Source organism: Mastigoproctus giganteus, chromosome 6 (assembly GCF_048544385.1).
Source record: "Mastigoproctus giganteus isolate SK-2022 chromosome 6, ASM4854438v1, whole genome shotgun sequence".
Classification (NCBI taxonomy): domain Eukaryota; kingdom Metazoa; phylum Arthropoda; class Arachnida; order Uropygi; family Thelyphonidae; genus Mastigoproctus; species Mastigoproctus giganteus.
The window spans coordinates 125,170,458-125,242,546 of NC_143580.1; the positions used below are offsets into that span (position 1 = coordinate 125,170,458).

The following is a 72,089-nucleotide window of genomic DNA, read 5'->3' on the forward strand; positions in this document are numbered from 1 at the left end:
TCATCATAACTTATAGGATATTCACATTCTTTCTCCTTTTACAAATCTACAATACTTCTTTTTTCTGCTATCCTTACCATTCTAATAAATAAAGCTTACTTAATCAGGAAATACCGGATACGTAAAATTTTCAATTTTCGTTCCGCCCTCTTTTCACTCTTCTAGGCTTAATATGTCACTCAGTGTTTTCTTGGCACTATGGAAGCAGAGTCCCTTGCTTCCATAGTGCCAAGGTCGCCCAAGGGCTTTGTCAACCAGAACAGTCCGCTGTCTAGCTCTAACAGCAGGACGGAGCCCTACGATGTCCTGTCATCAACTGTCTCTTGAAGTTGCTGTGGCCACAGGTGAAAACATTTCCAACCGGACCGTGTTAATAAGGCACAATTCAAGTGGACTCTACGCAAGAAAGCCAGTGGTTTGTTTCCCATCAACGACAAACCACCGCAGAGCTCGTGGAAACTGGTACAGTAGACTGTCGAAATAACGGCACGGCAAATAACGAAACATTCAGCTAACGACACATTAAGATCGGATGTTTACATACAGCGCAGAAGTCTTGCAGTGCCAAAAAAAGAAAACGACAAGTCACGTGATTACGTTCGCCATTTTGAAAGTGAATTCTGTACTGATATCACAGATTATAATGCTGTTTTACATTTATTTTAAATTAAAAACCCCTCACTATGGTTCCTGGTAGTTAAAGAAAGACATATACTTCTTGAAAGGGTCCAAAGACGGGTAACTCGCCTGGTTGGATTGGCAAAAGGACGTCCATATAAGGAAAGACTTCGAATATGTGGGTTGAAGAGCTTGGAATTTAGGTACCTTAATTGAGGAGTTTAAGGCTCTGAGGCAATAGTAAAATGAATGAAATGAAATTTCAAGGTTATAAATAATTCTGAACTAGGAGCCATAAATTTAAGTTACGGGGAGAGACGTTTTGCAGGAAGTTTTATTTTAGCCAGTGAGTTATAAATTACTGGAATGAGTTACCTACATTGGTGGTGGAGGCAGACAGTTTGGGGAAATCCAGAGGTCAGCTGGATTACCTACGGAAGGAGAGAAACGCATAGGTTATCTATTTCCTTTTATTAATTTTTTTCTTCTTATTTTTTTATTTGTTTACTTTTTATTTATTATTATTTATTTATTTTTTTTTTTTTTTTTTTGGCTGGTGCAGCATAGGCTTCCTTGCACCATGTGGCCATTGCTAATACTAATAATCAACCTCATACAGAGAAGAAAAAAAAAAAAAAAAAAAAAAAGAACAACATTAAAGCTTTAGTGATAATCTTCATATAATCCAAACTATTACATTAGAGTAATAGTTCGGCTCAATTTACCTGTTTTGCTGGATGAAAAACCCCAGTTTCTAGGGGGAAACCTTGCTATCTAACGCTTGAGACCGACTAACTCAGAAAAGGAGTGAAAAAAAAGCCCATAAAAGTTCCTCGCGTCATCGACGGGCCTTTTTCCACCCGTTGTGGGGAGGACGGTGACACTACCACTGTGCTACCGCGCAGACTGAACATGATAAAATACAGAAAATAGAAGGGGCGTAAGGAGTGTATTAATGGAAGAAAATAACATAGGATCGTCAACATGTTTGTGTTTTTTATGTGCAGTTTAATAAAATTGCATTCTTAATCTCCCTATTTCTTATTTAGTCTCATTATTTCTGCATTAAATATATTAAAAATAAACTTTCTAGATAACGGAAAAATCGAAATAACGCGCCTTGAATCCCCGAAAGTGCCGTTGTTATGAAAGCCTACTGCACTATGAACAAGTGAATTGGAGCCCTGACAAATGAGGTACAGTTTTGTTCTCTGATGAGTTCGAGTTCCGTTTTAATAGTCTACAAACAGATTCTAGACGTTATTTCATCTGGAGACAACGAGGAATGCCGTACCATCCCTCCAACATCAGAGAAAAGGGCACTTACGGCGGAGGCGGTGTTCTCGTATGGCGCAGAATGATGATCAACAGCCGCACCCCACCATGTTTTTGATAAAGTTACCGTAACTGTGCAGAGATACCGAAAAAGCACTGCACACCGTCATCCAACTCTTTCGGTCACTTGGTGAACTATGGTGAGCGCTGGTGGAAGAATGGGATTTGTTGCCAAAGAATCTTATAGACACCATTACATCGCGCATGATTCACCGCTGTCAGGGCTGATTACATCGTTAGCCATTGGAGAGGATCATGTGCCGTACTGATGTCATGTGACCATATTTTCGAGCATCGTGTATCGAATTGTGACGTGTGATATGACCTCTTTGGTAATTTTTATACAACTTCTATAAATGTTCCTTATACCTGTCCGAAGTTTCTCGCTGTTTCCTAATTTCATAGTTATTCTATGGTACAATACCATACCAAATTTTGTCCCGCTTCATCGCAAGCTGCACGAGTTGCACCACGTTTTCTACGTGTTCTGTCGATCAGTGTACATTATCTTCAGAATCAATGCAATTAGTTTTCAGTGTAGTAGCTATATATTGAAAATAAATTGAATTTTTAAAAGAAATTGTGCTTATTTTTAGCATAACACTGAGGCTATTCAATATTTTTATGTCCATATCAAATACAAATTTCAACTCGTAATTTATTCTTTAATATGGGCAGGGCACGGAATTGGGCAGTTTCGTTACATGCATCGGTAATGTCATGTATACACTTTTTTTTTTTTTAATAAGAAATTTTATTAACGAGCGTTTCGTCAAATCCTCCCTACTGACCCCTGAAATGGGAATTGAACGCACCAACCCCTAGTACATTTGCAACCGTTTTGTAATACAAGAAATTTTTAAATTCCTAGATAAAACAAAAGCCCAATATTTAAAAACCAAAGCCCTTATATTTATATAGGTCCAGTAACCATACGAAACAATATCGGAATCGGAAACAATGTCCGAATCACACAGCTACAGAAAGCAATGCTAATTATAATATAAATGTTCCCAATTTTAGAAATTTTTAAAATTTCGTTCCACTTACCTTACATATATATATATATATACAGTATATATATAAAAGAGAAAGAGAAATTGCATACCTCATCACATACTGCGATATCTTTTATTTTGCAGTCAAAGCAGTAATAGGGCAATGCGAATTTCCTAATTGCAGACGAAAACATTTCACAACTATAAATAAAAATTCATTTAACTACAAAAAAGTAGTTTCGCTTGCGCGACTAAAAAGAGATATTAGATGTTTTATATTAAGTAATTAATAAACTATACTCGAATGGTTTTATCACCAGCGTGACTATTACTGCTGGCAGTATCATCGAAGAACTTAATGAAACAACATCCGTCATTCAACATTCAGGTGTTTTCAGCTGCCATAAATAGTTATTTCTCTTTGAAGTACAAAACAAAAACGCTACAAGTCAACACGCCATGCACTGCGCGCCCCCTAAGATTATTATTATTCTCTGAGAAAATTATTATTCTCAGTTGTTTGGAAATTATTTTGATCCTTGGGAAAAAAAATTATAACTCTTACCAATTAAATATTAATAAAAATATTTAGTTAATTAATCTTATGAAAATCAAATAATAAGAAATTGCTTCAGTAAATGTAAACTTGGTGTGCCGTTTACTTATAAATAAATAAGGGAGTTAATAAATTTTCGTAATTTTTTGTGAAATTAAATATTAATTGTAGAAAGTTAAATGTTAAATAAGATTTATAACTCCTAAAATGCGTTTATTCATTCATGAGGAATATTGATTTGAAATACTGAATTTTCACTGATTATTCGCTCATTGAATATTCAGTATTTCTAATCACAAATATATTTTAATGCTGTTATTTCTTTTATAACTTTTTTGTTTTAATTCGAGATGCACTGCATGTATCGACGCCTGCGTATTACTTAAAAAAAAAAACCCGCAGTCAATTAGAAACGAAGTTTATACAGATCGTTTATATGAGTATAAACTATAATTAGTATGAATTATTATTACAAAGAACAGAATATTTTCTCTGTTTAGTGTTTATAATGTTAATTATTTAAATTTTTTAAAATTATTTAAAATTTGAGGATCAGCGGTCGTAAAGTAAGATAATCACGTAGTAGTTTTATATGCACTTTAGTCAAGGCTTAATATTCTAATTAATATTCAAATATTCTAATACAGTATTAGTAAATTTATAAAAGTTTATACAGATTGTTTACATACTTATATGTGAACGATCTGTATAAACTTCGTTACTAATTGACTGCATTTTTTTTTTTTTTTTTTAGGTAATACGTAGTAGTTTTACATAGTAATTTTATTTATTTTATCCCGAGTTTCGAGAATAAAAACAAAATATGCAACCTTCTACAGACAACAACTAATACATCGTGGTTTGAAAAGATAAAAAAGCGTACAACATTTCCATCGGATAGTATGTTGCCACTTCAGCTGCGGACGATAATGAAAGCCGGTTCTTTTCCATAACATGTAAGAAAGTAGCAACGATGCTATGCACTGCTCACCCACTAGAACACAATTTTACCCTCAGGGCATATACGGTATAATCATTCAGTAAACGGGATTGACATAATACAGAGAATTAAAAAAAATTAATAATAATAATATATATATATATATATATAACATGCTATTTATTTATACGAAATATCATAAAATTTCAAAACTCTGCGACTTTTTCTTACTATTTTCTTATTTATTTTCAAATTATTAAATATAAGGTCATCATCATCATCATCATCAGCCATTTTCAATCCACTGTAGGATGAAGGCCTCTCCAGCAACTTTCCATTTCCTTCTGTTTTGAGCACTGGCCATCCATTTACTACCCAAAAACTCATGAATTTCATCTATCCATCTCCGCCTTTGTCTTCCAGGTTTTCTTCTAGCTCCTCTTGGGTACCATTCTGTTATTTTCTTAGTCCATCTGTCATCATGTCTTCGAGCTATGTGTCCTGCCCAAGACCATTTTAGTTCTTTAGTTTTGATAAGAATGTCCTTTACTTGAGTTTGCTGCCTAATCCATGTGTTTCTCTTCTTATCTAACAGTCTGATTCCCAATATAATTCGTTCCATTCTTCGCTGTGTAGTTCTCAGCTTCTCTTCCATTCTTTTGGTGAGTGCCAAGATTCACTTCCATAAGTCATGGTGGGGAGTATACATTGATTCATTATTTTACGTTTCAGACAAACTGGGATATTGCTCTTCAGTATGTGACTATATTTCCTGAATGCTATCCATCCAAAATTTATTCTTCTCTTGACTTCCAGCCATTTATCATTATTACAGCTAATAACTTGTTCCAGATAAGTATATGACTCCACCTTTTCAATTACTGCTCCTTCAATCATAATTTTCCTTTCTGTGGCATACTTGTTCATCATTACTTTTGTTTTAGCCATATTCATCTTTAGTCCAAAATCCTTACTAGCTGTGCATAACTGATTAAGATTTTCCTCTAATTCTTTGGGATCGTGGCTTATGACCACAATGTCATCTGCAAATCGTAAATGGTTTAGGTACTCTCCGTTCACATTGACTCCTTTCTGCGACCAGTCTAATCTTCTGAAAGCCTCCTTAAGGGCAGCAGTAAACAGCTTCGGAGATATTGTGTCTCCTTGTCGAACTCCTTTCTCGATTTTAAATTTGCTACTGTCTTTGTCTAGTCTAATAAAGGAGGTAGCACTCTCATATATTTTCTTCAAAATCATAATATATGGAGTATCTATGCCTTGTCTTTCCAGTGCCCGAAACATTGCCTTATGCTGTATGGAGTCAAATGCCTTTTCATAATCCACAAATGCCAGGCATAATGGTGTTTTATATTCGTTTGCTTTCTCCATTAGCTGTGATATTACGTGAAGGTGATCCATAGTTGAGAATCCTGTCCTAAAGACAGCTTGCTCTTTCGGTTGATTCTCATCAAGTATTCTTTCTAATCTGTTAGTAATGACCCTTGTGAACAACTTGTAGATGTGGGATAACAAGCTAATTGGCTATAATTTCCAATTTCTGATTTATTTCCTTTCTTATGCAGCAAAACTATGATTGCATTATTCCACTGCTTAGGCGTCACACCTTTTCTAATGCACTTTGTGAAGAGCCTTGCCAGTTTTTGTGTTATGTCTCTTCCTCCCAATTTTAACAACTCCACAGTAACCCCAGGTCTACAAGCAACGTACCTCTTAACTGGACACGGAGCTATTAATGCCAAACTGTCTCTTCTTGGGATTCAGGTTGATCCAACTTGCACTTGCGGGGGACTGGAGAGCTGGCAGCATCTAACGTATGACTGCAGGCTCTATGAAGACCTGCGTGGTGTTTTACTCACCAGAATCCACTACTTACCACAGGGACAAGAACATCACCTCCTAGACACAAAGGAGGAGTATCAAGCCTTCTCGGATTATGCACAGGCACTGTTCACGAGGAGGAGGACGAGGAGAAACCAAATGGCCGCAGCCCACAACCCACTACCATTATAACCAAAGAACATCTGTTCGTCAGCTCACTGGGCTCCCTTGCCTGGTGCCTTTCCACCCCCTCCCCTGCGCCGGTGGTGGGACAGTCCCTCCGGCGGCCCCTACTTTCTCCTGGTGAGGCACGGGCATGCCTCACTGACTTCTGGGGTTGCCTACTCTATCATCCCCATATTTCTGCCTTAACCCCCCAGCCTTCAGTCTCCCACCCACTCTATCTTTATGCTAGCGAATGTCCCACACACAAAAACTTAATTATGTCAAAATTCCCGTTCGCCCATTCTTTTGGCCTTTATTATGCAAGCATTATCCACCTCACCTAACGATCATCAAACCGACGATGATGGATATATGTCTCTGTCTGTACGTACGTGCATATAAAAGAGCGCGCGCGTTTTTTTTTTTTTTTTTTTTTATAGGTCCTAGCCTCTGAAATCTCAGGAAATTAGGTGGCAGGACCTGGCAGAGTGAAACTAAAACTACTGGGTTCCTGGTCTGCCTCCACGGGGCGAAGGTGGGGCAACGTTGGGCCTCAGCAGGGGTCCAGCGGCTAAACGACCAGATGAACAATGGTACACGACATCACACAGATACAAAGCCCACACACTTTTAAATCTCTGGCATTTCCCAGTGAACTGGTACACCCACAATGAAAGCAACACGGAGATGGGGGAAACCCCTGGTGCCGTCTGACACTAAATACACCTGACACCTTGCACCTTAACTTCATCTTCCCCCGGGGCTTTCCGATTCTTCATTTTCTTCAATGCATGTTCTACCTCATCAGGAAGAATATCTGGTATGTCGTATGTGTTGCTACTTTGCAATCCATCTTCCCCACTGCTGGTATCATTCCCTCGCTCTTTGTATAATTCTCTATAGTAGTCTTCTGCTATTTGAATTATGCCTTCTCTGCTGTTTATAAGTACACCATCGCTATTCTTCAGTTTCAGTATCATTTGTCTTTCTATATTACTGCTCATGGCTGCTGATTTAAATCCTTTGTTTTCCCTTAATGCTTGTTCTACTTTTCTTGTGTTAAATCTTCTTATGTCCTCTCTGAGTCTCTTTCTAATGGCTTTGCATAACTCAGTATACTCAATTTTCTCCCTGTCAGTGTTTTTCTTGCTCTTCATTTGTCGTCTTCGGTTCATCATGACAAGTGTTTCTTGACTAATTTTTCTTCTTTGGATTTCTGTTTCCCTATAGGTTTCTTGGGCTTTATCACTTTCAGAAAGTTGTAATATTCCTCGTCGATATCTTGGTCCTGAGCAGTCTGCAGAAGCTCAAACTTGTTCTTAAGTTCCAGTACATACTGCTTTTTCTCCTCCTCTGTTACCTCATATAAGGTATATTTCCCCTAATGCGATCAGCGATATTCATACATTTTCTTGGGGATCAAAGCGAACATTTAAAATTTATCCCAAATTACCTAACCTAATACAAAATTTGCCGTATATTTATATCCCTCCTCATAAAATCAAAAGGTCGCTTTTGCTCTTTCTCTTCCATCATGCAAGTAAGCCGCCAATTTGGACGTTTGCCAAAATTTCTTTAATGATATGAAAATAAACAGCATTCCTAGCATATACCATGTCATGCCCTGCCATGCCAAGCCAAGCCAAATAAACAACGAAAATGAACTGACAGGAATTCAGATTAAATTGAATAAAATCAAATCAAACTGAATTACAGCCACATCGTGGAATATAGCATGTCAACTGTTCTGCTAGGTGACGTTTTAGCTTTCAGTTTGGATAGTGTGTGCACATCGTTATTATACTTGTATCAGTAAAGCCAAAACCAAAGGTCACGGGGACAGGCAACCGCTTACATGCGCCTAATTTCAGAATAGGTCGAATAAAGAAGGACCAAAAACTGGCTAAAAAAAAAACTTCAACCTATGCCACTGTCATCCAGCAATGCAACCAGAGCAAGAAGCGTAGTACTCTCGCATATATTAATAAAAAGGATTGACTTCGAAGTCTGTCGCTGGCCGAACCCACAAATGTACCTTCTCAATTGCGATGATAGGAACGTTTGTGGGTTTGCTTTTCACCGTATATATTAGTCGTTTTCGGTATGATTTCGAATCCGAAGCTCGGATTTACCATCTCACAAAACGAGAGAATCTGTACAGGCTCTAGGCAAAATATCCATACAAGGCCCCTTTAGAGAAGGTGTGGGACCAACGTTTTTATTTATTTATTTACAAAATGGTTTAATACCTTCGCACGTACTTCATCTTCTCTCAACAGTACATTAGCTAACGAGCTTCCGAGTCGAAGCTCATCCGCTCTTATTATCTTTCTTTTCCCTATTAATTTTATACTTTTGATAGTGTACTCCTTAGCCTTCACTTTGTTCCTGCTGGAAAAACTCCTGTACCTCATTGGAAAAATCAGTGCGTCGTCCTAGTAGTCTTTCTGAACTGATTGCAGGATTTCATGTCGAACTACAATTACCCCTAAGTCTTATTCATTCTCCACTATCTTGACTGGGATACTGCGAACGCAGAATGAACGCGAATTATAATATCATAACATCATAACAATCGCTGCTTTGGCGCTTCACACACACACACCACAAAATCATTTCTTTTTCACTTTCCTGTCAAATATCACAAAATCAGTTAGCTCCTACACCTTTAATTACGTTGAACAATATCTCTTGATTGGTATAAAAAGCCTAGTAACTTCTACGATTCCTTCCCATTTAGAATTTGCAGTTGGTAATATCGGATTTTCCCACCTTTACGAAAGCCAAATCCCTTTCCTTTACCCTTCAGCGTAATTACACCGAGTTGACTTTGCATTAGCAACCTCGTGGGATCACCTTTTGTCCGTGATACAGCCCGTACAAGTCTTGGCATGAACTCCACAAGGTGTTGCAGGGTGTCCTGTGGTAGTGTAGTGCTGCCCATGCGTTACAATTTTATGTCCAGTAACGTCCGCACATTGTTAGGTGGATGGTTGTAACATCGAATATCCTTTTCCAATAGGTCCCAAACACTCTCAATTGGGCTGAGATTACTGTGTGAGTCGAAAAGACATGGGACGAAGGAGAATTCATTGCCATGTTCCTGACATCAGTTAGCAACCTGCTAGGCCTTGTGGCATGGCACATTTTCTTGTTGATAGACGCTGAAGTTGTCTGGATAAGCTGTCATCATGAAGAGCGTACTTCGTCGGCGGCAACAGAAAGGTAGGCCATTGACTAATGGTGATCAGAGGACCCAGGGCATGCCACGAAAACAGTCTCCAAATCATAACGCCTCCAACCTGCCGAAAACTAACAGTGCATCTAGGTGCCATGGATGCACTGTTGGTTTTCTGCAGTGCACCCAGGTGCCATGACCTCATGTTGTTTTCTGAAAATCTGATACGCCCATTAGTATGATAGAACAGGAAACGGGATTCATCAGACCATAATACAGATTTCCGCATGTCCGCAGTCCAGACGTGCTGATGTGCCTATCAAAGGCGTGGTTTCTTTGATAATCAAAGGCGTGGTTTGGTGCTGACGTGCCTATCAAAGGCGTGGTTTCTTGTGTCTCGCAGTGAGCCTGGATACACGTGACGGTTGTTGTTGTTGTAGGATTTTAGGAGCATCAGCGATTAAGACCATATTGCTCCGTATACAGTCTATAAACTCCGTGTTTTCTGAGGTCGATTTTCTGTTTGATGGAATGAAAAACCCAAGTTTCCAGGAGAAAAAACCATGCTACCCTCGTCTGAAACCGACTAACTCAGCCAGTGCAAAAGGCCCGTAAAAATTCTTCACGTCATTGACAGGAACGGCGATTCTACCATCTGTGCTACCTAAGAGGGTGCCTGTGACGACCCTCGACTATCTTAGCCTATACGAGCTAATGTCCCGCGGGTTTTGCTGGTTCTACGTTGTACTGGATGGCCAGTTTGGCCACTATGCTGAGTTGCTGTTGTGTTACGAGACGAGAAACACGTGCTAACCACGGGCGTCGATCATATTCTGTCCTACGTAGGATTTCTAAATTCCCGACATTTTTTAATCTTTGGGAACGGGAAATTGCAGTTCTCGAGAATTCCCGAAAATTATATTTTATTGATTAAATATTTGCTATCTTTTTGATAAGAATTTTTGTCCTTATTCTAGTCATAAAACATTATAACAATGAACTGTACATTGCAGTATATAAGTAAAAAACTATAATTTAAGGAGAATTATACATTAAAAAATGAGACTCATAGTTTGATTAATGTAAACAGAAAATTTTATTACCTTGATACAGCGTACAGATAGGCAACATTATTCTATACGTTTATTCCAAAACGCTAAGTTTGAGATTGGCATAAAAGAAATCCTAAGTAAACACTAATACTGAAACGAAACAAATACAATAAGGAAAACTAATATTAGCATTTAACGTTTACAATTATTGTTAAAATGAAATTTTAAAAAACACAGTGCATTAATTTCTTGGTCGGAAAGCCTGAATCTTTGCTTAGTTACAAATAAGCCTGCAGTAGAAAAATTTCTTCATTTTGGGTTGTAGTAGGCCTAATTGTTAGAAGTGAATCTAATAAAATTTTTAGATTCGGTGTCAGTGTACATATCGCTTCTTATAAATTCATCTCACTTCTTAACGATGAAAATACTTTATTTGATTGGACTGACTCTACTTTTGCCGTTAAAATTGATATATCTCTCACGAACCATGTTTTTAGATCGGCTTCTAATTCCCCGGGTTCCGAATTTTCCATTTCTTTGTTCGTATTATTTTCTCTTTTAGACTTCTATTGAAGGACACTTTTATTTGAAATTTTGTTCCATTATCGATTTCGCAGATCGCATAATTTCATTTTTATTTGCCATAGCAAAAAAAATAAAAAATCATTATTAACCTCATTTAAACTATTTGGATTGCTTAAATATCTAATAAGGGACACTTAAAGACTTTATCTCTACTTTTAAAAAGCTGCTGTTGAACTTCCTTTAAAAGCTTATTACTTAAAATAGAAGTTTGATTTTACAAATTATGAAAGAGGAATCTAAAAATTCCTTCTCTTGTTAGTAGATTTCCGTTATGATTACCGTTATGCTTCAATTCCGTGAGAACTGCGAGTCGCACGGGTTTTAAGCAGTTTAATATATCTTCGGCGATTTTTGGATATCCATCCTTCCATAGATAAGAGCTTTAATTCATGTAAAACAATTTTTATCGATATTAAAATCCTTAAAAATCTCTCACTTTCTAATGAAATGGTTATTTGCAACTATATTTAAATAAAAAGTAAGTATTTTAAAATAACGGAGAGTACCTAAATAAAATGAACGGAGAGTACCTAAACCATTTACGATTTGCAGAAGACATTGTGGTCATAAGCCACGATCCCAAAGAATTAGAGGAAAATCTTAATCAGTTATGCACAGTTAGTAAGGATTTTGGACTAAAGATGAATATGGCTAAAACAAAAGTAATGATGAACAAGTATGCCACGGAAAGGGAAATAATGATTGAAGGAGCAGTAATTGAAAAGGTGGAGTCATATACTTATCTGGGACAAGTTATTAGCTGTAATAATGATAAATGGCTGGAAGTCAAGAGAAGAATAAATTTTGGATGGATAGCATTCAGGAAATATAGTCACATACTGAAGAGCAATATCCCAGTTTGTCTGAAACGTAAAATAATGAATCAATGTATACTCCCCACCATGACTTATGGAAGTGAAACTTGGGTACTCACCAAAAGAATGGAAGAGAAGCTGAGAACTACACAGCGAAGAATGGAACGAATTATATTGGGAATCAGACTGTTAGATAAGAAGAGAAACACATGGATTAGGCAGCAAACTCAAGTAAAGGACATTCTTATCAAAACTAAAGAACTAAAATGGTCTTGGGCAGGACACATAGCTCGAAGACATGATGACAGATGGACTAAGAAAATAACAGAATGGTACCCAAGAGGAGCTAGAAGAAAACCTGGAAGACAAAGGCAGAGATGGATAAATGAAATTCATGAGTTTTTGGGTAGTAAATGGATGGCCAGTGCTCAAAACAGATGGAACTGGAAAGTTGCTGGAGAGGCCTTCATCCTGCAGTGGATTGAAAATGGCTGATGATGATGATGATTTTAAAATAAACTACGTAGTAGTCTGTTAATTACAAAAAAATAATAATAATAAATAATAATAATAATAATAATAATAATAAAATTTTAAAAAAAAATCTCAATTTCTCGGGAAATTTTTTTGCTTTTCCCGGGAATCGGGAATTTTAAAGTTAGAATTTTTTCCCCATGAATTCTTGAGAAGAAACCCTAGTCCTACGTGTAACCTATGGCTGGTTGTTTAAACGCTGTTGATCCAGTCATGGTATACTCGCAATACTACAGAATGGGAGCACTTAACCATGCTGTCTGTTATTGCGATAGTGGCACCTGCACGTGTTGCCCCACAATCATTCCATGTTCGAAGTCGGAAAGATCTCATCGGTAACTCAATATTCTTCGCAGACACTCAAAAACTGATCGCCACGGGTGACCTACAATCTTATATCAGCGTTCCCGACTTTGAGTCTTCACCCACGTCTCAAACAAGTCCATTCCTACATGGGGAGGAGGGAGGATGCTTTTGCTAATGCAAAGTCAACCCAGCTTATGTGCTCACTCTCCTAAAAAATAAACAGAAATCAACTGTAGCCATTTTCGACTTCAATTAAATTAATTTCTTATTCGGGAGTCTGCGTTTGTCTTTGGGGATGAATTTCTTTTGTCTTTTAGCGTAACAGCAGCATCATCGCCGCAACCTCGCAAAGGGCTGAGAGGATGCGGCCTTCCAGTGATGAAAGGCTGTTTCCGTTGTTTAATTTAATTAATTTATTTGGTTCATTAATTATTATTTTTTTTTTTAGCTTCGTTAACATATATGCATAACGCGCCTATTGTCTTCACCATATCCTTCCTTTCGCCAGCATGTAATAACTTGACTCCTAACAGATGGACTGTCATGAAATTTTATATTTCGGCTTTTTAAAATGATTTATCGAATCATCCCAAATTTAATTGAAAGCGAATCAATTAGAAATCCGGTAATTATTATTATTTTTTCGTCAGCATTAAAAAAATAAATAAATAAATAAAAAGAAAAAGAAATCCACATTATTTTGATCATAAGGGGAAGCTACAGTCCCTTTAACCTCGGCTGCACTATAGTAGGTTCACCACTTATTTACTTGGAGAGGTCTGAGTTCGAATCCTGTAGAAGATTAGAGAAGTTTTTAAAGACTTCTTCAATCGAGATTGTAGTTATTCGACCTCAGGCGAAAGAAGTAAGGTTTTCTCTCGTAAGCTATTTCGGATTTTTCAGCCTAACCAGTGAATACACATACCATACAGATATATTACACGATAAACCGTATGAACCTGTAGCACTCATGTAGGCAAACGTGGTCGATACACCTAAGACACGCAAAAAATAACCAACCAACCGAATCCACAGCTAAAAAGACAACCGATACGAAACCGTACAGATAGAGGCTATGAAATCTGTTATCTGAAAACAAGTTTCAATGAAAATGTTTTCTGGTGTCAACTGTACATATTGACAAGAGGAGAGACTTAGCAAAAGGTCCTTACTTATTTTTCTTTTCACCCGGCTACGCCGAGAAGTCACTGGCGGTTGTGCTCCGCTCATCCTCAGTACTGGAATCGACAACGTCACAACGCGGACACTAATAAACATTCATCGCAGAGGGCCTTATAACTTCATAAGAACAGCTGCTTCCTGATAGCGCGCGGCAGAACCGCCCCGCCACCAACAGTCTCGAATCTCATTTCTCTGAGCATGGTGTAGCATTCCTTAGCATTCTTCTTGTCAACGTCTATATCTAGTACCTTGATCTTTTTTAGCGGTACTGCTTTAAAAGTAAAATAAATACCAAAGAGAAAAGAAAATAGCGAGATTCAAAATTCCAAAGAAATCAGCGAGAATAATTATTAGAACGAAGTCATCTAATAAAAAAATACCCTTGCAGTGCGCGTATGAAAATACTTTTCATATAACCAGCTTTTTTTGGTACTGAACGTTACATTGCTTCATTACCTTTTACTAGTCTCTTCAATTAATTGATCGTAGATTTCAAAACGCAGTTAAAGTCCTTCCCCCATCCTTCCTTTAAACCCAAAAAGAAAATTTTTGACAATTTATTTGGTGAAGCAAGGTTCGCTGTATTCGCTACTACAGCTAATGCCTCGTCACATTATTTGGGATAAATGTTGAACGTTGGCTATAGTGGAGTTATTATTCTTCTCTTCCTTGGAATAAGTAATGCAAAATATTCTTGGAAACGACTTAACTCCAGCAATGAATTACAATTAATTAGAACTGCTGATGCGCCTTCAATCATAATCGAAGTGATGTAATTAAAGTGATCTATAATTATATATCACTTTACGGAAAAAGCCTACGCTTGACGGATTAACAAATCGTGTGACGTCAAAAAGATACCAAGAATGGAATGCAAGGGCAATCTAAGGCACCGACGCTTCAACATACTGCACCTATTCTGTGCACGGTTTTCTAGTTTTCCCGACGAAAAGTCGAAAACCCATGTATCATCGAAGAATAGAAAAATGGTTTGTCCAGTTGGCCAAGTCATCTGCAATCGATTACAGTGTAATGGTATTGCCACAATTTGTGTAATCGCCTACCAAATCATCTATTCAGTTGATTTCAGTTCACGAAGACCTCTGGTCGTTTCATTTTTACAAATGTCTTGTGATTTTCACTCTTTTTTTCATATACAGTATTAAAAGATCGAAATAGTATTCTAGCAGAAACACCAGCGCAGAAAGCCGGACCATCTGCATCCAGAATTTATACTATTACTAGAACAACACTTCAGCTACTTCCATTCTGGCTTCCTATGTGTGTCTATACGCTGATTACTTTCTGGTCTGTTTCTCACTCTTTCATCAACTAGACAGTTTTCCGTCTCAGTTACGAAGAGTATCCTATTACATCCCCTTTCTTTCCCCCGGGTGTAGGCGGTTCGAAGGTTAGCTGCACTTTACCATTTTGGAGACAATGTCAAAAGCTTTCAAAAATAAGGATGTAGGCTCTCTTCAGAGCAAGATTTTATCATTCATAAGATCTGTGTCACGGGTTTAGCTATAAGAGCTCATCACGTGTGCTGTTTGACAGCTTCACAGTCAAGTTCACTCATGCACAGCAGCGACACTTAGTGCTAAACAGAATGTGAACATCATCTGTTCAAATTCTTAATGCCGAGCGTTTTATTCTCCATAAAAGGATTATGTCCTTAAAAGCGAGGGCGTATCCTACTTTTCGTTCTTATTCTTCGCGGAATTCAAGGAGAACGATAAGTAACCTTTGAAAACGTCCTTTGCAACACAGCCAAAATACATCTGGAATTTGGTAACGGTTCAGTCATGAAACAGGTGGACGCCCACTAAGAGTATTATTTTGCGTGTTTGGGGATACGAGGATGCCAGGATGTTCTGATTATGCAGAAGAGACAGCTACAACTATATAAGCAGGTGAAACTATATCAAATGTCTCTGGCTTGGTCAGTTGAATCAGAAACACTAAAACATCATGGATTAACAGAAGGAATAAGGTAAGTAATGTAAAAATAGTTATACTGCAAATTTTAGCAGCTCTCAGCAGATGGCGCTTGATAATACTTCAAATAAATTACTGCAACTAAAGCAATTTTTTTTAGAATAATTCGTTCTCAGCATGTTTTGCGTTACACAGGCAGGTTAGTTCTAAGAGAAGTCATCATACACTTTAAATGCGAGTATTAATTCCTAACACGCTTAGTATTTTATTTTAAAAAAGTATGCAATTATTCGTTTGTAATTGTACTTCTGAACTCCTAAAGAAATAAAAGACACTTAGAAATGCTAATGCCAATTGGTCTTGCATAGTTATTTTATTTTTGTGTTCAGAAAAGGAAATTGCGAGGTTATTCATAATGTATTATGAACATAAATTGTTCATTATGAAAAATAAATCAGTGGCAGAGAAGGAAAATACATGGGATGATTATAAACTGCCAGGGGATACAGTCTTACAGTAAGTGTAAACTGGTCTGTGGTCAAGTTACTCAAGGAGGTTAAACAGGTTAAGGCAGGTTATATGAAGTCTTTTTCTAAGAATGCAACGAAATGTAACAAGGAATTCTCTGTACATGTTAACACTAGAAGGAAAGGGTTGAATCACATTTGTCCAGTGGATGCAGATGGAAAAACTGTTGATGATCGTGAATAGACATGAAGTAAGAGACAAGGTTAATAGAAGCCTAATGTGGATTGCGGTTAAATGAAAAGGAAGGTACAAGAGAAACTGCCCAGCAGTGATCTTCATACATTAAGAGTCTGCAGATAAAGGAACCACTAGGTGGCAGTGATCACAGGGTACTGATGTCAGAATTACTTAAAGATGTAACAACCATCAGCTTTAAAGGGCAGGGTTTTTACTTTCGTAAGGTGACTACAGTGGTCTCAGAGATTCTTTAAATTTTATACAGTTGGACCAACTGACGATGTTACCAACAGCAAATTCTAAATGGGAAGCATTCAAGAAATTAATCTTGTACGCTCATAGGATTTTCATATCAATTAAGAAATACTGTTTAAGGATTATGCCTAAATGGATGACCTAATGAGACTTGTGGCAGAGAAGAAAATTGCATGGGATGCATAAATTATCAGGAGACACAGATTCCTATGGTAGATATAAGGTAATCTGTAATCAAGTCACAAAGGACATTAGGGAAGCAAAGGAAGATTATCAGATCTCTTTGGCAAACAATGCAAAAAAAAAAAAAAACAGTAAAGACTTCTTTACTTATGTAAACTCTAGAAGGAAGAGGATGAATGAGATTGGTCCACTTGACATCGACGGTTCGATTGTTGATGATCCTGCTCAGGTAGCTGACAACCTGAATTTTGCATCTACATTTACACATGAGGAGATCTGTAGGGAAGTGGAAGCCAAAAGCTTTTATCAAACTTTGGCAAGAAGCTAAATGATTTTGTAATTACTGAGAGAGTAAAGCGGAAGGGAAACTGTTGAAATTGAACATAAAAAAGGTACCTGGGGTTGATGGAATCTATGCAGTTATATTAAAGGAAGCAGCAATGGAAGTAAGCAAACTCTTAGCCATAATTATGAAAGCTTCTTTGGATTCACGGGAGGTCCCCATGGACTGGAAATGCGCAAATGTCTCCCCAAATCACAATGGGAAATCAAAGGGTGAAAGGAGTAATTAGAGACCTGTTAGTATAACTTCTGTTCCAGGGAAAATAATGGAGTCATTGGTTAAGGAAGCGATGCAGGATCATCTAGACAAGAGTGCAGTTATAGTTCAGACATAGCAGGGGTGTTTTAAGGGGAAGTCTTGCCTGACAAATTTGATTGGATACTATGATGTGGTGACAAAGGAACTGGATGCAAAAAATAATTTTGATATCGTATGCTTGAACTTTATGAAAGCTTTTGATACTGTGGCACATAGAAGACTATTGTACAAATTGGAGCAGTATGGCATTAAGGCAAGTTACTACAATGGATATAAGGATAGTTGAGTGGGAGAAAACACAGATTGGTTATCAATGGACACTGCTCTTCGTGGACTAATATTATTAGTGAGATCCCCAGGGTTCGGTGCTGTACCCATTTTTGTTTTCGGTGTTTATCAATGATATTGATGAAGGTATATCAGGTTGTTTAATATCTCAGTTTCAGACGATACGAAAGTTGGCAGAGTTATTAATGACATTAATGATAATACGCTACTGCAACAGGATCTGGAAAAGTTGAGCAGATGGGCTGAGAGGTGGCAACTGAAGTTTAACATTGACAAATGTGAAATACTGCATATAGGCAGCAGTAACCCGAGAGTAACGTATCAAGTGGATGGTACTGCACTCAGGGAGGTGGAGAATGAAAAGGACCTGGGGATAATTGTGCAGTCAGATATGAAGTTTTCTGAGCAGTGCTGACAGGCTGCAAGAGTAGCTCATGGTGTCTTGTCAGATATACAGGAGTTTTGCTAGTAGGGATAAGGGGTGATTGTCGCCTTGCATAAGGAAATGGTCAAGCTACACCTTCAGTACTGTATACAGGTCTGGAGACTCATTTTAGGAAAAATTATTATTATTATTAGTTTATTTACTCAAGGGTTACCCCCCTGTACAGCTAGTGGGCTAGGAGGGTGTATAGATATTTTGAAATATACATCATACACTTTTATACAAATTTTCAGATCTTTACAATAATTATTAAAAAGATAAATACATTTACTTAATTGTATTCACTTTGAAATAAAATAGATCTTAAATAATTGAAGAGATAAATATACAGGTAGGTTGACTTATATACATTTTCTTCAGCAAACTAACAAAACAGATTTATTTATTTTTCATTATATTATTGCATTTAATTGTTTATATCATACAAATTTCCGATAAAAAAATTCGGCTCAATTTTCAACAGCAGTCTTGGTGATTTAGTCCAGATTTGGGTTCTGTACGTTTTATTGACTTCAAACTTTACCGGATCAATGGCGAAGGTGTTGAAGTGTTTAGAGCTGCTGGAACGAGTACAGAGAAGGGCAACGAGATTGGTGAGTGGAACAAAGGGTTGGTGTTGCCAAGAAAGGCTTAAGTTATGCAAATTACAGTGTCTGGCAGTGGCGTCCAGGTATCATCGTAAGGGAAGGCATGGAAACCAGGTCCGGGTAACGTTGTAAGGGGAGGGGGGCATGTCGACCAGGCTTTTGAGGTTTTTTTTTTTAGAACGTCTCCTGTGTTCTGACCTGTTTTAACAAATTTTTGGTTAAGGGAGGAGCATATTACCCCTCTGCCCACCCCTGAATACGTCTCTGGTGTCTAGAGACTAGGTACTTGCGAGGTGATCTAATTGAGGTCTATAAGGCCTTGAATGGTTTTAGCAAGCGCAATGCCAATGTGATTCTACCTCTTGCTCAGATTACTCACCTGAGGGGACATAAATTCTAATTGAGGAAAGGTAATTGTAGAATAGATGTGCGGAAATTCGCCTTTAGCTAGCGGGTGGTTGATAGTTGGAACAAATTTCCATCTGCTGTATTAAATAAGTTCAAGGCAGAACTAGACAAACATTTGGAGTTAATAGATGGGTGAAATGGAAGGGTTTTTTTTTTTTTTTTTTGGCTAATGCTTTATCAGACTTGCTTTCTTGCATCATATGCTAATCCCCAGCAGCGCTTAAAATCCTCTACGCCTGATTTATGACAGAATAAAGAAATATGGTAGCCAAGGCTACCATATTCTTTAGATGAATCGTATTGGTATCAGTAGTGGGAAATGGTGCAAGAAAGGAAGTGTATACAGCATCATCAAAAAAAAAAAAAAAACCTTCTCCCATCACCTCTCGATACTCTTCAATAGTCTGTCTAGTTCTGCCTCGAATTTATACAAACTACTCACTTCCACAACAAATGGAAGCTTGTTCCAACAGTAAACCACGCGCTCGCTAAAGGCAAATTCTGCACATCTATCCTGCAACCATCTCTCCTCAATTTGAATTTGTCCCCAGCCCCCACCATGTGTGTTGTCTGAGGAAGAATGCCATCAATATTGACCTTAATCCATTTAAAGCCGTAAACACCTCAATCAGATCACCTCGCAGGTGCCTATTCCCCAGACGATGCAATTTGCAGAATTGAAGCCTTTTTGGTTTATAGCATCCCTTTGTTCCCCTCGCCAACAACGTTGCTTGCCTTTCTCTGCTCCCGTTCTGGCAGATTTACATCCTTTCTAAAATTGTGCCTCTAAACCTGTATTCAGTACTCAAGATGCGGCCTGACCATTGCCTTACACAATGGGATAAATTATCGATGTACATAACCTAAATATACATTATGGTATTTTTATAGTCCATTATATGGAATTTATGTGATTATGATACTGACAGGAAGAAAATGACAAAAAATTAATAATAATAAATAAATAAATAATAATAAATAATATATATACACATACATCTGTATAATTTATTCGATATATTAATACAAACTTATATATACTCTTTCATCCTTTAATGCTGCTTTGCGTTTTTCTATTATTAATAAAATTAACATAAAGAGGATTTATGGTTAGTATAATGACTTTACTTCAGATGCAATAAGAATTTCAATTTATTAAATGCTCTCTGTCTCTCTCACAGGCAAGTGTAGAGAAAGGATACAGCTTAGAAACATAAACCTGGTTTTTTTTTTTTTTTTTTTGAGGTGTCTAAAATGCAGGGATGGCCCGATTGTTTTTTTTTTTTTTTTTTTACCTGCACCATTTTGTAAAAGCGTTATGTACCATTTGCGGGTGAGGATCCACAAGCTACCGGGTTCAACCCTCCCCCGCCATCTTTACTGATCCGAACGCACCACTAAATATTATTTTTTAACTGTAGAAGGGAATTTTATGCTAAACGCTTGTAATAAATAAACAATTAAAACAATTTTACATTTATGCTATAAACGTAAAAGGTTAACAAATAAATGTTCGTAATTACAAATCGATGTTATGTAAAGCTTATGATGTCTTGTGCTTACTAACCTGCGCTAAATTAACGTTAAAAGGCGGTAAATAAGAAATGTAGGTTCCCTTTACGTTAAAAAACTGGTCATAACTTCTAGAAATAAGAGTGAAATTTAAAGTAATCTGGGTAGCTTCATTTTTGAAATTGGTTTTCCTTTTTTTTTTTTTAACAATTTTTTTTCACATCAGGAAGCATGCCACTAACAATCGAGTACGTACGTTTGAGTGATACGCTCGACGCGAGTTGATTACTCATGTTGAAATAATTTGATTGCATCGTAAAGTGCTGCCATCTCTTGATAGCTAAATGGTAATTACATTTAGTTTAGTTAGCTTTTATATTTTATTTAATAAGTTAAATTTCTTATCCCGTCCCGCACACGGAACGTAACTCAGGTAAACTTTATTATTATTATTATTATTATTATTAGCCATACGGTGCAAGGAAGCCTGAGGCTTATGCTGCACCAGCCAAAAAAAAAAAAAAAAAATTCTGAATTACCCAGAGAGAGAGTGTCAGAAGTAAGAGGGAATCACCAAGAAAGAGAAGAATGATGATATCCAGCTCAGGACCCTGGGTGTGCCAAGCCCATACTCACCAGATGTGAGCCCATGGGGTTAATAATCCACAATTAGATTGCTTCGTTTATTTATAATCCACAATTAGATTGCTTCGTTTATTTAAAACAAAAAAAAAAAAAAAAATGTAAGGAGTGACGAGTACAAAACACATGGTCTTCCATTCAAAAACATCAAAAATTCCAACAGAGGAGAGCCCTTCAGTCCCAAAAAAGGAGCACAAGGTGAGCCAAACTTTAATTCTTGAACCAGGATCGTTGAATTCTAGAATTGTCCATATTTACAATCACGACTGTGCAATGGTAGCCGGGAACTTGGATGCAAGTTTGGTTTGGGGGCTTAATTTGAAAAGGTTGCTAGCTTTGCAGCTCTATTCAAATATGTCTAAGTATCTTTAGATTAGAGTTTAAATGTAATAGAAATTACGCTGTGCTGCCACTTTATTAGGTACACCTACCTAGTAGAGTGTTGAGCCTCCTTTAGCCTTCAAAACATCCTCAATTCGTCTAGGCAAGGCAAGGATTGAACAAGGTGCTGAAAACGTTGTGCAGGAATGGAGTACCATGCATACATGAGTGTGTCACGCAGTTCCTTGAGATTCGACGGTGGTGTAGGCCTGCAGAGAACAGCCCTTACCGGCTCATCCCACAGATGTTCAATAGGATTGAGATCCATGGACTGAGTGGGCCACTGCAGCAAAGAAAAGTCATTGCCATGTTCCTGGAACCATTCTATAGTGATTCGGGCTTTGTGCACCGGCACATTACCCTGCTGGAAATAACCATCTGACTGAGGATAAACTGTCAACATGAACGAATGCACTTGGTCAGCAACTATGTTTAGGTACGATGTGGCATTCACACGTGAATCTATGGGTATCAATGGACCCAACGTGTGCCAAGAAAACATTCCCCACACCATAACAAAGGTACGCGATGTGGCCGTCGGCTGTTGCAGACCATTCGCAACAAAGTGCGACTAGTGCTCCGTTGGGATATTTTGTTTGTGCACCAAGGTTGTATTCTGACGTGATGTGCGACATTGTGGCCTGTTTGTTTGCTTGCACAATTCTAGCCATCCTCCTCTGACCTCTGAGGGAGAGTCAGAAGTAGAAGGGAATCACCAAAAAATATAAGAATGATGATATCGAGCTCAGGACCCTGGGTGTGCCAGGTGAGCCCTCTGGGGTAATTTTATGGAAAAGTATCATAACCACTAGAGTACTGAAACATTTACGTTTGGTGATGAAAAGGCAGTATTGAAGTGTAATTTGAACAACATAGTAAAGCAATTAATCGCTTTTAAATCGTAAAGTTTGAAAATAATTCTTTAATGAACAAGAAAAATGTTCAATTTCTAGGAAATTACTTGAAACTACTTTTAATACTAATTAAATGAAATGATTAAAATTTTAATGAAAATTTATTTCTGTAAGGTGTATTTTTTAATTGTAAGAGAAAAAATATACGAGATAGTCATGAAAGATAGACTTATTCTCGTATATTCATGAAATGAATTCCTTTTTTTTTTTTTTTAATTCTAAGTTTAACGCAGATTTTAATATTTATGTGTATTTTTAAAATTTCCTGACTGTGAAAATATAATTTTTTTAAACTGGAATATTCTGTGAAAATTCATGGGTATGTTTTTTTTTTCTTCTAAAAATACACAGCAAAGAGATTTTAAGGAATGAAAAATCTTTTATTGAGTGATAATATTTTCAAAGAAAATCTAATAACTAAAATGTGCGCAAGAAGTTCTCAATTCTGATAACATACCATTGAAACAGCATTTATTGTTGCAAATTTGCTGGAATCAGTGAAGGTTTTCACCGATTCCAGAAAATACTTCGTTAATTCTGGAAGCTTTTTTGTAATCGGATCCACGAATGTCAGGCACCATTTGAAATATTCGCAAGATAAATGCGATCAATCCAATTACACAAGCACAGATGACACTTTCCACGGATAAATTATAAAGCTATACGAACAAATTTTAATTTCTTGATTGTAGTTAAAGCTCAAAAATATTCATATTCTAAAATTATAATCTACCCGCGTGTTATTAAATGGTAATATTCTGAGAAATTATAAAGTTTGAAAATAAACACGCTTTTCAATGAGATGAATTTTTAAGTTCTAAGGAGAAATTATAAAGTTAAATGAACAAACTAATTTTCTGACTCCCGTTCAAGTTTGAAAATAAACATCCATGTCTGAAAATTATAACGTAAACGTTGTCATTTTCAAGCTGTAATTATGTTCTTGCTTATTATTCTGGTTAAATTTCGAAAATCTTCATTAATGAAGCAATTTTAACGAATGAAAGTCTTGATTGAATACCATAAAGACAATATCAATATGCACGAGTCTTTTGAGGACAGTTTTTTTTTTTTTACATTTCCGTCTGAAGACATGGTCTTCAAGTATAATTCGAGAAAAATAGTACATTACCTGTTCGCGGCATGGAAAAATTTTTTTCGGAAAAAAACAAATCAACAAATCAATTTTCGGAAAAACAAATCAATGCGATGTCACTCATAAGTTTGAAGACAGGCACTATCTCCAGTAAACGATTTATGGATCATTTCGTATAAATGAAACACACCGAAAAGAATATAGAGGAACAAATGGTGTGGGTGGGCATAAAAAAAAAAAGAAGCAATTTCTACGGTGATATTCCTTTTCTGAAGGTCTTCGCGTGAACCGTGTCTTTGCAACCTGAGTAACATTTCAACATCATTTCCTAAGCTTTGTAGAGTAGCTTTCCCATTTTCAGTGAACAAAGGTAATTCTTATGGACAAATAAGTATTCTGTTGTGCAAGTGTTAGTCTTGTAAAATTTAAAGAGCAGTCCGATGCTCGCAGATCCAATTACAGGAAAATACTTCTAGAATTCACAGACAATCAGCGAAAAGCAGTCAACAACGAGTATTGAGAACTTTATTATTATTATTATTATTGATAATGTCTCCTTTGTAATCAAGGTTTGCATTCTATTTAGTGTTATTAATGGTATGTTATCAGAATTGAAAACTTTATTATCTCATGCACATTTTTTTTATTATTGATAATGTCTCTTCAGTATTCACAAGATTTGCATCCTAGTGTTGTTAGTGCTATGATTTCTGAATTCCAGACATCCTCTAACTTTCCTATTTCAGTGAAGTTCGACTGAAGAAAGGTAATTGTTATGTACAAATAAGTGTTATTTTTCGTTGTGACAAAATCGGTCCCCGAACATTCACCATTACTACACTTGCCTACTCATTAGCGGCGGGCCCTGGCTGAAAAGAGTTTTCCTAATAATGATCAAGGCTTTTTTTGGTAAAATACTGTACATACTTCCAGAACGCCGAGGAAGTACCCTAGGGACTCACATCTGGTGAGTATGGGCTTGGCACACCCAGGGTCCTGAGCTGGATATCATCATTCTTCTCTTTCTTGGTGATTTCCTTCTACTTCTCTCTCACAGTGTAACTCCGAAATTTATTTCAGCTGATGCAGCATAAGCCTCAGGCTTCCTTGCACTATTTGGCTAGTAATAATAATAATGTGCAATAGAAAGGCGTGTTGCCGACCGGGCTAGCCAGGTGGGTAAAGTGCCTACCTGGCAACACAAAGGTCGCGGGTTCGAATCCCGCCTCGGGCTTGGATCAGAGTAAAAATGCAAAGAGTTTGTGAGTTGCATTATGGCCACAGAAGGTGATGCGCCAACAACTAACATAAAAAAAAAAAAAGAAGAGGGGACTGCCTACCCTACCACCCCTCGGGAAAAGTTTTAGAAAGTCATGGTGACAAATGAGTCGAATTTGGGGGTTTTCCAAACTCTTAATTTTTAATGATATTTTTTCTAAAACCTCAAAAAAAAATTACCATTTTGGCCGCTTTGTAATTCTTTGTTGCAATGTGTAGTATAATGAAGTAACTTTTCCTTTATTTGATTCTTCAATTATATCATATTTACACATTAAACAGTATGCCTTCTCATTCCCCAGTGATATTTTTAAATAACTGGGTTATAAGTGTTAATTTGACATTTCAAATTACAAAAGTATAGTAAACTGGACAAAACTAATGTAACAGATATTATTTTTTAAATTAATTTAATTTAATTTTAATTTAATTAATTTAATTAATTTAATCCTTGCGATTGGCGATCTTCAATAGATGAGCCACAAAATCAAGCTGTGCATTTAACTCAAGTCTCCGCCGACTTGCCAATCGCATTAGTAATAACAAATATTTTTTTTTAATATGATTTTTTATTTTTTTTTTACTTCCGGGACGCCCTTCGGTGCGTTCTGGCAGAAAAACAAAAAAGATCTGATAATAATATGAACATTCTTCCATTTAAGCTACTATAATACACATTTGTATTATTATTTGTACTTGATATTATTACAAATAATAACTTAATATTAATAATAAGTTATTATTAATAAAATAATAACTTAATATTATTACAAATATTAAATTATTTGTAATAATATTATGTTATAATATATAGATTATAATAGTTTGAGGAAATGGAAAAAAAGTTCTTTGAAATCATTAAATTATTAACAAACAATACCCACACTCAAAACCAACTTCGCTTTTCTCAGTTGTGACGACACCATTGCATTTATCATCTTATCACATAACCCCGATTATTCGTAGTACATGAATATCTTTTTGGATTTCTCCATTGTATCGACAGTTACCTCGACCTAACTCTTTTTTTTTAATTTAATTTTGTTCCTGCATTCTTCAATTTCCTCTTTTCCATAGCTGCCCTCATTCCCTCCATCCATGTGCTTCTAGGTCTTCCGCTCCTTTTCCTTCTACGGGGTGTCCATTCCATTGCTTTTTTTTTTAGGTAATCTCTTCTCCTATTCTCATAACATGTCCATACCATTCTAATTTTTTTTTGTTCTATTTTGTCGATGTTTATTTGGGTGTCCATTGCTTTTCTTATGCCCTTTCCTAACTTTCTAGTTAAGATCTTCGGGCTGATCTTCTCCAAAAATCCATCTTGACAGCTAGCAATTTCTTTCTTTGCCTTTATAGTCCAAATCTCGAATCCATATAGTAAGATACTCTGAAAAATTGCATTGTATAGTAATCGTTTGGTTTTGGGAGAATTTTATTGCTCCATAATATTGAATTCAACATTCTCAAGACTTTTCTTCCCTCATTAATTCTCCTTGTAATCTCATCTTCAGATGAACCATCCATCTACACAATATCACCGAGATATTTAAACTGCTTCACATTCTTTATCTCTGCTCCATTTACACTCAAAATATTCCCTGTTGAATTCATATATTCAGTCTTATTAAAATTTGTCAAACCCCATTCTCTATATTGTTCCAATAGCTTTCTACGCATATAGTTAGCATCCTCCGCAATCAGTACATGAATATAGCAGTTTGAATAACTATGATGACAGTCCTTCAAAAAGATTGCGGAAATATTTAATTTTGACACTCTTACTCTTCAATGCTTCTTTTATATCAGATATTCTTCTGTATTCGAATTCTGCGAACGCCTTCCTAAATATAAATAAATAAATACATTTTCTGTTTATACTCCGGGACGACCAAACGGTCAGAGATCTTATCGGATATCTAGAAAACGATAGGCCACACCTTTAAATCAACTGATAATTACAATAAGAAAACAGAAATTAAATATGAAGTTAAGTTTTCTAGAAACTGTTGAAACTGTATGGATACTTACAATGCTCTTTTGACTTTCCAGCTCTCTTTTGTCGCAGGATTTAAAGGGATTCATTACTGAAAAATGTTAGTGGAACTATAGAAGTAGCTATCAAATTAGTCCATGGTTTCGAAAGTGCTTTGCGCCCTTATCTTCTTTTATCTTACCATAAGTGAAGCTATGCCTAAGGACCACCCGTTCATCGACACCAAAGCGCAGAGAGATCCCAGGAAAACCTATTCTCAGGTTTTGGTGGTGAACATCTCCAACATAGTTAAGTTGCTAGTCATCGAGTTACTAGCTCTGGGTGCCATGCACTACAACAAAAAGCAGTACAGAAATGTCGATCCCGGTAAATGGGTGCCTGCGATCAAAGAAGATGATGTTCGCTGGTGGTTAGTTTCCCTTTTCTCTGTCTATCAAAATGATTATAGATGCCTTTACAGACTCGCCTGCGAAGATACAACGACAGCCAAAAACTATTGGAAAGGACGGAAACTGATTCTTGGATATCAGGATGTGCTTAAAAGGTAAATATGTTAAAATATTCAAAATGTGATATTTTGAGTAAATGGCCACCAGCGTCAAATTGGATATTTTGACGCACATAAGCGATTAAGAGAAGCACTATAGGTGGTAGATGACTTTCATCAACCGGTGAAATAGCACCACTTTGCTTATTGGAGGCTTGAAGTGGTGAAACCCATATTTAGTCTCTAGAGCAAAGTTTCCGGCATCCCCCTCCCCACTACTTCTCCTTCAACCCATGCACGGTACTAAGTACTATAGGTTTTGATACCTTTCGTGTTTGGGGGTTTCATGAAAAAAAAAAAATCCAATCTTTTTCACTAAAACATAAGTTATTCATTTTAATTCATGTACATTGGATCTATAGCTCATTCCCTCCAGGGTAACACGGTGGTTATAATTACTGTCCTCCCACACCGGGTGATAAAGGCCTGGGTTCGAATCTAGTCATTGACTCAAGGATCTGTTATAGGCTTTTTTTTTTTTTTTTTTGTACTCCGTGAATGAGTGTCAGTTTCAAAATAGGATAAGGTTTCTTTCTTCTGGAAACTGGTTTATCTTCTCTCAAAACAAGAGAAGCAGTGGCAATAATATGGACATAATACAAATTGGTGGACAAGGTTGTGCTTGGGTAATCCTAATAACTTTTTTTTTAATAGCTAGCGATGGGCATAATCGGGAGGCTATAATGGACTATTAATTCATGCCATTGTGCTCATTCTGGTTAGTAGTTAGTAACTACTAATCATTCGATTATATTCATATCATTCGAACGATTAGCAGAGTAGTGATGGACATAATCGAAGTTGCAATTAATTCAATCGATTATGATTAACAGTCACATTTACTTTGAGAACGTCTCGGTTAGTAACAAGTTCTCGCGCTATAAACATTCTGAATAACTTAGTTGTTGCACTTCTTCTGAGAGTGTGTCGAATTATCTTATTTGATGGAAAAATTCGAACCAGCTTTTTTAATTGCTTAAAATTTCCATAAACCGTGTTTTGTATCATTCCGCAATTATATTCTATTTCTATCTAAATGTTTCCGTGATGTACTCTTTATCATTGCTTCCATGATTTTTTCCTACCACTGGTCTATAATTACCCACCTCACTCTTATTACAGTCTTTGTGTATTGACGATACAATGGCATCTTCAAGCCAGAGGAATTTCTCCCAAGTCTAATGATGGCCTCATAAATAGCTTGCGAGCTACCTTGCTTCTGATAAATCTACCTTTTTTACAGGGGACTTCAATATGCCCACCCTAAGACTTCATTACCTTCATTGAAAATTTAGGGTTGGATTTCCTTGATTCCCAGCCTACAAGGGGCGACCAAGCGTTAGACCTAGTATTTCATCGTACTGCAGATTTGACGCCCACAATACCGACCTTCACTTTTAATTCAGACCACAAACCACTCGTTTGCTTTTACGTTCCCGTCGATGCATCCTAGGGATGATGAAGTCCTAACCAAACCATTTTCTCAGTTAATTTCATCAGATAATACGTCATAATGAGTTTTCTCACCTCAACCAACTGGGCAGCACTTTCCATCCTACCGATCGAAGAAGCCACTAATGGTCTGGCTTCCCTCCTAAAGGCAGTGGCAATTCAAGAAGTTTCAAAAACCATCAGAATCTCTAAATGGACAAAACCATGGTTCTCAAGAGATCTGAAGCCCGCTGTTCTGGATAAGCAACGTGCCTTCAGCAAATGGACTACTGGATCCACAAGTGATTTTCATTAGTTTTAAAAAGAAACTAGCATTTTTCCTGAAGCAAAAGCGACATGCCAACAATAGATACATAGCTAACAGGTTAGTTTACTCAAAGCGGCCATTTGCACAGCATTGCAAAGATATTAAGTTGGATGAAAGCCTTTTCGTTGAGTGGGCGATAATACGTTTGGTGAGAGTCATGTAAAGAAAGAATCGAATCCTCCCATCTCCATCCCATTACGTGATTTGACTCTTCTGTCTAAACTTCACATCACGAAGGAGAATCTGATGAAAGTAATAAACGAGTTACAGAACAAAGCTACTGTTCCGATGTCCCTTGTTCGGAATGGGTTTGACACTACTGCGTCAAACCCATTCCGAAGAATTCGAGGCCAAAAACTGCGAAGGATTTAGAATTTTCGTCCTATCTCAGTGGGCTCTTCGCTCCTTAAAGTATTTGAAATGGCAATCCTTATTCAACTTATGGAGCACTGTTTCCATCACAGACCTCGCCACCTTCACACCGTGGTCCCTGAAAGCTCTACTACCACCGATCTCCTTCAAACTCTTTTACATACAGGAAGCTTTGATTTCTCGAACTGAGCTCGACAATTTTTCTGGTCGTTAAATCTGCATATGACAGGATTTCCATCACATCCTTACTTAACATCCTGAAGAACTACTTCAGGATCTCAGGTAACCTCCTCACCGTACTCAATTTTTCAGGAAAGATGGCTCCTTGTAGAGCATAATGGTCTCTCCCGTTCCTTTACTGTCTGCAGAGGGATTCCTCAAGGTGGCGTTTTGTCAGCAGCTGCTTTGGAACCTCTTCTGGCAAATTTGAAAAACATGATCTCTTACGCCGGTGATTTGAAGCTCTTCATTCATTCAGATCAGCCAGAGCAAGCGCTCTCAGTTCAAAGAGCTGCAATAAAACAAATAAATGAGGTAAACACCTTTCTGCATTACATTTGACTCGAGATAGATGCAGAAAAATCTGCCCCGATGGCCTTCACAAAGAGGAAAGAATAAATCCCAATGACATGCTTTATTTAATGTCTAGAAATGGACATCAAATAAAGCATGTCAACTCTACCACAGGGACCTCGGTTTGGTGTGGGATTCGAACCTGTCTTTTCTGGAGCACTTCAAGGATCAAATTCTACGCAGTCCTTTGGTCTGTTCGACAGGAACTGGTTGTTTACGGCAATAAGAAACTAATATCTAGATTTGTCCAAACTTGTGTTGTACCCGTGGCTCTCTACGCGTCGGAAATCTGGTCCTCCAACCTACCTGCAGCAGTTCTTGGGGCTTGAGTATTGGCTGCTGCGATCCCTCAATAGGTCTTCAGGACATCCCCTTACTATCTCTAGGGCTATACTGCATTCGCTGCATGGAATGACCCCTTGGAAACAATCACTACTCGCAATATAATTACCCTCTCCAAGCTTATTTCGGGTAGACTAGATGCTCCCATCATCGACCGGCTCATCATTCTACCCAAAGACACAAAAGAACAAATAATCACCAAACGTTTAAGATCCGACCAGCCCTCAACCAAATCAGCTCGCTGAGTCATGTTACCAGCAAACACAATTGATCTCCTGAACGACCTAAATATTAACCCCGAGGCGATTTGCGTGGACAAGATCTACAGATCCAAGGTCCTTGCGGACACCTACTCAATGTTGGAATTTTCGATATTTCAGGTCTCCTTCGCTCTCTGTAGGCTTCTGAGGACAAACTGCGCTCCTCCTTCAGTTCCGGACAACTTTCCCGCTCTCTCGCACAGTGTTTCGAGGGATGCAAAATTTATTTAGAACATTTATCTCGAATATTGTCTTAGCTGCTGTAATTTATTTTATCTGTATCCGTTATATTAATTTTTAAAATAACTAAATGCACAAGGCTTAATACATTAAGAGTTTAATATCTATATAATATCGGTGTGTAGATACACCATAGACAACTCTTAAGAAACTACAAAGTAATTGTTGTTGGCATTATTTGCTCTTTCTCATATTGTGCTCTGCCTTCACGACGAGTTGCCATGATATTGCACTACCTCGAATAAGTAATGCTTCACTAATATTGTTACTTATTTTCAGTGACACTAGTCTCAGAATAAGTAACAATATTAGTGAAGCATTACTTATTCGAGGTAGTGCAATATCATGGCAACTCGTCGCGAAGGCAGTATGAGAAAGAGCAAAATATGAGAAAGAGCAAATGATGCCTACAACAACTACCGTTATATTAATGTATATATTGTTAATCTGTTATAGTTATGTTTAACCTCCTAGCAATTTTTTGCTGTCAAGGAGTGCATGTAACCTTTCCTTTTCTTGAATAAATATTAATTGTTCAATGCAGTCTCTCGCTGGCCCCTTAAAAATTACTGAGTGCGATATCATCACCTACAGGAGCCTTGCGGGCTTTTGGGCCCGAATTTTTTTTCTAATTAAAAATCACCTGTAATTTTAATCACTAATTTCATACTCCTCAGTTTCTCACTGCCAAAGTCTTTCGCCTATCAAAGTCGATGCGAAGTATCCGCATCGATCTTCAGCAGAGTTAAGGCTTTTTCACACCCATTACACACGGGTCCAATCCGATTCCTTTTTGTACATGAAAAACTTATTATTACATATCAAGTTGTAGCTCTTACTCTTCAGATCTTTTTATCGCTCTAACTTTTCCGTTCTTTTCCTGATCCGGCGAGCTTTGTATTCATCGATCTCGGCATCCAGCCCGTGCTATACAGGGTGATTCACTACCAGTGCGACAAACTTGCAGGAGGTGTAGGGGGCACAAAGACGAATCGGAATCACATAGCATTGCAGGGTCCGAAATGCCTTCGTCATGCGGTAGAGGACGTTGAACAGGAGGTCGCGTGAACAGCGATCCCGCTGGAAGTCAGCATTTGCGAACCGGTTCCCGAGGCAGTAGGATGGACGAGTATTCAAACGTTGGACTGGCCGACATGCGCCTCGCGTATGGAGCTGTGGACTGTAACGGGCGCGCCGCTCTGCGCTTGTACCAGGAACGTTTCCCGCACAGGCGTGCTCCTCATCATACGATTTTCGCAAGTGTGCACAGAAGGTTACGTGAGACTGGTTGTTTCACGAGAGGTACCATGAATCGAGAGCGAACGACGAGGACGCCAGACAATGAGGAGAATGTCCTACGTCTTGCAGAAGGCAATCCGAGTACTCGAGCAATAGGCCAACGATTGGGTATTTCCCAATCCAGTGTATGGAGGATTCTGTATGGAGGTATGAACTTATTTGGTTTGGTCAACATACCAAATGAGTTCATACCATCTGCAACGCGTCCAATCATTGGAGCCTGCGGATTATCCACTCCGGAGGACTTTTGCTACTTGGTTTCTTCAACAGAAACGGTTCGCAAATGCTGACTTCCAGCGGGATCGCTGTTCACGCGACCTCCCGTTCAACGTCCTCTTCCGCATGACGAAGGCATTTCGGGCCCTGCAATGCTACGTGATTCCGATTCGTCTTTGTACCCCCTACAAGTTTGTCGCACTGATAGTGAATCACGCTGTATATTCTGAATGGTATACATGTTTGTTGGTTAATACTCAAATCTAGAATATTGTCATGCTTAGTATTTTTTCCAACTTACTATACAAATCACAATCGTCTTAGTTTATTTAAACACTCTCCCCGTGTGAATATCCGTCGCACTTGCTCCAATCAATGAGGTAAATTTAAATCATCCATTTCTTCTTCATTTAGAGGCTGTTGTGTTACTCTTTTCAATCTTTGTCCTAAACATACTCTCCCACCTCACTTTACCTTTGCATTCAACTGCTTCACACCATACCGATTCTCTGCTAGCATGCAGATATTTTCTGGGTAAGTTTTTTCGCGCTCAAACTGCGTTTGATATAAGGAGAATGACTCTTGCCTTCTCCACCTCCTAAACATGTCATAGTTAAACCGTCATCCTCTATAGGCGAGGAGGATGATGGTTTAACTAGGTTAACGCATTTCCGTTAGCCTTATTATATCAGCGTTAGTTGTAGGATATCGAATCCACTAATTTTATTGACACCTATGATGTTACTGTAGAAGACTAACTTTTTGTTTATTACTCTGACGCACTCTTGAAATTATTTGAGCTTGTTCCTCTAGCATAGCTACGGTTCGTTTGAAACATCATTCATATGCTCTCGGCACATCTTGCCAATATGGATGTTGCGGCAACGAACACGAACTGTTGTAGGCGCATCGCTAACATGAGCCATATTGCATCATATCTGAATTGCGTGTTATCTGTGATCGATTTCCTGTTTGCTGGGCGAAACATCCTAGTTTCAGAGAAAAAAACCATGCTACTCTTGCCTGATTAACTCAGTCAATTTGTTAAGACCCATAAAACTTCCTCGCATCATCTTCGAAGACTTGTTGCACCATCTATATTCAAACGTATTCAGTTTCTACAAAATAAGTTACTTTTACCTAAAAGTGTGGGTTATACTGATATTTAAATTCGGGGAATAATTCACTCAAGTCTTAAATTAATCCCAAGATTAAGCATGTACTGTTTATTATCGTGCCGGGACAAAATTTCAAAACCCTCGTTTTAACTTAACTCGGAAATTTCAGCATGGCACTATATCAACAAATCGCCGTAACTCTCCCTATCGGAAGGGGGTTATAATCCCACCCACCCTCCCTTTAAAGTAGAAAGGATTAAAAAAGAAACTGTTGCAATTAACAAAACAATGCACAGTTAGTTTTTAATTTCTTGAATACGGTGCACTGCAGAGATTTCACCTCAGAGCCATAGGTTCTCATCTGGTCGCTCCAAACACTTTCTTGAAGCTACAGTTATTTTATAACATATGCAGGTCAGTGCCATATACTTAGCCAATTAAGTGCCTGAGTAGACAGTTCCTACAACTTGGTTCCATTTTTGTATCCCTAGCAGAAATATACCAGGTGCGAGTCCCCGTTTACCCATACTCTAGCATGGCCTTGGAGCTAGTTGGTTTGTTTCTGTTGAAATCATGGCTTATCAATAAGCCTAACTCAACCACGTTGTAGAAAAGGCCCAATAAAACCCCCTCGCGTCATTGAGGATGATTCGAACTGAAGTCTCTTCAACATTCGTGGGGGAGACTGTGAGGCCGTAGCCGAGTTTTCAGGAGAAAGAGTGCAGTAGCACGAGCTACTTGAGTGAATCGGGGTTCAAGCCCGTGACTGCTAAATACGATTAATGTTTGTATTGATAATTTAAACTCCTCTGACCTGGTGATCCTACCAGATTATAAACAAGAACTGTGCTACCTATGATGGCCTATTATGCAGAACAAAGGCGAAAGGAACGCACTATTCGCTGCCCACAATATTCCCACTTTCTGTATACAGCTCACCAAGGAGATTTCCTAACTGCACCTTTCACTTCTGAGGTCCTCTAATGGTAAGGTTTTGTTGTTTAAAATGATTCTCAGTCAATTCCAAAGATACTAAGCCATGGTAGCATCTTTAGCACCCGAGTACTAACGCCGCTGTTTAAGTTTACTTCCCTCGAACGTACTTTTTCCAGTTAGTTAACCATTCCTTGTTCAAAAAGTTATGCTTAGAACTACAAAAGAAAAAATATATATGCAGCACAAAGTTGTATAATTTTTTTTATATATTTCAGGTATTTGGATGCACCTATCGATGAGAAGATCCTCGCCACTATAGAAATTGCAATATCTCGTGGAGAAAAAGACAAAACATCATGCATACATTATAAGTGTAAAAACTTTTGAAGAGTGTCAGTTATTGACTTTTGTGCTAAAAGCGGCTTCGTCGCGTTTTAGTAGAAAATTAATTTAGAATTCGGTATGCTGATTTTCAACTATTTGATTGTGTTGTAGTCTTATTGACGAGAAGATAGCCATATATCTTATTCCATTATATCGTTTTGTATAGTATAAAGAATGAACCACGAGTCTTAAGGAAGTCTCATCGTTATGTTCTCAATGATAATTATGCCAGTATTGCACACAGCTTTCTGAAATCTATTTCGTTGTAGCGTAGCCAGGATTTAGAATAAGGGCGATTCCAAATTCATCTAGTTGGGGTAGATGGAAGTTGTTCTGTTAACTTAATTTTAATATAAATGAAGTATTGTTCATTTAATGGTTTATTAGCTTGCGACTACCAATCTAATTGTAGACATTAGAATTTCCAGCTCACTGGTTACAATACACCAGTTAATATAACTGGTCCTCTACCTATAAGATTATGTACACAAGTTAAATTTCACTCAAAAATCAACTTTATTTAATTAGCTTTCAAAATGAGACTTAATGACAGGTAGTTTGTTACAGTCCTATTAGCTGAGAATTGAATGAACACAGAAATTAGTCGAGTATTAAGAAACCATATAAGCAGTATGTCAAGGTTCAATCATTGTCTGGGACGGAAAGCTTTAGCAAAGTTCAGAACTAGCACATAGGAGTCTTTATCACACGTAAGGAATGATTCTCTGCACGATGTCAGTCCTTGTTGACGACCGAACTCTAGAATTTCTTTGTAGGAATACACCTTGCTCGTCTTCGATATTTCTTTCAGTGACCTGAAAGAAAATATAAATCGATAACTCACTCCAAGTGAGAATTTGCTTCTTAAATATACTATTCCTTAATGGAAATATCCATGTTTAAAGTTTGGTACAATTACACCATACAATTACGGGCGAGTGGTACTACAGGATTGATAAGACCTACTGTTGCTTGTCAATTGTAGGTCTTGTCAAATTCAATGTAGTCCCCTTAAATACATTTACGAATATTCTATATTATGGAAGTGAAATAGAATGAACAACTAATTAAGTTCATTTTGTATCCAGTTAAGTCTTATTTAACTAGCTTTACTTCCAAATAACCGCTAGTGGCACTCAAGTTCCCTAGCCTCAACAATCAAATTTAATGAGGTTACTCGTTTAATTTTATCTAAATGAAGCAGATTTATCCACTAACTTCATTAAGCAAGAATGAATGTTTCGCTGCCGAAGGAGTTTGGGAACTTATTTCAACCTTCAGTTCATTTAGTCAATTCACTTGCGCCCAAAACTTGGCTGTAGGGGTGGTGCACAAGTAACCATGTAGTACGAACTTCGAAGGCCATGATTTTCTCGCAATGATAGATCAAGTATTATTGCAGATTTACTTACAACACTTATCAAGTTCACTCTGTAAGCAACCAAGTAGTCTTGGCCAGACTTCCTGGTTGCATTCTCCCCCAGAATGCAAGTGAAGGCCAAAGATCCGTAGAGAATGGAAAAAGATTCGCATGTTTCAATGGAAACATGACTAAATTGGGTGTTCTTTCCAATCAGTTGCTTTCATCATTAGCAGGAATGACCATGTGGTCGTTTCCATTGCTGGCAACAGGAAAGGACTTGTCTGTAACGCCACTTCTGGCTTGGAAGTCCACATATCGTGAGTAGGGCCAAAACTTCCGACACTAACTAGAGAAAATTGGTTTCAGGTGCAAACTGAGTTGAATATTAAAAACTAGGAATCCATTTCTAGACGAGCCAATTACTTAGACTGGGATAAGAGTTCTCATCGATACGCGATAAAAAAAAAAAAGTTTCTGTTCATATACGAAAGGTAATTAAGGCTCTGGGTTAGTCATTGGTAGGCATCCTCTGTTGAACCAGAGGAGTGAATAGTCATGATCCGGTCTTAGCTTCAGTTGTGAAGAGGCCAAGTTTGGTCAGCTATGAAAATAACCAACGAGCAAGGGCTCATACAATTCAGTGTAAACTGCAGGCGCGATGGTTTGCTGCGCAGTAAATTTCTGTTATTTCCACTAGCAGAAAGATACCTAGATCTATTTGCTCACCAACTTCGGATCCATTATATGCCCTTTCTCAGAGGTTAAATTAAGCCCTCTGAAACAGAAGTAGTTCAGGTTTAACTACTTATCGAAACAAAATTTTATCTGAAGTCAAACCACCGGTGAATATTATCACAATATTCATTGTACAGGGTTCGGTTCTTTCTGAAAGAGTTTTGCTTGTTTAAGTCACTTCCTGCAAGTTTGCATACAAGAAAGCGACTCAGACACTTACACCTGAAAGTTAAGGTCGCATTTAAGGGAGTTTTTATTTTGGGAAAAAAAAAAAAAAAAAATTGTTTTAGAGGCAATTAGACTAGATCGTAGATATAGCTTAGTTTAATTTTCAGCACTCACTTCTTAGTAATCCGCTTACTTGTTGCAAGATTCATCACGTACATAGTTATGAACTTTTTTAACTTAGAAATTATAAATTAAAATTACGAGCTTAAGATTTGCCTAAGAAAGGAAAGTGAAAATATTTATTGTGAATTATTCCAATATAAATATTGGGAATAATTCATTAATATTTGTATGTATAATGTATATTAAAAGGGCCTCAAATTTAAATATGGCCCGGGTCTATTTCATCCTTAATCCGGCCCTGATCAGAAGTTAACCAGAAGCGCAAGAGGTTCATTTAGTGAAAATGATTCTTTCAAAGCTCATTCCCATTTTCTTAAAATTGGAAGTGATTTTAGGTAAACTTACTTAAATTCATTACCTTGATTATTTATTCAAAATTCATAACTGTTATCAATCATGACGATTGATTAATAACCATTGTCAACCATAGTGTCAAGCTATTGACAAGTCTATTGGTCCCTCTATTCAGAGGCTACCGAATTAAGTTCTTTAACTCAGAAATTAGTTTCATTCAAGTCTAAATTATGGATTTTTGTGAATTCTCGAAACTAGTGTGGTTTCGCAGAAACCTAGGAGATCCGATCTTGGAGATTCCACTTTTGCTTTACTAGTTTTGGCAACTCAAAGTGCGGCATGCTTGGCACGTGTCAATCTTTAGAGCCATTAACATATGCACTAGCAAGCGCGTTTTAAGGTTTTGCTTTAAAATACTTAAAGGAAATCTGCTTCAACAAGTCTTAAAGCGATAGACAATAAGTTAAGCCATTAATTTAGAAAAATTGCTTTGCATAAAAGCATCTAGCCACGAGTATTGTGTGGCTAGATTTAATAATTACCTCAATCTGTTGGTTGATATGGAGCAAGTTTCCTCGATTTTTGTTGTTGAAAAAGTCGAGAATTCCGGAGCAACAAAGGCTAGCGCCACGACAAAACTAGGGCAGACGGGACATTTGCCCCAGACAACAATCCACAAGTTTCGAATCTTCCTGTAGAGTATAGGAAGATTCAAAAAACTTGTGCAACCCATGATGAGAGTTAATTTCTCATTTGAGACAATGCAATTCGTACAGTTGCACTATATATATATATATATAAAAAAACATAACTTAAGAATGCATGTATGCCTGTTTTTATCAGGAAACCAAAGTTTCATATCTCAATGTGCACTTATGGTCATACTTTTCGAAATAAAAAGTGCACCTCAAAGCAGAAATTTTCGTAAAACCGTCTGATCTGATTAAATCATCTAGGAGTAAAAATTAAAGATTTTCACTTAGATATTTGGGTCATTCTGTAGGGGGAAGATATCTGAATAGTTATGAAGCTGTTGAAGGCTATAAAGCAAGCAAGGACTGATGTGAATGTAATTCAATAGTTGTGAAGTAGACTTAATAAATATGACACTTCATCTAAAAAGTAATGTTATTTTTGTGATTACATTTTAAAATACTTACATGATGGCATCACGGATGTTATATCCTAAGTCTTCTAACACATCTGGTTTGGCCCCAATTTCACACACCATTCTGGAAATGCATTTGTTTGCATCCAGTCGAGATATAATTAAGAAGAAACTCTCCATTTGAGCAGGAGTAGCCCTGTGCAAGTTGAATCCCTGGAACACTGGACCCTTTCTGTGTGCAAACCCTGGTGTTTTTACTGGGAACGGAACCTCGAAAACAGAGGGGGGAAAGAAATCCTGTGACAGTGGTTGATAATACGGAACGTCGGACCATCCTGAAGAGTGTCCAGCGTACAGAAAGCTGGGTGCTGTGGCGATCTTGCTTTTACCAGCGTAACTTATGAAGCACAGGAGTTTCACGCCCAGAGCCAATTTGATTGCGGTGAGGCCTACAGCAGTGGCAATACCAGAAGATGGCAGGAATTTAAGTAAGCCAGCGATAGTTGCGAGTGATGGCAAGCCCGGGATAACGGCTAGACTTGGTAAACCAGCGATAGTGGCTGTAGTGGGAGAATGGAAACAAGTCCAGAAAGAAAGTAATATTGTAACCCAGCATATCTTTGAAGTCTTCATTAAGCCTAAGAAGGAAAAAAAAAAAAAAAAATTGATGAATAGTCTAAAGGCACGATTTAAAACTTAATGCAAGTTCTTCCAATGAAGGTAGTTCAGAAGCTAAAGGAACCAACGTGAGCAGTGCAACATACTATACGACTAATTTTCGAAGTTAGTTTTCTTGGGTATTTATTATCTATTGTAGTGTATAGAACATTCAGCTATCTGCAGTTAAGAGAAGAAAGGAAAAAAAAAAAAAAAAAAAATTCCACAACACACTCCCCTCCCGTTGCAGGTAACTTATTGGAAAAACACTGCCATTAAAAATACGTGGCAGTAAGATTCTATCGCACAATGCCGCATAGCTACCATTGAATACAGTAGCTTATATCACGCAACACTTTGAAAACATTCAGAAAAGTACTTTCGAAAATACACAAAGAGCCTTCAAAGTCAACGTAGTAGTGCAAGATAACGCCGTTATTAACTGCACATATCGTTTTTACCATACACTAAAACTGTTGAATTAGTTTGTTATTCAACTTATTATGCTGCCTATATCAACCGAAACTTGATCTCCATGGACCAATTTTGCAGAAATTGTTCATTATTCATTTACATGACTCATTAACAAACATTCTCAACAACACATTCTGTTGGGGAGAGGGTGTAAACATATGACACAAGTATTTAAAGTGGATTTAATCCAATTCGCGTCCTATTAGTAATCGTGAACAGAAATACTGCTGCGATTAACTAAAATTCGTGATTATTCAAATGAAAAATTCTTAAAAGAATGAAATCCGGAATGCGAGAAGTTAATTAATATGGTTGTACATGACTTACCTAAATGAATGATCCCAAAACACTTTTTTTTTAAAAAAAAAAAATCTTTTTTGTCAAAGCTTATGACGACTACAAATTACTCGAGTCTTTCCTCAATGCTACTAGTTTATACACAGTCTTGGTGAACTGAGAACCAATCAGAACAGTAAACTCATTCACATGATTCCAGAATAAACTTCACTTACAATTCCTGATCGACACGGGGAAACATATCAGTTGCTGTTGTTACAGGTGGGGAAGCTCTAGAACAAAGAAAGGCGTGCGTTGATAAGAATATTTTGTTTATATGTTGTTCTTTTTTCACATAAAAACTGTCCAAGATATCAATAGCAAAAAGTAGGTATCGGTTATATGGGTTTCTAAGCAAGTGTTTTTTTTTTGTTTTTTAATTTTTTTTTATGAAAACCCCAAACACGAGTGGCATTAGAACCTATAGTACTTAGTACCGCTTGGGTTGGAGGTTGAGAAGACGAAAGAAGATATTAGTTGACATTGGACTTGGACTTCTGTAGACTGTAATTTTCAGAAAATACGTATGAAGGAAGGGTGTTCCAGAAAACGGCAGTTGAATGAATAAACGAGGAAGATGAAAAGTTGGTTCTGTGAGTTTGAAGTTGGACACTAAATGGATGTTGGCTGCACGTGTTCGGACTGTTTTGAAAGAGAGAGCGGGAATTATAGAGGCCAATTCAGAAGAACAGTGCCCATGGAAGTATCTGTAGAAAAGGCATGCAGCAGAAACAGTACGTCGATGAGAAAGCAAGTGGAAAGACTCTGTTAGAGAGGAGTCATTAATTAACCTAACTGCCCTCTTCTGAATGGCATCTCGAAGGCTGAGAGAGGTTTTGGGCGCATTGCCCCAGGTAGTTAGGTTTCTAGGTAGTTTAAGAGTTGGCGGTTAATTGATGTGGGAACAATATTCCATGGTAGGGCGGATTTGCGATTTCTACAGGGTGAGCAGCTGTTTGGAAGAAAAGTAACGCCGAGAGCGAAAGAGAAAACAAAGTTTTTTTTTAGATGCAGAGGAAGCAATATTTGTAATGTGCTTGTGCCAAGACAGATTAGAAGTCAGGGTAATTTAAGGAATTGGCACCAGATTTTCGAGAAGTTGAAGCTGATTGAACAGGGCAAGGTTTCTCAAAATGGAAAGTGGAATGCAATATGCATTCCACTTTTGCCAATTATCATCGGCAAAACTATGGATAGGATTTCCAGTTAATGGAAGAAGGTCGTTAATGTACAAGAGGAAAAGAGAGGGGGGAAAGAACTGAACCTTGGGGGACACCGGCATTAGTGCAGAAGTTAGAAGACAGAGAGCCATCTACCGTCACCCATAGTGAGTGATCAGAGAGAAAACTGGCTAACCAATTACAAAAAACAGTTGGCAAACCATAAGATGAAAGCTTGTTTAGAAGACCTTTATGCCAAACATGATCGAAAGCCTTTCAGATGTAAAGCGCAATTGCTTGTTTCACTTAACTTTTCCATTGAATTAGTCCATAAATGGGTAACATAAGCCAGAATATCACCAGTGGATCGACACTAACGGAATCCATACTGGGGATCGTTGATCAGACGGAAGGTTTCTAGGTAGTTTAAGAGTTGGCGGTTAATTGATTTCTCCATTACTTTAGAAAGAGCAGAAGTAATTGCAATCGGACGATAACTAGATGGGAGGGATTTGTCACCATTTTTAGGAACTGACTAGATATGAGCAAATTTCCAAGCAGAAGAAAATACCCCTTTGGAATAAGTAAGTGAAAAAAGGCGGCAAAGAACAGGAGTAAGTTCAGGAACACAGGTTTTGAGAACAAGTGGAGAAATACCACCAGGACCTGGAGCTTTCTGAGCATCAATATGGTCAAAATCCTTCTGACATCCTTTTGACGGAAGACCACAGGAGGCATTGAATGGAGCGTGTTGGGAATGTTAGGAGGTGTTTTACCAAGATCATTAATATATGAGTTGAAAGAAAAATGGGATGCTAGCAGTTCATCTTTATCCTTGGCTGAAGTGACAACAGAACCATCTGGGTTTGAGAGAGGTTGGAGCAGAGATGGGCGAAAGTTGTGGCCAATAGCTTTGGCAAGAGACCAGAATGCCCGGCTACCATTAGGGCAAGAAGCAAGTTTTCTACTCTTAGCCTATTCAAAATCTACTTTGGACTGATTAATAACTGCTTTACAATTGTTGCGAGCTTTGGTGTAGGCTGAAAATGAAACTGAAGAATTGGAAACAAGCCAATTACGATATGCAACATTCTTCTCTTGAACAGCCTTAGCACATTTATTGGAAAACCAAGGTTTAGATGAAGGACGAGATTTTAAAGTGGCATGTGGAATAAAGGATTCCATTCCTACAAGAATAATTTCACTGACACGATCTGAGCAAACGTTGACATCAGAAGTTTAGAAACAGTAATCCGACCAAGGAAAAGAAGAAAAGAAATCTCGCAGGTCATCCCATTTTGCCTTCTTGTAATGCCAAACAATACGAGGTTGAGAACAGTCATGAGATAAAGACTCCATTGGAGAAGAGACAATCGCCAAGTTGTGATCTCAAGAGATCTGAAGTGGCTAAAGGATCACTCACTTCCGCAGTGTACTTAGAGGGGTTGTTTGTGAGAAAAAGATCAAGCGTGTTGGCTGTATAGTTGGGATTGTCCGGTATTCTTGTAGGTAAATGAGCAAATGTAAAGTCAAATCTGTCAAATGTCAAATCTGTGTAAGGTCATTAGTAATTTCAAAAGACTCAGAATCTCAACCAGCTGGATCGTTGTGACAAAAAAATAGAAGCCAACTGGAGTTGTGAACATTAAAATCAGCAAGGAAAATTACCTCACTGATAGGAAAGTTGGAATGGAGAAAGTCAAGTTGCAGAGAGAAAAAGTCAAAGAGTTCCAAGTGATTAATGGAGTTAGGAGAACGGTAGAGACAACAGATGAATTTGACAGAATGAGGTAAAGAGATTTTAAGTCAGAGAAGATCGAAAAGAGGAGATTTCAAATTACTAAGTCTCATACAGGGAATATCGGAACAAACATATGCCGAAGTACCATCTTTCAGGCGAAAGGAATCGTACAGCGAATAATTTGGCAACTGAGATGAGCAGTAGTTGAATCAACCGATAACTGGGATTCTGTCAGAAAAAGTACATGGGGTTTGGCAGAATGCAAGTGGAAATGGACATCGTTGAGGTTAGAACGGGGACCACGTATATTTGTGAAATTAATTAGGAAGTGTTTGGGAGGTTTAGATCTTTTCGGAGATAAGCTTGCTCTATTAGTTTGACAATTCATGGTGAATTCAACAGTAAGAAAAAGTTGGGGAGACATGCTTAAAATTTTTGGATATGGCTTACTACATATTGTAAGGATATGCCCAGATTCTTGACAGATTCTTGACATAACGTGGCTTCGACAATACCCCCCCCCCGCATACACACTACACGAACTCCCTCCAGTCACTATCTGGCAGAGTAGAGGTAGCAAGATCCGGAAGCCTCCTGGAGGGTTACCGGTATACTAACTAGCGGCCGGTCTGCGAACACCGTTTTAGAGCTGTATCCTCGAAATGTAAGGAAGATTGGATCTCGCCATCATATCCATCATAACCTCAAACGTCATCAGTCATACTGCATGATGGAAGAGATGGGGAAGGAACTTATCTCTGGAGACTACACATGGGTTCCTCCGCTTCAAGCCTCCAATAAGCAAAGTGGTGGTATTGCACTGGTTGATGAGAGACATCTACCACATAATATTGCCTGGTAACAAAGAGGGTGTGGGCACCACACTTCGACCCCTGCTTACGTTGGTTCACGCCTGGGTGGTCACTCACAGTGTGCTTGTGCATGGGGGTTATACCCAGGATTACTAACAGTCCCACCATCATGAAGGTGCAAGCAGAGGACTTGGCTGTCACAGACCATTCGGACTTCGCCGAAATTGGATCCACTTGACTTGAGTGTTACCCGAATTTCGGTTCCATCAGCATTTTAGACTCTCAGGTAACAAGTAAAGCTTGTCTTGCATATCTGAGAGAATCTCTGTGACAACCTCAAGGACCATACAATAACGATGAAAGTGTAGTGCAATTTCCATTATAAAAATGACCTTTTAGAGAGATAAATAGCTTAGTAATATAACGAAATTTTCAACTTCCAAGGACTTGGAACGAATTACAAAAAAAAAAAAAAAAAAAAAAACCAGGGTTATTGGGTTCACATTACAATATTTTCATGATATCTGAATTTATTCCTACAGGATGCAGAATACGTTTGCACCAGCCGGCAAATACTTTACGTAAGTTTTTAACGTAAAGTCGAACTACGTAAGTCGAATATTACGTAAGTCGGGGAGTTCAGGTATTTTGTAATGATGCACCCAATGAAATCACGATGGAGAGTTAGCATGATCACCTGCGTTTTAACGTATACAAACTTGACTGTTTTGGTAGGATGCTCCAGACCAACACAATTGTTACTACAAACAAAAAAATATTTTATTGCTTGTCTGGCATATCTGACACAATGTCTGCGACAACCTCAAGGACCCGTTTAAATATAATTAGAAATAAATTATTTAATTATAGGATGGCAGGTCATGAGGGTGGTTTCTCATGAACAATCCTACTTCATTTATTAGGAAATAATAAAATGTTAAATAAAATTATAATAAAACAACGTCATTGTTTCTTTTAAATAATAATCCATGACTATAACAAACCAGGGATTATGTTATCAAGGAAGTGTACCACTGTATCAGGTACAGCTAGAACTTTATAGCATTTGGATATATATATATAGTATAAAAATAATGCACGAATATACATCAAAAAATAACGAATCCTTAAATCTGGGTGCATCATTAGTACAATTAATTTTAATTTAGATAGAAAAACAACTGTAACAGATGCTTGGAGAAGAACCGGAGAGGAAGAGCAATTTAAAAATAAAGAAACGAAATAATTGTTTCATTTCGAGGGTTTAGTGTCAAACAACGTTAACTACAAAGTTTGTTTTGAGACTACTTTAGTTTTACTTCATGTAAATAATAATGCATATCGTGTCATAAAACTGTATCTCTCTAATACTTAATAAGTTAGCTTAGGGCTTAGGCTACAAGCACATTTCCAGTAAACCACGAAAATGTCAAATGACTTTTTTTTGGTTAATTACAAAAACGTTTACTACAGAATGATTTTGTAGTTAACGTTGTTTGACACTAAATCTTCGAATTATGCCTGTTAATTGCGTGTGTTTCGTAGTTGATTTTAATGTTCACTGGACGAAAAGCCAGAATTTCCGTGAGAAGAAAAAACTTAAAAAAAAAAAAAAAAAACGCGCTACTCTACTCTGATACCAACTAACTCAGCAACGTTGTCAAAGGGCGAATAAAAGTTTTGTAAAAGTTGAAATTGAAAGGGCTCTAATCCGGGCCTTTTCTAGCCAGTGTGGGGAGGATGGTGATTATAACTACTCGCAGAACTCGAGGTCTAATCAGAATGTTAGAAGATGACATTCTGATTACACCTCGTTATATCTATGAAAGAAAATCTTAGTGAAATTCGAAAAACATTTCTAAACTGCAAGAGCAAAAGGAGTTTATCTGACTCTTAAAAAACGTTTAAGAGTACTTGATTTGTAAAGGCAGTAAATTGAAAGTGTTTTAGGGCTTTATGCTCCGCCGTGAAATGGCGAATGGGATACTTTTGAAACGATTATTTTCGTTTCTTATATCACTAGTGTATAGTGTGTTTAGGGTCTAATGGCACCAGGGGGTTACCCCATCTCCGCATAGCATACATTGTGGTGTGATACAGAACACTGTAGAGGCCCGAGATTTAAAAGTGTATGGATATTATTGTGTTGTGTACCGGTGTTCATCTGACCTTTTAGCCGTTGGACCCCTGGGATTTTTTTTTTTTTTTTTGTAGTTTTGCTTTGTTTGCTGGCATCAGTAGAATTTACTGAAGCGGGATTGTTCCCTGCAGGCTGGTTAAAGAGAGGTGTTTTATTTGGGGGGCGGGAGAGGGTAATAAACTTTTTATTTATTTATTTTTTTTTTTGGCTCCTAGGTTAGGGCAGTCTAGAAGCGGGAGACGCTGGCACCCATCAGACTTTCACTACTGCTTGTGGGTGTGGGATTTTTGTGTTATTTACACAGACAGTATCGAAGACCCACGTGCTGGGGACGGACACCGGGATGCGGTTGCCCGTGTGGTGCCTGCTCCCTGGTGGATAAGTGGTCTGCCTACTATTTTATATATTTTTTTTTATTATTATTTTTTTTTTTTGTTTGATGTTCCACTTGGTTACATGAATGTAGGTGGAGATGGACATCAGTCTGGGCGCCACCAGATACAGTTATACATAAACTAAACTACCGCACCAAACTTTTTATAATTTTATACTTTAATGCCAAATCTAATCTTTGGAAATCTAACCGTACTGATTACTAGCGTTCACTAATAGAAGGCTATCTCCTTTCAGATAAATACAGTTTTCAAGACACCAGGTTTACTCTATACTTCTGGCTCTCTAATGGCGAATCAAATATAGACGTCACTGTTACTTCCTGTACTGTTTCTTCAACTATTAATGACAGTATTTGGTCAAGCGATTATCTTTTTTGTGACTTGCTCTGAGACTGCGCGGTAGCACAGTGGTATCGTCGCTGTCCTGCCCACACAGGGTGGAAAAGGTCCGGGTTCGAATCCTGTCGATGACGCGAGGAATTTAAATGGGCTTTTTTCATTCCGTGGCTGAGTTAATCAGTCTCAGGCGTAGATAGCAAAACAGGCAAATCGACCAGAGAACACACGCAATTTACAGACACAAATACTGAATTACGGGTGACCCTAATATAATAATTTGAAATTTGTGACTTACTCCGCTCAAATATATAATCCTTCATTACAGGAACTTAGGAAATTTTCTTTTGAGACACAAATTCAACGTCATCGGTTTGATGACGATGAACACTGATTTTCAAATTGAAACCATTCGTCCATAGATTCACAGCCGATGAATTAACTTCCCATGTTAATGATGCTCTCTGCCGTGCCTGCGACAAAGCAGCCAAAAACGAAATTCAGTCATCTCATTCACTCCTCCGCGGGATCGATTACCAGGCGTAATTACCAACGACATTTCCGAAGTTTGCCGCCTCCTGATGTCGAAAGGCTAAAAGCGGAATATCAGATATTCAAAACACAATATGTTGAGACCCATCACTTGTAAAATTAAATCGTGGCAGAACTTGGTTACATCTACCGGGGCTTCTTTATTGTCTCACCGGAACACGTTCCATTCTCTTGCTGTTAAGTGTTTACAGTATTGAAAACTGGAAGAACACCATTCACACCAGTTTGGATACTCCACTTCCTTCTGATCATCCAAATGTCAACAAATAAGACTGACCAATCACTCCTATAGTTATACACTAGTGTGCAAAACTTAAGAACCAGTCAGGTTTTCGCCTGTAGCTTCTCATAGGAACGGCCCTGGATATGGATTTTTTTTTTTTTTTTTTTGGTAGTTGTTGGCGCATAGGCTTCTGTGGCCATAATGCACCTCCCAAGGTTTTTGCAGTACTTTGATCCAAGCCCGAGGCGGGAATCGAACCCGCGACCTTTGGGTTGCCAGGCAGGCACTTTACCTACCCGGCTGGCCCGGTCGGCCCTGGATATGGAAAAGGTATACCAAAGTAACCTCGTGAGGTACAGAAATGATGAAGGAAACAACAACGGAAACAAAACGGTACAGAGAGACTTTATTCAAAAATGGCAACATAACATTGGCTGCCATGATGCAGATGCATCACTGCCAAAAATGGAACAAAGGGAAGAGGTAGTCCTCAGTAGGAATTATGGCCACCCCTAATGTCGATGCAGGCTTTGCACTGCCTGTCCATACTTAGAACAATGTTGTTGATAGGTTCTTGAGGTAACATCGTCCATTCCTCTGTTAGCGCCATCTTCAGGTAGTGAAGATGGCGCTGACAGAGGAATGGACGTGGACATTTTCTAGTGGGTGTGGACGTGCCGCTAGGTGTCTCCCTAGAGCGCCCCATATGTGTTCGGTGGGATTTAGATCGGCGGAAACTGGCAGGCCAATCCATACGAACAATGTCCTCACTTTCCAAAAGCATATAAACAGCTGCAGTGCGATGGGGTATGGCGTTATCATCCATAAACAAGAACTCGGGGCCAATGGCACCTCGTAACAGACACACATGGGGAAGGATTACCACAATAATCCTTCCCCATATCTTGCAGATACTGGAAGGCAGTACTTTCCACAGTACCGCCTTCCAGTATCTGCAGTTGTGTACATCCATCCAAGATAACGCCTCCCCAGACGAGAACACCTCTATGGCCACATCGATCCCTTTCAGTGATGTTTGTGGGATGATACCGTGTGCCAACGTCCAGAATCGCTGCCAAGACTGAATCTACTCTCATCATACCTTAAGTAAAGATTTTGTGGTTGTAACCTTTAGAAATAGTGTTGGTTCTTAAATTTTGCACACCAGTATATTTGTTACGTGGATTGACATCGCAAACTGTTTATAGATTACAGTGGCGGCTATATGAGTTTATATCCCACGAAGTATGAGATATCAGCTAGTTTTGTTATTATCCTGGTATTTTCATTTATTTCTCAGGTTTACTGGGTTTGCACTTCATAGTGGTGTGTTGGCATATTTCTGTGATCAGCACCCGAATGCACAAACACTACATTACTACATTAATTTCTGGCCATTTTGCAGAGTTTTGTATCGCGACGGAGTTGAAGTAACTTTTAGGAGCCGCCCTACATCAGACACAATACACAAAGTAGCGGTCATAGGAGAACCAAGAAGATGTCGCCGGCGATCGAAAACTTGGCAATAGTCCTGATAAAGTTTTCAGTGATAGAGGACTTGCTCCTAATCCTCGGTATGTCTAGAAATACAAAGTGAGGAGTGTGAAAGATTAAACATATCCAGTTTTGCCTTAAGAGAGTCGGGACCAGTCAGAAGGTAGAGAGTATATAAGCTTGGATGAAACCATTCACGAATTGTGAAAGATACCTGTGGAAAAAATGTAATGTTTATGGATATAACAAGTAAGCGAAGCTGGAGCCCATGCCGGATGTGATAACATATTCCTCTATATAACAAAATGAGCTCAAGCGTGGGGGGGGTATCCATTTAGAACCTGCAAGGTAGTAGTAGATACAGTCCTGAAGGTCTGGCTCATTGCGAGAAGTATAACTCGCTGTTAATCCCTAGTCCAGAATCGCTGCCAAGAATCGCTACATTGTTACAATTGTTTGGTGGTTGTTGTAGGGTTTTAGAAGCAAGGTCATATTTAGGCTACGGTCCTGCATATTAGCTGTAAATTGGGTGTGTTCTGAGGTTGATTTTCTGTTTGCTGGAAGAAAAACCCAAGTTTTCGGAGGAAAACTAGACCACCCTCGCCTGAGACCGACTAACTCAGCCACTTGGTGAAAAGGTCCAAAGTCCATAAAAATTCCTCACGTCATCGACAGAACTCTAAAGTAGGTCTTTTCCACCCGGTGGTGTGGGGAGCACGGCAATTCTACCAAGTGGGCAAGATTGTTTGGGGAGACGGAATGTATAACCCTCGACTTTCACGAAAAAGATAGTTAAGATGTTTTTTTAAGTCATTTTAGAGACAAAGGGATGTTGCTGTTCTTGCAGTGTTTTATGTACATCAGCGACTGTGACAATTTTGCGCCATATAAACAGTGCACGCCGTTTATTGTGATCATGAATAATGTTATCATTCAAGTTATTACTTTTATGAAATCCCGGTCAGATGTATACTAATACATAAAACAGAAGTGCTTATTGTGATCAGCGTTTCGGTTTGTCATTGTCGCTTTATTTCAGTTTACCCAAGTTCGGTAGAATTGTTTATCTAACATCCAGATTTTTTCTTGAACTCCTACTTGTTGCATGTCTAGTTACTGCTGTTATTTCGTACAGTTCATATGGTTGTCAATGTCATTACTGGGTGGAAGAAGGTACTGTATCTGCACTCCTACCAATCTGACTGTTCTATAGTAGATCATTAACTCGTTTTCTAATCCTCTTTATTTGTTTAAATTTAATGATTGTATGGATTTCTAGCAACGTTATGATAGCTTCTTTATTGATGACTTTCTCGAAAAAATAGCGAACAATGAAATTTAAGTATTTTTTGTTTGATTTTAATTTTTTCTGTCTACATCTCTACTTTGCATCAACGAACAGCACTGAATATGTACATTCTTGTTTCATCAGTTAAGTCGTGTCCTGAAGATCACAATAACGGCATCTATTGAATTATGGATGTAAATTGTATATGTTCTGTGGTTGATTTACCTGTTTGCTTCTCTAATTTCTTCCGTCACAGTTATCTTAAAACTTTCGACCTTGTTGAATCATCACTTTGTACTTGCGGCTCCTCGGCAGACTCAGGGCACATTCTATATCATTGCTATCACAGTTCCTAAGTTTAGGATGGAACTTATTTGCCCACTAACTGAAGTGGATTTTCAGAGAAAATTTCCAGTTTCTGTAGGAATTTACTCTTGAGTTGCCTTCCTGCTCAACTAAGGGATACTTCTCTTATTGAAGGCGCTTGGGGGCTTATTTTCATTTTTGCTGGCCCTTTCGTGGAGTGGGATCATCCTAATATCGAGGCACGATTACATATACATTTGGTTTTGGGGTTCTAGCAGTCAGATATAGCTCGTTTCCTATGATCATATTCCCATGGTAGAACAGGGCTCACTTCTGTCCATGTTACAAGGTTGTGTGATATGGTAGTGCACGGCCGAGTTGAAGGTTGAAGAGTTATCCTACTTAAGACTCAACAAACGTCAGTATCGCTCTCTCCCCCTCGATTTAAATGTCATTGGAAATAATGAAATAGCTTACCGAATCTGTTTTCGCGTGGCATACCTATCTCAAAAGCACGCAGAAAATTACTCCACTTACGATGGATCATTCGATGACAGTTTCCATTTATGAATTAAGGGAATGTTGACCTTTTACGAAAACATGCTGTTTTTTTCCCCAGGACACATGCAACCGAACAGTCAATTTTATCTGACTATAATTGCAGTGCAAAGTGCTCCAAAATCGCTTTACCGGACCCAGGGCCGTGCAGTAGATTTTCTCAGTATGATGCAAGTCTTCGAAATGCCGCCCCCTTACGGTGCCGCCGCCTCTCTGTATCATATCACGGTACGGCCCTGACCGTACCATGCAAAGAAATAAAGCCAAGTGAAATTAAAATTTTGGTTTCAAGAACTTATCACAGCGATGGGCTAGGGGTTCACAGAGTGAATCTGTGTTGAATGCCGAAACCATTATAGATATAATCCAAGAGCCTAAAGAAGAAGTTACTGTTAGTAACTCAGTTATCAGCGATATGGAGATAATGTTGCCCTCATTGCAATATCAGAGGAAAAGTCACAAATACTCTTAAAGTTGTAACAGCCAGAGAACAGGTAGGTTTAACAAAAAGACCTCACCTAGAAGCAAAATACGCTGCAGCAACTTCCCATGCACATGTTTAAATATCCAGGGAAGATCGCCAGAAATAATGACCAGAATCGCTATAGCCAAGGAGGTATCTAAGAGTTTCCTCTCCGAAAGGAGACTGGATTTCCAGAAAAGAAATCCAGTGGTCAAATACTACACCTGAAGCACCCTAATACGGATGCCAGACTTGGGTCATGCGGAAACTGGAAGCCTTAGCGATGTGGACGTTCAGAAGAATGCTCAAAATTCCATGATAGGTCGGGTCACCAATGAGCGCGTCCTTAAGAGGACAAGGACCACTAACTACAATTGCACTGACTGCCTACCTCGGCCACATTATGAGAGTCCCTCAATATGACCTGTATAGATTAATCTTGCAAGGCAAGATTAATCTATGCAGGTCATATTGAGCCTTTCTTTTGCAAGGCAAGATTAAAGGCAAAAGAAAGATAAATAAAAAATTGGCTTGATAACATCAAAGAATGGACAAGTTGTCTTTTAACAAAAGGATTATTTCACAAAGCAGGGGATATATTAGGCCGCAAAACGTTGGTCTCCAAAGTTCAAATTGAACACGGAACCTGAAAAAGTCAGTCGATCCGATGGAAGACTGCTTAGAAACGTAATGGGCGTAATTTAAACATAAAAATTTACTGTTGGCAAGCGTCACGTATCATTAAGTTACGATCAGTTCATCCCTACAGATTTCATCCCGTGCGAGCCATCATCAAGAGTGGGCAGTGCACGTACGATTTATGTCGGGATAACTCAACAGCTGAGAACGTTGCTTACTAGCTTGGGATGAAATAGTATCTCCCCACCCCAATCATTACGAAGATTTATCAACTGCGTTGTTAGTTTTGGCATTGAACTTTCCTGGTATAAGCTATGATCATAGTGCTCACTTACTTGTAGTCGTCTAATCACTCATGCTGAGATGGCAACCGATGTCGTCTAAATCGAAAACTTCGCCAGTTGACAATAACTTGAGCACTCAGAATCTATGTGAAATGAATTGTTTCATCCAAAGAAAGACTAAAAGTCTGATCTACCCAAAATAGAACAATTTTATTAGTACAACTAAAGTTACATTAACAATAATCCGATTTCAGTTAATTAGTGTTCTGGTTTCTGTTCGGGCAATGTGCCTGTTGGAGCTGAAGACTTAAGCAGATTGTAGGACTCCTCGCTGCATGTGCCGTATTTCTTCGTACAGGCTTCCTTTCCTTGTGTCCTTCCGAACTGCAGAATATTTCTGTAGTAAGCAGCTTTGCTTTCTTGGGCTACATCTTGGAGGGAACTAAAGGAAAAAATTAAGTCTATTACTACAATTGAGTCAATTAGGTTAAATCAGATTTATGGAAGTGATTTGACTTTTGTACAAGATTGCTTAAGACAGCAAAAATTACCTAGAATTAGTTTCATTAAAAGATGATCTTAAGTAGGTTCTTGTTATGAACCAACTGCAATAAGAACAAAGGCTGCTTATTAAGAAGGTAGTTAGGATTAAGCAAGAAGATTAAAGTTAACTTTAGCATAGGAAGAAAGATAATGCATTAAAAATGCTTAATCTAATGCTATTTATGGTAGATAACTAATACGTTAATTGAGAAACAGATTTATAGGCAAGAAACTTGCCTATAGTTCCGAAACTTACCCAATTATGTCATTCAGTGTTGATCCAAGTTCTCCGAGATCCGTTGGCTTGCTTCCCACTTCACATACAAGTCGCGATATGCATTGAGTTTCATCCGTATCAGAAAGCAACGAAAAGAAGCTTTCCATTTCATCCTTTGAACTACCGACAACTTCAGCACTTTCTTGTACAGGCTGTTCAGGAACAGGAGCGTAAGAATATAGAGGGCCAGCATATTCAGACTGAGGACTTGCCATCTGGGCTTCTTGGATCTCTTGAAGTGCTCCAGGAGCATAGAAGGGGTAGGGAAGGTAAGCAGCAGGTGCTGGCTGATAGTAGATGTAGGGATTGTAGCCATAAGGGTAACCCAAGTTTTGCAGTTCTGCACTAGGGTAAGACTCATCGTTTTCTTCAGTCCCAAACAAGAATTCTCTTGCAGCCTGGAAGCTTTCGCTTTTCGTAAAAAGTAGATTAAGTCCCAGTAGGACTACTATCAGGTTAACTGTAGCCATTGATACGTTACAAGCAACCTGTAGAGGGAAAAAAACTAATTTAACGTTTGAATAAAAATTCAACAGCCATTCGGCCTTAAGCTACAGCACTGATTTCACAAAAATCAAGATAACGCATGAGCGTTTTTAAAACGCTCAAGTTTAAGATTTCAATGAAAGCGCGCGCAGAACAAGAAACTTATAAGTTGAGGAACCGAATTCAAGCTAAGTATTGTAGGAATTGGCCTGTCCGAATAGTTGTTCGGGTTCAGACTGAAGGGAAACGTTGACATTGTGGTGAACGTTCACTGCGTGTTAAAAGATCAGGAGTGTTTGTTTCATACTTAGGATTCCATTGGTTTAGTAATAGCATTAGCGCATTTCTGAAATGAACATTAGAACCAGTTATTTAAGAATTTTAGGTCGAGGAAACCTATTACATAATGCGACTCTTGTTCCGCAAGTACGAACAGCGGACCAAAAAAAGTTGGTCTATCATAATAAATTTAAATAGCGAGAGTTATACGCACTAACGTTAATGCAATTGCAAACGAATTTAATAACTTTTCCTATGAAAAAGGAATAGTATTCACTAGTATAGCTCTTAAGTTACTCACGCGTTTTCTTTTGACGAAAACGCTAGCACAGCTATTCCGAACCTATCAAGTTAACTATCCAGCCCTCGCATTAAAGAACCATAAAATATTAGTGCTCTTTAATGCATGTGCCTTTTCTCCATTAAAAAGGGCACATGCGCAGGCCAACCTCCAAAGGATTAATTTCACGCAGTAAAGCATACATGGACTAATGCTCCATGTAGAACACTTGCTCATGGAAAAAAAACTGCACGCTCATCATTAATGCTTTTAACCCTACAGCAATGATCCAACGAATTTGCTTAAAGTTTTTGCGTTATGAAGCACAGCAAGTTTCACTACTTTAAATTGTGCCACTAGCTCTATCAAGCTGATGGATTAGTGTTTTAATGAAGTAAAAAATGTCAGATTAACCTGAAACGGTTTACGACAGTCAGTTAGAGCAAGCCTGAGAACTTGGACCCCAGGGGCTCACATCTGGGGAGTATGGGCTTGGCATACCCCATGGTCCTGAGCTGGATATCATCCTTTCTTGGCAATTCCTTTCACTTCTCTCTCAGGGCATTTTTTTTTTGCCTGGCGCAGCACAAGCACCAGGCTTTCTTACACCATATGGCTAATAATAAAAAAACTGAGGTTTTTGAATCTAAGGAAACATCAGAGCTTCGTAGCATCTGACTCCGGCTGCAACGTTACGGCTTAGAAAGAATGTTGCGGGGTCGCACTCACCCTAATTCTGGGTGAAATTAAAAAATCTAAACCTTAAACTAAAAGGTTGAATTTTAGGAATATACAGAAAATAGGATTAATCTTCCACTAACGAAAGTTCATTATTTTCAAGTTACAATTCACAGGAACAGCTCGAAAATAAGTGCTTATTCAAGTGGGATTATTTACCCCAAACAATAATTCACATCAAACAACGTTTACAAATAACGAAATTTAACTATAAACTTACACTACGTCTGTTTAAGCAGCAGCACAAAATATCCTTTAAAGACCGAAGAAAACCACAACACCTCGCTCCATTGACAAATGAGTCTTAAATAGAACCAACTTATAGCAGATATCCAATCAGCGCAAAATATTTCAGCGCATGCTCTAGGGGAAGTGGCATTTTCCACGAGGTTAAAATCTGCATAAGTGTATGCACGGTGCCGATGGAATAACTTTCCATTAGATTGGAGGGGTGGGAGAAGGTTGCAAAGGATGAAAAATATCCAAGTCAGTGGATCTTATAATACATTGTTTGCTATATTAGAATGGGATGCCTCTTTTCTCTCCTCAATTTTAAATTAAAAGTAGGCTATAAGTTTTCAATTTAGGTTCGCGAATATTTGAAATAAGTACACGTGTTCAACCTATTTATGCATAAGTTTTTATATTTTAAGTTGCACACAATGCAGTTATATTAGATGAGTAGGGAAGAAAAAAATATTAATATTGATATGATAGATCTTGCGTAATCAGTATTACTAATAATATTTCAACTTATCTGTGTACATTAATGACGTAACAACTAAGTATTTTCACGTGATAATTTTAACCAATAGCTATGCTTTTTGTCCTCCCCTCTCGTTGCTATTCTATTGTACATAAATATAACTAGTGTGATAATTCTGGTATTCGAAACATTGTACTTGTGTGGCATATTAGATAAGTAACTATTGTATTTACTAAGTTGTTTTTCTTTTCCTCTTAATATGGCTTTATTTCTAATAATTTTGGGAACTATTCTAAATTATAGTACTTGTGTGTCGTCTTCTGTCTTAAAATCTGTCGGAAAAGCAGCGGCTGGCTTATCTCTTAAGACTATACTTAAAGGAGCTGGATTGTTGGCTCTTAAACTACTTATTGGTATGCACCTGCTTAACTTTCTTGGTCAGCTAAGAAATACGCAGAGACTGATAACAGATCGTGATAAAGTTAGCTCATCGAAAGAAATCATTGGTCCAAATTATTTAGAATTCAGCGGCTATCAAATGGACACTGACAACTTTCCTCCTTTGGAAACTAATATTGGGAACGAAGATTTGGAACATTTCTTTAGTCAGCTGTCTGAGCTGGACATCCATTTCTGTATTGGTAGGTTAGTTTGTGAAATTGGAGGCAATTCGGAAATCTTGAAAGGGCAAGTGCAGAATTTGGAAGAAATCTTAAGGTAATATTTTATCGCTGTGTAAACTTCATATTTATTTTAAATAATATCCAATGAAATCAATTTCTAAGCTTATCGTTCCTTGTTAAGAAAGAAACGAATAGGTAATGTTTCTTGTTAAACGAATAGGTACTTTTAATGACCTGATGTTTTATTTCTCAGAGTGGTAAACGTTTACACGTTGCGGTATTGCAATTAAGTTCAACAGTTAATGTTTGTTTTTCCCTGTGTACTAAATTTGAATTTCATATTTTCGAAACTTTCCTTGGCTGAACTCCAGCATAGTGTACCCCGGAGGTGATTGACAGGTGGGGCACCTCCCACTCGGTGCTGTGATTGACGGGTGGATGTCACGCGAGAGTACGTGGTTGTTTGGGATTGTAGCTGTAAATGTGAAATTATTTCACCTGCTCTAAGGTATTTATTTTTCTATCGGAGTTTCGCTGCTAAAATCACTCTCAAAAGAAAATACATGTACCTAAAATTGATTTATGAAAGCAAATTGCAATTTTGCTGGCACAATTTTGTCCGTACATCTGGGAATAATAATCCTTGGGGAGTCATTTATAAAACTGCTAAAAATAAAATTATCCTAGATGAAATTTTTAAACTCCATTACCTCCAACAGTATGGAAACGCTTACATTAACAAGACTCCGTAAATGCAGTCTTGGACCAACTGCTGCCTAATGACGATCTCACTATTGACACTTCATACCATCTATCTATTCTAGATTTAGAAGAAACAAGTCCATTCACTGCAAAGGAACTTACTTCAATCCTGAATAAAATTCAGTCAAACAAATGTCCTGGGGATGACCTGATCAAATACAAAGGGTACTAGGAAAGTTTTTTGCAATATGACGCAACAATGAATCACAGGAAGCTGCATGTTGAGACATGTTCATACGTGCATAGTAGCCGCCGCGCCAAGTCGATGGGTCAGTTATTCATTAGTAGTGAGAGTGTAAAGTGCTTGCGATGGCATCGTGGTCACGAAATGAGATAAGGACAGTTTTGCGGTATAATTTCGTGCGTGGTTTAACCATAGACCAGTGCTTAGAAGAAATGACTCTTGCACTAGATGATGATTGTCCACATCTTACAACGATATTCAGGTGGTATAGAGAATTCCAAAGGGGAAATTTCACTCTGGAGGATTCTGAGAGGCCGGGAAGGCCACGAACGTCAGTTACGGAGGAAAACGTTACTGCTGTGAGGAAAATGCTTGACGAAAACAGGCGAGTGACCTACCAACAGATAGAGGATACTTTGGGCCTAAATGCACCAGCAATTCGTTCGATTCTGCAAGATCATTTGCACGTGAAGAAACTTTGTTCTCTCTGGGTGCCGCATCAACTTACTGAAGAGCAGATGACATGACGTGTGACTTGGTGCCGGGAGATGTTAAAGTTTGATAAGGGACAATCTCGGTATGTGAACAACATCGTGACAGGTGACGAGACTTGGCTGTTCTATTACGATCTGCCGACCAAGGCTCAAAACAAAGTTTGGGTCTTTGATGATGACGACACACCCGTAATTGTCAGAAAATCCCGATCTGTAAAGAAGAAAATGATAGCTGTATTTTTCAAATCGAGTGGAATTGTGGAACGTGTCGTTTTGGACACGCAGAAGACAGTCACAGCTAAGTGGTATACTGAACAATGCCTGCCTAAAGTCATTGGATCTATGAAGAACCTGCGGCCAAAGTCAAGAATGGACACCTGGTACCTCCATCACGATAATGCTCCAGCTGACCGCGCCAAAGCCTGCACCGAATATTTGACCACAACAGGACTGAAACTTCTCGAGCACCCTCCCTACAGTCCAGACCTTGCTCCCTGCGACTTTGCACTGTTCCTGCATGTGAAAATGAAGCTAAAAGGGAGGCGGTTTTCCAGTGATGAGGACCTTCTACGGGCTTGGGACAACGAGTGTGCTTTACTCCCTAGTGAAACTTGGCAGAACTGGTTTAAAGATTGGTTTCGGAGGATGGAGAGGTGTATTGAATGTAGAGGAAATTACTTTGAAAAAATTAAATAAACAAAGCTGTACTGCAAAACTTTCCTAGTACCCTTTGTATATTTATCAACCATTTCTATGACCTAAGGCCCAAAGTTCTACTTAAATTATTCAACAACTGCTTAAATACTGGTCCATTTCCCAGACCATGGAAACACACCATTCTTAAGATTTTACATAAACCTGGTAAGCCACTAGACAATGCCAGATCCTACCCTCCCATAGCCTTGCTCTCTCCTGCTAAAAGTGTTAGAGAGACTAATCGCTAATAAAATTACCACACTGCAGGGAGCTACAAGCTTCACATCCTCTCTTCAATACGGTTTTAGGCAAGGGCTTCGATGCGAAGACGCCTTATTAGAACTTCATCACCTTATTCATAACTCCACTTCCAAGTACGTTATGGCGATCTTTATCGATTTTGAGGGCGCTTTTGATACTTTATGGGAAAGCGCCCTCAGTAGACTCCACTCCAATCATTGCTCTCTTCAGCTTTATAAACTTGTTAGAAATTACTTTGCTGATCGCACTGTCATCACTAAAAGCACGAAGATTCACAGATCTGCCTCCCCACGGATCAATTTTGGTTCCCTTGATTTGGAACCTAGTTCTTGATCATTGGCTGCTTAGGACGATTGAATTTCAAAATGTGCAACAACTTGCAGATGACCTCGTCATTTTGGGCAATGGAAACTCAAGATCTGATTTAGAACTCCATACGAATAATGTACTCCTTGAACTATCGTCTTGGTCCTCTAAGAACAAATTGAAATTATCCCCAACCAAATCGAAGATTATTTATTTATTATTTTTTTACACAAATTAGACTATGGCAGACCACCAGTTGTAAAAACTTGACAAGAAATCATTTCCACTTTTCCGAACACCAAATTTTTAGGAGTTATCATCGACGACCGCTTTTCCTTTACTGCACATATTCAACACCTATCCGTCAAAGTTAAGAGTTTTACTGCAATTCTGCTCCAAATTAGCAGACAAGACTGGGGACTGAACACTAAAACCCTATATCTATTTTATAATGTTGCTATAATCCCAATTACAACCTATGCTGGTTTAGACGTACTGCACAAACTAAGCTATCTACTATTCAACGTCGTTTTCTCCTTGGCCTATTTCATGTTTGCCGAGAATGTTTTGTGGCAGGTTCCACCGGTAGTTTCCCCACACCTGCCATGGCTTTCTGAAGAAATACAGAATTTCTGTAAAAGCGAGAAAAAGTGTAATGTCTGATTTGTGTTAGAGTAGCCCAACAAACTTACCTTTGGGTAAGTTTGTTGGACATGCGTTTTTGGTAAGGGTGGCTCCTAATACGTTGGTTCAGCTCTGCTTCGTATCTCTGTGACGAACAGTGTCACTACCAATGGGCCAGTCATGTGTGTGTTCTGTTGTTGTCTGGCCACTTGGCTACCCAGAAGCATCTGTCACCTGGACAGATGATTCTGGGTACTCGTCCACACCACTGGAAGGTGGGCCAGTCCCAATTGTGCTCGTAGTGTCTCAATTCGAGACTCTGACCCACCTGATGTTGCCAAAAGGTGAGCCAGATTCCTCCTGGGGCCCACTCCAGAGGATTAAAAAACATTTAAAAAAATGTTCCGTGGTGTATTTATAATAAGAAGGGAAAAGGAAAGAGAAAAAAAGAGGATGAAGATGGGAAATATATATAATAGATAAATAAAAGACAGAAGAGGGGGAAAATGTTCTCGCAGTGCATTTATATACTGTATATAACAAAGAAAGAAGTTTAGTTGGAGTTAGTTTGTTGACGATTTGCAATCAGTGACATCTGCCGGGCAAAGACGTTGCCAAAAATAGCATCAACTCCAGCTCTACAGGTTCTTGCGGGCACCATACCACTTGACCTGCATGTTGTGTTTAGAGGTCTTTGTTTTTACATCCGCCGAGGCATTTCTACAGAACTTTAGGAATTCATTGCCAATTCTCAGGCTGATCCAAAAACTGAACGAATCCGATGCTGGAATTTGTTAGTCAACACCTGTCAGAATAGATGGAATTTTATCGAAAAAGGAGCTATTACCAAAAAATTCGTTCCTGACGTAACTGCACTACTTTCGTCATCCACCAGAAAATAACTTTCACCCTCACTGTTTACTTCCTGTATGCTAACTGGACATGGCCCACTTAACGCAAAACTCCACCAATTCAGATTTTCTAATACAGTCTCCTGACGATGCGAGCAACCGGAAGACTCCTCACGTCCTTTTTGAGTGCTCCATTTACGAGGACCTAAGATTGGCTCTTTTTGCAATTGTTCCTGTAAATTATGTTTTTAAGGAGTTGATTTGTTGGGCTTTGAGTTTATTGATTGTATAGTTGTATAAAAAGGAAATTTTGAAAAAAAAGTACAAAATTATATTGAATTTTGCCGTTTAGAGTTTTTTTTTTTTATATTGATTTTAGAGTTTATAGTTGTATAAAATACAAAAATATATTGATGAATATTAAATGTTTAGAGGTGTGTGTGGTGTTTTTTTTTTTTTTTTTAAATTTGGCTGGAACAAGAATCACAATTTATAGAAGTTTGCCTTTAAAGTTTAATTGAGCTCTAGATAGTGGATATCCGCCACTTCGGGGCCGGGGCGGTAATACATCATCAATGTTTGATTTATCATACGGAGGATATGATTAAGGATCAAAAGATTAAAATTGATAGGATAGAGGAATATTGCGCAGGTACAAGTAGATGTTAGGATAGTGATGATATATTTAGACTTCGGATTACTGCTACTTCAGTAACACGCCCAAGAGAATCTTAAACAGAACACTATTCAGTAAAGAATTTTTGGCTCCAAATCTGCCTAGAATGACTCGCTTTGCCGTTGGTAAATGCACTTGCTGTTTATGCAGTATTTTGCTACAAACGTACAGCAACAAGGTATCTGCTTAATTGCTCTGTTTATCATAGTGCAGTATATGCTTTTGACAGTGATTCTGTATACGTAAATAATTCTAGTGACTGAATAGTAGGGTTCTCCTTTGCGCCACCATGTACATAAAAAAATCTAGCATCTGAGCTGGCGCCTACTTGAATCTCTACAGATGCTTCAAATTGACTTCAGTGCCAACAGGCGCCACTAAATGTCTGACACTGGTATCCTTGGACGATCTGTGTCCGTTCTTCGCCAGTGCTCAATACTGCCATAATCTTATTTAATGCGATATTCCATTTTAATGGGTCTGTATATTACTCGGTGCCAATCTGATTCATTAAAATTAAATTCTTTGGTTCATGTATGTTTTAACAGTTTTTTTTTTTTTTTTTAACCAAACCTCATTCTGAATTTATTTTCAGGTCTCTGGAAAATCTGCCGATAGACAGTAAGGCGCATCGTTATCAAGTCGCATTGAGGTTCGGCAAAGAAAACGGAGTCCAATCTTGTCAACGAGCATATCCTATGTGTGATGATCGCTTCTATACACAAATCAGAAGTTCGGCAGCAGTCTTTAATTTGCTCTTCACCAGTACGACTACGGATAGCTTCTCCAGTTAGTCAAATGTGGAAAAGCTCAATCGAAATCCATGGGAATACAAAACTCTGCTAATTTAATTTTTTTTTTTTTTAAACTATACACTTTTTTTAAATAAATTTCCACTTCTTAGTTCAAGCTTTTCCTCTTCTCTTGATTAGACAAAGCAATTTTTTTTTCTCCATCTTGAAGGTAATACTTAAGTTCTTTTAAACCACTTCTGGGGAGCAGATATTTATGAAATAAATTACTAGCAAAGTATGGCAATACCTTGGCCAATATTCTTAATACTGTGCGAGTCAGTCGAATGTTCAATTCCGCATCACTGAATATCGAGTTGTTGCTTGTGATGAATTTAGTTCATATGGTAACTTAGCGAGTTTTTTTTTTTATGAAAGAATAGGCGAGGTTATGTTAGAACTGAGTAACTTTGATTAAAAAAAAATAATTTTTCTATTCAAATTACTGCCATAATTTTCTTGGGATCAGCTAACCATTCGTTAGCTCAGTGACACCTGTAAAGGAATGAGATTCAAGCCATTGCTGTAGCAGATATCCTCCTCCTCCCAGTGATACGCCTACATCTTGTCCCGTGCATTGTCAAATTTTGTTGTTCTACTAGCGGAAAACAGAATTGCAGAAAGGAATAAATTATAAAAGTCACCTCGGAATTTTCTTGGTTTTTGGTCTGAGCCACAAGGCTGCATTAGTATTTGAATATTCAGTTATTCATAAAACTTATCTAGCCTTCTGCTTAAATTTCATGACTCTTGGAAATAACTGGGTAAAACCAGGAGCAAGATGAGGATAGCTTGCTTGTATTTTCTAACCTCCCAAAGTTCTGCTTTGGGGTAGAGTAAATTAAATTAGAGTAAAAATTTGATATTGATTTGTTCCTGAGACTTTTCCCCCGCCACACAAACTAAAATAATTTTGTTTAAACTCTGTTCTGACAGTCCACTGTCAGAGCAGAGACTTAACCTTCACTCACTCGCACCTTCAATTGTAAGCAAGACACTCGCGTGGTGTCTATTTAACTCTACCCCTTGCATTGTTTTAATTATAAAAAAATTAATTTAGTTTTTTTGCTGAATTTATAACGGCGTGCTATGATATGCTAAGCCCAATTGAAAATAATTGAGAAAAATCAGTTTTACCTTTTTTATAATATAAAGGTCAGTGACCTTTATCAGTCAGATAAAGGTCAGACTTTTATTGTGTGACCTTTATCAGATTGAACCTCTGATTATCGCTTTGCGTCTGTCAGACACTCAAACGTCTGTTTTTGTCAGCTCTTCGAGCTTAGACGACGAAATTTAATCATTACAGCAAGGTTAGACACTCTTCGCTGATATCTCGCATACACCACATGGGAATAGCATTTCTCTAGAAGATAGACGCTGTTGCTCACCTGGCGTCTGTTAAACGCTAAACTGTCTCGTAATTCATAGTATATCAAAATGAACACAAAATACAGTTAATGTTGGTGGGCAAAAGTACACTGGAGGATTTGATTTTATTTCAACGTTTAGAAAATTAAAGTGGTGTCTGTCAGACACTATGCAAGCATCAATCTCACGCTTTAGAATTCAGTATCAGCCTTCGCCAGTGAACTGTGGTAACTTCAGGTGAGCTGTCGAAACTGGAGTGCTGATAAAATTGACAACCTTCATCGTTCTCTTGGTGTTAGAATTTGCTATCCAAAAGTCTCGCGCTTAATTAAACTTATTAGAAAACGTTTAGCGAAGACTGCATCGTGTATTAGGTTAAGAAGTGGTGACTCTTGCATTATAAGGTAATAAGTTATATAACGCAAACGTCAAGAGGAGAATAAAACTTATCCAGTTTGGGTTTCGGTTGAGAAGAACCGACAGTCAAGCTTACACCCAGTTAGTAAGACAGAACTATCAAAGTTATTGGCTTTGAAAGTCAATTCGGAGTGAGCCTTTTATTCGTGGATTCAAATTACTTTCGCCAACATAACATGCATCTAATGTGCTTTCAACTAAATTAGCTACAACAACAGACAACTACACGTTAAACAAAAACCATATACGACATGAAATACAATAAAAATGTCATTACAGCAGAGAATTTCTAAGGGCTGGTCAACACTATTCCGAGACTGGTTCACCTTTATATAAAAATGTATTTAAGAAACTCGTTGCCCACTTAAACAGTCGGTGCCACAAATTATATGGGTGAAAGATATGAGAAAGCAGATAGCGAATGTCTTCATGCGTCAAGGATTTCTTTCTACTATATTGGAGTGATTTTTTTTTCATGCAGCATACTTTATATGCAAAACGGAGATGTATCATAACGAGAATTTAGTGATAAATTTTCGGTGTGTTTTTTTTTTTTTTTTTTTTTTGAATAGTTTTGTAAGCACTCTTAAAAGAAGCCATTAAAAGGAAATATTAAATGTAAACATTGCGCGTTGTTAGATAACGCACTTGCATGTCCTTCAACCAAAATTTTACCCAGTGGATTTTCTTACTTCGAAGGAACCTACTACAACTTTGTCTCAGTTTAACTTCTGTGTATAGTCCGGGACGACCAAACGGTCAGAGGAGTTCACAAGATAGACGGAATACAAGAAACAGTGCCGTATTCAGCAGTCATGGGCTTGAACCCCGGTCACTCGAGGCACGTGTACTTATGCACCCGCGCGCCTGGCTATGGTGGCCTCAATATAATAAAAGGAAAGAAGTATTTTCTACAAGAGAAGAAAATATATATCGCCCAATACGGAAAAGTTACTTCACGATTTAGAGCGAGTTCAAGATTTTTATTTTTTTTTTTTTTGCGTAACAGTGATGAAAACAATGTGCTTCATGGGTTATACCTCGGTTACATCAATATCCCGTAGAACATGAATAAAATATACATAAATGTACGCGTTGACGGCTAGTACGGCATGCAGGTCAGACGCATCTGCGTACGTTACAGCTTGGTTGGTTGTTGTACGGTCTTAGGCTCATCAGTTGGTTGTTGTAGGGTCGTAGGCTCATCATAAGTTTACTGGACGAAAAATGTGATTTTCTGGTAGAAACAATGCTGCCCCTTTCCTAAGATCGACTAACTGTTATTAAAAAAAAAAAAAAAAAACTTGTGTGTACGGAGCACGCATAGCGGAAGTTAAGTGAAACTTAAAGTTTCACTTAAAATGATAAATGCTCACCTAAAGAGGTGAGCATTTATCACTTGGCCGAGGAACCCGTACGGATGCCGCAGGCGACGAATCTGCATGGGAACCTCGGAGATATGAGACGTGCCGTTAACAATTCTAATTTCGGCAAGTGCTGTGGCATCAGATATTTGACATCGATACAGTACTAATCACTTTGTTCTTGAGAGAACGACGACAGCTGTTACACGACGGCATTTGACTTACATCCTCATTTGGAAATGCTGTTTGAAAAAGAGCGTGATCTCGAGCTGCTACCATCTTCACAACCTTCTTGAACCAAAGCGGATCAGCAGGAAAACCTCAGTTTCCCCAGAAACTGGGTTTTTTTCGTCTAGCAAAACAGGCAAATCGACCAGAGAATTAGACACAATAAATAAATGGCTGCACGTAAAAAATTACGGGTGGCCTTAAATATAATAGCTTGATTTTTTTTTTTTTTTTTTTTAGTAATAATTCGTTAATATGAAACCCCAACTGTAATTCAAAAACAAGAGTTAATCGACAAATTTTAATGTGATTTTCGTGTTCAGCAGCATGAAATTAGGCAAGATTGGGGAAGGCATCGTTTAAGTTCAGGCATGATGAATTCCCTCAATAACTTAATCCGATAGAATGGCTCGACTACATCACAACATTAACTACTAGCCATCAACCTCAGTGAGTGATCAGAGAGACAACTGGATAACCAATTATAAAAAAAAGTTGGCAAACCATAAGATGATAGCTTGTTTAAAAGACCTTTATGTTAAACACGATCGAAAGCATTTCAGATGTCAAGAGCAACTGCTTGTGTTTCACGAAACATTTCCATTGAATTTGTTCAAAAATGGGTAACATAAGCAGAATATCACCAGTGGATCGGTACTGACGGAATCCATACTGGCGATCGTTGATCAGACGGAAGGTTTCTAGGTAGTTTAAGAGTTGGCGGTTAATTGATTTCTCCATTACTTTAGAAAGAGTAGAAGTAATTGCAATGGGACGATAATTGGATGGGAGGGATTTGTCACCCTTTTTAGGAACTGGCTGATTATGAGCAAATTTCCAAGCAGAAAGAAAAACACATTTGGAATAAAAAAGTGAAAAAAGGCGGCAAAGAACAGGAGTAAGTTCAGAAGGACAAATTTTGAGAATAAGTGAAGACATACCATCAGAACCAGGAGCTTTCTTAGCATCAAGATTCGTGAAAATCCATCTGACATCCTTTTGACGGAAGACCACAGGAGGCATTGAATGGAGCGTGTTGGGAATGGTGGGAAGTGTTTTACCAAGATCATTAATACATGAGTTGGAAGAAAAATGGGATGCTAGCAGGTCAGCTTTATCCTTGGCTAAAGTGAGAAAGAACCATTTGGTTTGGACAGAGGTGGGAGCAGAGATGGGCAAAAGTTGCGGCCAATAGCTTTAGCAAGAGACCAGAATGCTCGGCTACCATGAGGGCAAGAAGCAAGTTTTCTACTCTTAGCCTGTTCAAAATCTAGTGTGGACTGATTAAGGATTGCTTTACAATTGTTGCGAGCTTTGGTGTAGGCAGAAAATGAAACTGAAGAATTGGAAACAAGCCAATTACAATATCCAACATTCTTCTCTTGAGTAACCTTAGCACATTTATTGGAAAACCAAGGTTTAGATAAAGGACGAGATTTTAAAGTGGCGTGTGCGATAAAGGATTCCATTCCTGCAAGAACAATTTCACTGACACGATCTGAGCAAACGTTGACATCAGAAGTTTTGAAACAGTAATCCGACCAAGGAAAAGATGAAAATAAATCTCGTAGGTCATCCCATTTTGCATTCTTGTAATGCCAAATAATACGAGGTTGAGAATAGCCATGAGATAAAGGCTTCATTGGAGAAGAGACAATCACCAAGTTGTGACCTGAGGTGCCTAAAGGACCACTCACTTCCACAGTGTACTTAGAGGGGTTGTTTGTGAGAAAAAGATCAAGCGTGTTGGCTGTATGGTTTGGGATTGTCCGGTATTCTTTTAGGTAAATGAAAAATCTGTGCAATGTCATTAGTAATTACAAAACCCTGAGCATCTCGACCAGTTGGGTTGTTGTGACTAGAAAATGGAAGCCAACTGGAGTTGTGAACATTAAATTCACCAAAGAAAATTACCTCACTGTTAGGAAAGTTGGACTGGAGAAAGTCAAGTTGCAAAGAGAGGAAGCCAAAGAGCTCCAAGTGATTAGTTGGGAGAGCGGTAGAGACAACAGGTGAATTTGACACAATGAGATAAAAAGATTTTAAGCTAGAGAAGATCGAAAAGAGGAGATTCCAAATTACCAAGTCTTTGACAAGGAATATAGGAACGGACATATGCAGAAGTACCACCTTTGAGGCGAAAGCAATCATACAGCGAATAATTTGGGCATCTGCTGGAGTTGAGCCGTAGTTGAATCAACCGATAACTGAGATTCTATCAGAAAAAGTGTATGGGGTTTGGCAGACTGCAAGTGGAAATGGACATCGTTGAGATTAGAATTAAGACCACGCATATTTGTGAAATGAACTAGGTAGTATTTGGGAGGTTTAGATCTTTTCGCAGTTAGCTTACTCTATTACTTTGACAATTCATGGTGTATTCAATAGTAAGGGGGAAAGCTGTATGAAGTAATGAAATTTTTGGATATGGCGTACACATGGTAAGACTATACCCAGATCCTTGACATAACGTGGCCTCTACAATGCCCCCCGCATACACACTATGCGGACTCCTTCCAATCACTGGCAGAGTAGAGGTAGCAAGATTATACACAGCTGATCCGGACGCCTCCTAAACACTTACCAATAGGTTCGGTCCGGTGTACTAACTAGCGACCGGCCTGCGAACACTGTTTTAGAGCTATACCCTCGAAATGTAAGGAATATTGGTCTCGCCATGAAGTCCATCATAACCTCAAACGTTATCAGTCATACTGCATGATGGAAGAGATGGGGAAGGAACTTAGCTCTGGAACTTGACCGGAACTTAGCTCTGGAGACTATACATGGGTACCTCCACTTCAAGCCTCCAATAAGCAAAGTGGTGGTACTACACCGGTTGATGAGAGACACATCTACCACATAATATTGCCTGGTAACAAAAAGGGGCGGAATTCCTCCATATGGTGTGGGAGCCACATTTCGATCCCTGCTTACGTTGATTCACAGAGTGTGCTTGTGCATGGGGGTTATACCCAGGATTACTAACAGTCCCACCATCGTGAAGGTGCAAGCAGAGGATTTGGCTGTCACAGGCCATCCGGACTTCGCCGAAATTGGATCTACTTGACTTGTCACCCGAATATCAGTTCCATCAGCGTTTTAGACTCTCAGGTAGCAAGTATAGCTTGTCTGGCATATCTGAGAGAATCTCTGTGACAACCTCAAGGACCATATGTAACGATGAAAGTGTAGTGCAATTTCCATTATAAAAATGACCTTTTAGAGAGATAAATATATAACGAAATTTTCAACTTCCAAAGACTTAGAATGAATTACAAAAAAAAAAAAAAAAAAAAACCAGTGTGTTTGGGTTCACATTACGATATTTTCATGATACCTGCATTTATTCCTACGGGATGCAGAATACGTTTCCACCGGCCGGCAAATACTTTACGTAAGTTTTTTACGTAAAGTCGAATTTCAGTAAGTCCAGGATTACGTAAGTCGGGGAGTCCTGGTATTTTGTAATGATGCACCCAATGAAATCACGATGGAGAGTTCGCATCATCACCTGCTTTTTTAACCTATACAAACTTGACTGTCTTGGTAGACTGCTCCAGGCCAACACAATTGTTACTACAAACAAAAAGTTATTTTATTGGCCTCACCCAGAATTTCTTCAATATATCCATTATGTAACGTTGTGTGAGAACGGTGACGATACCACTGTGGTACCGCTCAGATTGTTATAAACAGCGTGCTATGTAGCGAATCCGATGAGTGAACGTTGATTTTGCTCTTCACATAAATTTTGATTCAATATACTCTAAAATACTCGCTGCTCTCCTTCAGATTAGTTTGCAATTTAAAATATTGTTAGTGCAGAAGAAAATCTGTAATATTCACTGCTTTGAAACCGCTTAGCAAGTAAATGTGCATTAGAAATATAAAAAAAACAGTTGCCTGCTAAGAATAAATAAAACTAGAGGATCTTTTTTTATGGCAATGTTATCTACGCTTCTCTTCCTTGCATTATTTTGCAGTTTTAATGCTTTTATCGAAGCCAGTACTTATTGGGCGACATAGAATACTCGCAGTTTACAGACACCGATATAATGACGCCTCTTTGTTGCCTCAGCGCCAAATCCTAAATCGACCTGATCTAAGTCTAAGCCTCAGGCCCCAACATAAGCCTCAGGCTTCCGTGCACCGTGTAGCTAATAATAATAATAAGAAGAAGAAGAAGAAGAAGAAGAAGTAACGCTTATTCTGTATAACCTAACTTAATTTTTAATCGTTATGCAACAATGTCATTAACAATTCTTTATATTAGATAATATTTTTTGCTGAAAATAAATGTAACTAATTATTAGCAAATGTCTTTCAATTAAATGGGTGTCTGTATAAGTCTAACGCGTCAGGTCGCATGTTTCTGTGCTCCCAGTTTAGTTAAAATGTTTTACTATTAGCTTCAACAAATTGGCCCTTATTTCGCATCCACAGAATCCAGGAAGTGTAAGCTGCACGTTGATGCTTCCCATTTCATTACACAAGTAACAGGTACCGTACAGTGCAAGCGTTTAGCTTTCAAATTTACTATTAGGCGGCTAATAATGTTACTGCTGCTTGCTAGAATTCAGGAACAATAGACTTCTTAGTTACGACTCGGAAGCCGGGATAATTTAATCAAATCCCTTAGGAATTCCCCGCGTCAAATTCCTACTCCGTTCAGGCCAAGTACAGATATACTCTTTTAAGTATCCTTAGGGCTTGAAAATAAGTGTCTCAAATTTTTCATTTAGCCTAATAGCATGAAGAAATCTAAATCATCTAGCTATGCACGAAAGGAATGTGGACAATTAGCCTTCAGAAAATGGAGAAAAACTAAATAGACAGCAGATCACATCGGCTTTAAGAAAGAGAGAGCCCACTTCGTCAGACTGAAAAGACAAGCTTACTCTCGTATGATTTTCAATCGTCTTTCACAAGCCAAGCGGGTACATTCCAAATATTCCAATACTGTTCTTGACGAACATACCTTCTCTGAGTGGGCTGACAATACATTCGGTGAGCTCGCGTGATGATGACCAACGATCTCTACCGTATATTCAACTCACTAATAGACCTGCCCTATCAGCAGTTACTATCTCGAGAGATCATCTCATCGCAGTAATTAACAAGATCCCCAGTAAAGCGTCAATGTGCCCGGATGGATTTCCCATATCATGATCAAGTGCAAGCGTTTAGCTTTTAATTGATACTCTCTTAGACATTTTTCAGGAAATCCTCAAAACTGCTACGATCCCTAGAATCTGAAACAGTTACTTTGTTAAACCAATCCCAAAAATTAAAACTCCAAAGGGTCCAAATGATTTTCAGCACATCCCAATAGAATGCTCAATACTGAAAATATTTGAAAAAGTCATTCACACAGCAATAATAGATCACTGCTTTAACCGTAGACCTCCCTATCTACATTTAGTGATTAGTGGAAGATCCGCTACCACCAACCTCCTAGCCACCCTTTTCAGGATGCAAAGGGCATTCAACTGCAAGTCGCAACTCGGTATTTTGTTTCTTGATATAAAGGCAGCATATGATCATATATCCATCCCCGCCCTCCTACATATTCTGGAATCCTATTTTAATATCACCGTCAATCTTAAAGATATAATTACCATCAGGGGTAAAGGAAAGGGTTTTTGCTTCTGTAAAGGTGAATACAGTGGTCTCAGACAGTTTTTAAATTCTGTTCAGTGGGACCAACTGATGATGTTACCAACAGCAAATTCTAAGTGGGAAGCATTCAATGAATTAATCGTGGAAGCTACTAGGCTTTTCGTGCCGATTAAGAAATATTGTTCAAGGTTTAGGCCTAAATGGTTGTCAGATGAACTAATGAGACTTGTGACAAAGAAGAAAATTGCATGGGATGCATATATATTATCAAGCGACACAGAAGCCTATGACAGATATAAGCTAGTCTGTAATCGAGTCATAAAGGAGATTAGGCAAGCAAAGCCAGATTTCCAGAAATCTTTCGCAAAGGATGCTAAGAAAAACAGCAAAGACTACTTATATAAACTCTAAAAGGAACGGGATGAA

The 72,089-nt window shown here is 38.2% G+C and overlaps 3 protein-coding genes across 3 annotated transcripts; 1 reads left to right on the forward strand and 2 right to left on the reverse strand.

Annotated features, from left to right (window-relative positions):
* The first annotated feature begins 15,851 nt into the window (after positions 1 to 15,851).
* LOC150084560 (uncharacterized) lies at positions 15,852 to 35,378 on the forward strand. The gene is made up of 3 exons (XM_090376288.1): positions 15,852 to 16,096; positions 27,386 to 27,873; positions 35,267 to 35,378. Exons 2-3 carry the CDS (start codon positions 27,467 to 27,469, stop codon positions 35,376 to 35,378), a joined length of 519 nt encoding a protein of 172 aa, XP_090232414.1. The 5' UTR covers positions 15,852 to 16,096; positions 27,386 to 27,466.
* A 524-nt stretch (positions 35,379 to 35,902) lies between these two features.
* LOC150084561 (uncharacterized) lies at positions 35,903 to 40,730 on the reverse strand. Its single transcript, XM_090375317.1, has 3 exons — positions 40,685 to 40,730; positions 39,279 to 39,864; positions 35,903 to 36,190 (listed from the first exon to the last, which is right to left on the reverse strand). Exons 2-3 carry the CDS (start codon positions 39,857 to 39,859, stop codon positions 36,022 to 36,024), a joined length of 750 nt encoding a protein of 249 aa, XP_090231443.1. The 5' UTR covers positions 39,860 to 39,864; positions 40,685 to 40,730; the 3' UTR covers positions 35,903 to 36,021.
* A 12,562-nt stretch (positions 40,731 to 53,292) lies between these two features.
* On the reverse strand, positions 53,293 to 54,386 carry LOC150084562 (uncharacterized). The gene is made up of 2 exons (XM_090375318.1): positions 53,884 to 54,386; positions 53,293 to 53,526 (listed from the first exon to the last, which is right to left on the reverse strand). Exons 1-2 carry the CDS (start codon positions 54,372 to 54,374, stop codon positions 53,343 to 53,345), a joined length of 675 nt encoding a protein of 224 aa, XP_090231444.1. The 5' UTR covers positions 54,375 to 54,386; the 3' UTR covers positions 53,293 to 53,342.
* Positions 54,387 to 72,089: the final 17,703 nt, after the last annotated feature.

Coding starts and splice junctions, on each gene's coding strand:
- LOC150084560 (XM_090376288.1), top strand. CDS start 27,467: ATGGTTTCGAAAGTGCTTTGCGCCCTTATCTTCTTTTATCTTACCATA. Junction 27,874..35,266: donor TATCAGGATGTGCTTAAAAG/GTAAATATGTTA, acceptor TATATATTTCAG/GTATTTGGATGCACCTATCG.
- LOC150084561 (XM_090375317.1), bottom strand. CDS start 39,859: ATGAAGACTTCAAAGATATGCTGGGTTACAATATTACTTTCTTTCTGG. Junction 36,191..39,278: donor AACATCCGTGATGCCATCAT/GTAAGTATTTTA, acceptor ATTTTCTTTCAG/GTCACTGAAAGAAATATCGA.
- LOC150084562 (XM_090375318.1), bottom strand. CDS start 54,374: ATGGCTACAGTTAACCTGATAGTAGTCCTACTGGGACTTAATCTACTT. Junction 53,527..53,883: donor ACACTGAATGACATAATTGG/GTAAGTTTCGGA, acceptor TTTTTCCTTTAG/TTCCCTCCAAGATGTAGCCC.